This window comes from Canis lupus, unplaced genomic scaffold (assembly GCF_011100685.1).
Source record: "Canis lupus familiaris isolate Mischka breed German Shepherd unplaced genomic scaffold, alternate assembly UU_Cfam_GSD_1.0 chrUn_S1869H2066, whole genome shotgun sequence".
NCBI classification, from domain to species: Eukaryota; Metazoa; Chordata; class Mammalia; order Carnivora; family Canidae; genus Canis; species Canis lupus.
The window spans coordinates 1-65398 of NW_023330730.1; the positions used below are offsets into that span (position 1 = coordinate 1).

The following is a 65398-nucleotide window of genomic DNA, read 5'->3' on the forward strand; positions in this document are numbered from 1 at the left end:
GTCGCTGCAGAAAATAATCATTGCAAGATTTTCAAATGTATTACCACGGGCCCTGGGGCTCTCTTAGGAAAATCTTCCCTGTATCTGAGACGGCACCTCCTTTTATCACCCTAACCCTCCTTTTATCACCCTAATCACCATTTTAGGTGAAATGTTTGCTCATCAATTTTAAACATCCAATTATTAATTCTAAAATCCAATTCCTCAACCCAGTTCCTCTTTCAGTCTCTCACTCCATCGGAAAAAGAGCTCTTACAATGGCTGTGCCTCCATCCGACTGCTCTGGGAGCATGCATGTCAGTGCCTATGTTACTTGGGAAAAGAAATCTTCGTGATTCAATCATCTTTGTCAAAGACTATATGGTAGAGTCCGTTCTAAGTACAATTTTGGCCCATCTGTTCTAGTTTATTTTAACATCACCTCTTTTGCTATCCTGTATCGGTTTCTTTTCTAGACTTGACCCCTGCCCCCAAGAGGGGTTCTGCTCACCACGCGTCCCATCCCTCCTGTGGCAGAAGGCCTGGTGATGATGGCATGTGAGTAAGAACCAGCGGGTGGTGCTTCCGTGATGGTGGCTTCCCTCTGGGACAAGTGTCCAGCCACCACCACCTCCCCCTGAAAGCCAGGCAGCTCTGGAAATGTGCTCAGGACCCTGAAGCGCTTGTGACAAAACCCCAGGCTCGTACCTTGTAGTGTGCCAGCTGGAGAGCAAGCTGGACAAAGGCATCCGGGCTTGTCCGGCACTTCTTGATCAGCCCTTTGCCAAAGGTGTGGAAAGGGAAAGAATGGAAATCCACATCGTTCGCCAGCAGGGTTGCACTGCTCAGGGCAGTCTCTATCACCTCTTGACACTTGACAAAAAAGGAGAGAGAGGTTTTACTTATTGGTGGGGAGGGCAGGGTTCCTGACTTTAGTGCAGCTGACAGGGGCCGTTACTGGAAAATGCACACATCCCAGTTCCTTCCCATTTCTTTCAGGAAGTGTTCTCCACGGTCCCCTGCTCGCCGCAGAGTGCTGGGGTGACCCGAGCAGAAGGAATGCTGGGAGGAGCTGGGGGCTCCTCAGTCCAAGTGGGACCCCTCAGTGCATCTCACACAGTCGAGTTCAGTTTTTGAATCCACTGTGGTGACCATGAGGATCTATTCCATTTCCATTTCATTTCATTTCATTTCATATTTTATTTATTCATGAGAGACCCAGAGAGAGGGAGAGGGGGGGAGAGAGAGAGAGAGAGAGAGAGAGAGGGAGAGAGGGAGAGCAGGCTCCACGCAGGGAGCCCGATGTGGGACTCGATCCCGAGACTCCAGGATCACACCCTGGACCAAAGGCAGGCGCTAAAACACTGAGCCACCCAGGGATCCCCGAGGAACCCATTTTGAAAAACAAATGGATACACAAAAAAAGGATGGGACACCTGGGTGGCTCAGGGGTTGAGCGTCTGCCTTTGGCCCAGGGCGTGATCCTGGAGTCCCGGGATCGAGTCCCACGTCGGGCTCCCTGCATGGAGCCTGCTTCTCCCTCTGCCTATGTCTCTGCCTCTTTCTCTGTGTGTCTCATGAGTAAATAAATGAATGAATGAATGAATGAAATAAAGGAAGGAAGGGAGGGAGGGAGGGAGGGAAGGAAGGAAGGAAGGAAGGAAGGAAGGAAGGAAGGAAGGAAGGAAGGAAGGAAGGAAGGAAGGAAGGAAGGAAGGAAGGAAGGAAGGAAACGAACTATGGCATAAGCATGCAATGGACATGAGCCACCAAGCCATGAAAGAACGTGGAAGAATCCTAAATGCATGTGGCTGTGAAGGAAGCTGGTCTGAAAAGGCCACATTCGATAGGATTCCAAGAAGGGGACATTCTGGACGAGTCAGGTCTGTGGAGACTGTGATGAGACTGCTGGTCGCCAGGTGCTTGGGGGGCAGGAGGCACAGGCAGTGCCTGATCTCTGGGCTGCACTGGTGGACACAGGCCATCATACATCTGTCCAAATGCCAAGAATGCATGACCCTGAGTGTGCCCCACATCAACAACCAGCTCTGGGTGAGGACGACCTGTCCGTGAAGGCTCAGGGGTTGTGACAGACGCACCCTGGTGGGGACATGGGTGGTGGGGGAGGCTGCATGTGTATGCACTGGGAGGGGGCAGGCAGCTGTGAGGGAGCTCTCTGGACTTTCTGCTCCCATTGTGTGGCAAACTGAAACTATTGAGAAAGTTCAAATCTATAGAAAAACTGAAATAGGGATACCTGGTGGCTCAGTGGTTGAGCGTCCACCTTTGGCTCACTCAGGGCATGATCCTGGGGTCCTGGGATTGAGTTCTGCATCAGTTTCCCTGCAGGGAGCCTGCTTCTCCCTCTGCCCGTGTCTCTGCCCACTCGGTCTCTCATGAATAAATAAATAAAATCTTTACAAGAATTTAAAAAATAAAAGAAATAATTCTTTAAAAAAAATTGAAATAGTGAATGATTGGGTCAGGTCCAAGCATCCTAAACCTACCCTCTTTGGCAGAGGCTACACAGTCACCGAGGAGCCCACACTAGCCTCTGGAGATGCAGGACAAAAGGACCAGCTGAGGGTGTAGCACCACATGTGGCATATTCTACTTCAACAATAGTCTCTTGGGCTCCAGGAATGCCTGCTTGGATCTGATGAGCTGGACTGTGGTATTTCCAACCCTCACATTCCTTCCTCAAAATGCTTCCGTCTGAGTGGCCTGCGTATGAAAATCATTAAGCACAACAAAAATGATAAGTTGTGCTTTCAGAGTATTTCAACTCTGAAGGAAGTGACTTTGTTTTTTGCTCTTTCACTATGATTGATATCTAGCCAAGTCTGAGCTAGAAATCTCTGTTGGCAATCTTCACCAAAAACTGGAAGCAGAAGTATTATTTACTGGGGCTCCTGAGGCAGCAATAGTTGAAAACAGCTCCAGGGCCCCAGGAAGAACCCACACAGGGACAAAGTTCAGCCTCTGTGGCCTTCAGCTGAGCTGATGCATACTCAGGAAGCAGGCATGGACAAGCTGGCTGTGACCCTTTAAGCTTGTCTCCCACCCCAGGTAAGTTAACAGGTGTTTGAGAACCCAGACTCACTTCCTCTGGGATGTCCCACTGCAGCCGGGTGGGGTATGGAATGTTCGGGTTGGGGTCGCCCTTGCAGTGGCCGTCCTCTGCATAGCTCAGCTGAAAGCAGTCAGTGGCCAGGACGTACTGTCAAATGAAGAGATACACACGTCAAGTCAGAGAAGATTATCGTGGTCAACAGTGTTACATGAAACATCTTTGTAATGACCTCCAAAGTACACAGAACCTTATTTTCATCAAGATACCATGACGACTTAGCAGTAGCTACTGGAGGTATGTTGGGAGTATGCTTCTGTGCACCTGACATCCTCCATACAGCCCCCTACCACGAAAGGTTTTTTTTTTTTTTTTTAAGACTTTATTTATTTGTTCATGAGAGACACAGAAAGAGAGAAGCAGAGAGAGGCAAAGGGAGAAGCAGGCTCCCCTGCAGGGAGCCGGATGCGGGACTGGATCCTGAGACTCCAGGACCATGCCCTGGGCTAAAGGCAGAAGTTTAACCTCTGAACCACCTAGGGGTCCTGTACCGTGAAAGTTCTTATTTCCATTTCAGAGGAGAGAGCAACAGCCCTGGCTTGGGAGGCTCCCCAGCATATGGGCTAGTGAGAACAGCCAGGACTCCAGCACGTGTCATACATGACACCGCTCGAAGCCCTGCTTCCAGGTCCCAGCTGCGCTGGAGGTGCCCTCCGGGTGCCACCCCCACTGCCTTTACAGCTGGCCCAGAAGGCAGTCCCCAGTGTTCCCACTGTGTAAATGAGGAGACAGCCTCCCAAGGGGGAAGACGTGTGCCCCAGTTCATGCTCCCGGTGAGCCAGGACCCAGGTGCAGCTGTGATGTTCTCTTGCCGCTGGTGAGGAAACCCAAATCAACATCTTCAGCTGTATTTACTGAGCAGCTACTATGGCCACCAGCAGCCCTCTGAGCATCAGTGAGAGAACAGTGTACAAAACAGACCAGAATTTCTGCCTTTCCTCAAGAAGTTAGATAAATACAGACATTGACCTACCCATTCTGCTCCTGGGTACACACGCATAAGAGACGAAAATATACATTCACTACTACGCGAATGTTTTCATTGGAGCGGTATTTATAGTAGTCAGAATGTGGAAACCACCCACGAAAATGGCCAGAACAGGCAAAGGCACAGAAACAGAAAGTAGATTTGTGGTTGCCAGGGGTGGGGGCAGGCATGGGCAGGAGTTCCTTCTGGGGAGAATGAAAACATCCTAAAGTTAGATGCTGGTGATTGTAAATACACAAAACTCAGCAAACTGTACACTTTAAGACAGTAAATTTTATGGTATGTCAATTTTATCTTCATAATTATAAAAAAGAGTTTTTTTTAAAAAAAGGAATCCCTACACTCACACTCAGGGAGCTTATATCTTAGCGGGGAGGGCCCCCCCCGCCCAAAGAAGTCAAAAGACAAAACCACAACCAAAGTCCAGCTGGTGGCACTGCCCGGTGGTGAGGCGTCAGGGGCTCCAGCGTGAGGGCGCGGGGAGGTAGCCACATGCAGGTATGGCTGGCATCCACACAGATCTGAGCAGGCAAAGGAGCCAGGCCTATTTGTATCTGAGCCGCTCCTGCATCAAAGCCCCCAGAGAGCCCAACACAGTGAAGCTTCAGACAAACGGCAGCAAACAGGATCCAACCCTGGCCAGATTTGTTCTTAACTGGCTTGCCATGGTCAGATTGGCTCTTGTTCTAATTTGGCCTGGGCCTCTGACAAGAGGGCAGGTCAGTTCCCATCCCCAAGGGAAGCTTCTGGGGCTCCCGGCTCGTCCCTGGGACCACAGGCCATGCTGTCAGCTGATAGTAACAGTTAAACCCCAGCACTTCTAAGTGATGGTCCTGGGCTAACACACAATCCCTCTACCCTTATCTCCTCCGGAGAACTTAAAACCTAAGCATGGCCTTGTCAACATCCCGATTACTCCACCTGGTCAGTTACCCTGTGTCGTCCACACCACCTGTGGCTCAGGTTCTGTCTCATCCACAAACATGCACTTAGTACTCAGGACCTTAGCACAGGTGCCAGCAGACCTGGACTATTCTGCTGGGTGGACAGACCTCCAAGGACAAAGGAGGCTGGATCTTCACTGGGTTTTAAGCTGAAAGGACTGTTAAGGCCTTTGTTGGCATCAATAGACTGGCAGCGGTCAAGAGACTTGACTGCCTTTATTATACGTTCATGTCTTGGGACCAATAGTACTACTATCTTCGAGACTGTTTTGGAACACTTCATTTTCCCTTCATTTATGCTTTTTTCCCTACATAGAGAAATCTCACTTGGCTAAAGGAACAGCAGGTTAGGTTTTTGCTGAGACCCCAACCAGGGGTAAGATGGTCAAGAGAAGCCTCGGAAGGAGTATTAGGCTGTCCTAACCCAGGACTGGGAGGAGGCAGGAGAGGGGGAGGGGACTGCCTGGAAGGAGTGAAGCCTGGCAGGGCTGGTGGCCAGGGGAAGAGTGTTCTGGGCAAAGGAGGGGGCACATGCCAAGGCCATGCCAAGGCCCTGCCAAGAGACAGCAGGACACCCTCCAGGATTTGTATGACTCTAGGGAAAAAAATACATATGATACATTAAAAATAAACATTGAGGGGCGCCTAGGTGGTTCAGTTGGTTGAGCATCTGACTCTTGGTTTCGGCTCAGGTCATGATCTCAGGGTCCTGTGATCAAACCCTGTGTTAGGTTCTGTGCTCAACTGGGAGTCTAGTTGAGTCTCTCTCCCTCACCCCTCCCCACGCTCGTGCACACGTGCACACACACGCTCTCTCTTAAATAAACCAATATTTAAAAAATAAATATCGAGATTCAAAGCCTTCACAGAAGTTAAAAGAGAAAGAGGTCATGCATTAAGATGTCTTCACAAGTTCACTATGATTTCATCATCTCAGGTACATGACCGAGCTCCATGCCCTGTGAGGGCCAAGGAGGTCCTCACTCTGTGGTTGCAAAGGTGCAGCTCCCAGAGATAACAGCAACATTAGGGTCACATTATTCCACTCCACTCGCTAGAGCAGCAGGAAGACCACAAAGTACAGTCTGAGCGTTCAGTGTGAATTTCAAAGGGCCTTGTAGCTTTAACCAAGTTACCCTTGAGTTTCATCAAACCAAGATAATAGAGAATTTCTGGATCAGGTCCACTGTTGACAATCTCAGAGTTTGGAAGCTTCTTCAAACAAGAACCAGAGGAGTTAAGAAAGCAAAACCTTCCTTCGATTGTTCGTGCCAACATGAAGACTGTTACCACAGTTCAGGGGGAAATGAGTTTTTTAAAATTTAAAGAATTTTCAGGGCTGATCCAACGTTGCATTTTAACAAGCTGGGTAGAGGGATGGGATGACAGGGGTTTGGGTTTGGTGGTTTTTAAATTAAATTGGTAATTTTAAGAATTAAATGATGTGGTAAAAAGCACGTTGCATTTTTATCAACCAGGATTTTAATATGCTTGCTTCTAGCTGGCCTAACACTCAGCCCATGAGACAAATCTTGAAAACATAGCAAAGAAGGTTTTGCTGAATTCTTCCCTGAAATCCCTGCCTGAAAGCCGACTCTCATTTCATTATTTTTGGTTCCACCTGGAGATGGCATTAAATGTGTTTCTACTGAAAGAACTTAAGTTTCAGTAGATGAGGACACAGGTACCTAGGTTTTGTTCAGCCAATTAACATCACACGAAGCACCAACGTGTGTTAAGAAGTGTTCTAGATTCAGGGAGCAGGTATCACACAATGAAATGCAGTCTGGGGTTTGGATTTGCAACGGCAGGCCCCACATTCATGTCAAAGCTGCAAACACTCACCTCCCACAGGTGCCCGACAATGGGCGCATCAGCCCAGGAGTGCTCTGCGTTCATGCCCATCTTCCCATTTTTGAAGACAATGAACGTGAAAGACTTATCGAACCACCTGCATGGAACACAAATGTTCATGGGACTTAACCGTTTTTTAAAAAAAAAGCAAGTTGAACAAAAACTAGGCACTGATTTTATTCTGCATGGGTCATCTGCCCCCCACTTGCCACCCCCTACTGCCCCACCCCCGCCCCACCCCGAACAGCTGGCTGGCGGTCAAAAATCTCTGCAAAGTGATAACAAAAGCACACACAGAACTCTGGTCACTTCTCTGTCATCAGACACAAAGATAAGCAGTTATGCACCAGAGGCCAGCAGAACAGAACATGTTACTCTAACATGAAGGGAATCGATAAGGCATCTGCAGAGAGATGGGACAGCATGTGCTGTCCGGGAGCCACACACCCCATCCTGGGCCGACCTCACCCCTACGTGCGAGGCAGGCAGGACGGCCCTGCACAAACTAGGTAAAGGAGGCTCCAGGATAGTCACGAGCTCAGTGAGCAAGCCAGAGCCGACATCCAGGTCAGCCCTGTCTACCACCTTCTCCTGCCTGGTCAAGGCACCACAGCCACTCTTCTCACTAGCACCTCCCATCAGAGGTGGTCGTGCACGGAGGGGAAAATCTCAAGTCTGCTGCTTGAGCTGTGTGTGTGTGCACACGCGCACACGCACAGAAAAGAGAACCAAAGTGTTTTTATGCAAGCCTTATTCCTCCACCTGAGGCTGGTGTGAGCGATATTACCTGTCAAAACACCTGCCATGAAGGAGAGACTTGGCATAGCTATCCATCGATGCATCTGGGTCTTCCTTCCTATACCCTTGTTCTGTTTCGTCTAGTGTCACGAAAAATGCTGCTTTTTCCACAGCATCAAGGGACTGCTTGTTTTTCCCACGTCCAAAATAGGCTTGGCGACACTTGGCCCAGGGTACTCTGAAACAAGAGTTAAAGGGAGTTAAACCTGTAGCAACGTGGTGACTGACATCTACTTATATGTGATGTTCAAAATGACAGGGTGTTTCACTGTTTTGTAGAAATTTAAGGGAAACTACATATTTATGACTGTCTGCCGGATTTCCAGAGCAGAGCACAGGCATGGTGTGCACTTCTGTTTGCTAAACACTGATTGAGAAAAAACAAACAAACAAACAAAAAACACTGAGGGCGGCCAGGGTGGCTCAGCGGTTTAGCGCCGCCTTCCGCCCAGGGCATGATACAGGATCAAGTCCCACGTCGGGCTCCCTGCATGGAGCCTGCTTCTCCCTCTGCCTGTGTCTCTGCCTCTCACTCTCTCTCTGTGTGTCTCTCATGAATAAATAAATAAAATCTTTAAAAAAACAAAAAATAAATGCTGATTGAGCAACAAGAATGCACGCCGTGAGCTCAGCCACCTGGGGGCAGCAACCCCAAGAAGTTCTCCTTGGGCCCAAACCAGGGGCCATCCTGAAGAAGTTCTGGCAAGCTCATGTGAGCACTCAAGTCCTGCCTGGCTCTGCTCCAGCCCTTATCCATGTGCTAGCTCACTGATCAAAACTAGTTTCTATCGTTCAGAGGGGTAAACAGGCACGGAGATGCGGTCACAGCTAGTTGGTGGCAGAGAGAGCTTCAAACACAAGCTGCCCCAGTCCATGCTACTAATAACCACAGGACACCTTGGGACAAGGAGGCACCCCGGGAGTCCACCTAGAGTGACTCTTTCCATCCTCCCTCACGTGGGATCCAAGGAGCTGATGTGACACCCACTTCCTGAGAGTCACCCCAGCTGTGGCTGCTTTGACTGCTCCTGGGCCCCTCACCCAGGCCCTCCTGGGGTCCTTCACCCCACCCACCCTTCCAGATCAGAGTCATCTGGCCTGTCTCCCGCCCTCTTCTCTCCAAGGCAGCCTGTGATGCCAACACACCTGTGAATACAAGGATACACACACACACCTGGCCCAGACCACTCTACTCTGTCTGCCAGGGGCAACCATGACAACAGGATGGCTACTATGCACCTAGTGCTGTGTGAAGGGGCAGGAAGGTAACATGCCAGCATATACACTCGGCATCTATGTGAAGGGCTCCAGGGGGAGAGGGAGCAAGACACCTATGTATACACTCGGCATCTATGTGAAATGCTCCAGGGAGGTAACATGCCAACATATACACTCAGTGTCTATGTGAAGGACTCTGGGGGACAAGACACCCATGTATACACTTGGTGTCTATGTGAAGGGCTCGGGGAGAGGGCGGGCAGAGGATAGGCATGTACATACACTCAGCATCTATGTGAAGAGCTGGGGGGAGGGTAAGATACCCATGTATACACTCGGCCTCTATTAGAAGGACTGTAGACAGATTGGGGTGGGCCGGGTGCCCACGAGCCCCGCAGGTTGGGTGGTCACAGGCAAACCCACTCCTCGCAGCACGTTGTAACCAGTGGCCAGCGAGCCCACTGATGCCCATGAGCATGTGGGAAGGGAGCTCTGTCTCCAGGACACGCCGCCCTCTGCTCTTCCATCCAGCCTGCAGAGCCCCAGTTATGGCCTAATATCCCTCCTGGGCTTCTGGCACCGAGCCTCCCCTCCAGCTCACACGGCCTGTTCCAGCCCTCACTGCCTGGGGAGCCCCGGGACTGGGATCATTCCATACACCTGCTCGGGTCCCTGGGGTAGCCCCTTTGACAGCTGAATCCAGCCCAAGTGTAGTCAGACACATGAGGACCCTCTCTGCTCTGCGTTCTGGTGTCCTGACCCACTGTCGCTCCCAGCATGGGGCGTGCAGTCCGCTCCCCCAGACACCCGTCACTCCTGCTGGCCCGCTGCCACCCTCTGCGTGCAGGGGAAAACTCTTCTATGAGAAGGGCTCCTCATACTGCCCCAACAGCTGCCACATCGCCGTAACTCGGATGTTCAACTGCAGACAGTACCGCCCCCCAGGGACAGTGGGCAATGTCTGGACAGTTCTGTGACAACAGGGTGGCTGCTCCTGGCCGCCAGGGATGTGCTCAACATCCTACTGCGCACAGGACAAGGCCCCCACCCAAAGATTTACGCAACCCAGTGGGCACAGAGCCAAAGCTGGGAGGCCAGCCCCATCTTTACAAGCTAATTCCTCAGGTAAACAAAAGCCTCTGAATGATCTTCAGACATGGCAGAAAGTTGATTCCTGACTCAGAGGCCTTGGTTTAAACTTGTTTTTGGGGGGCATCTGGGTGGCTCCGTCAGTGAAGCATCTGTCTTCAGCTCAGGTCATGATCTCAGGGCCCTGGGATCGAGCCACATCAGTCTCCCTGCTCAGTGGAGAAGCCTGCTTCTCCCCTCTCCCTCTGCTCATTCTCTCTCAAATAAAATCTTAAATAAACACACTTGTTCTGTGTCCTGAATTAAATACGCCTGCAGCCCCGTGACAGAGCCTAACTCCCGCCCGCATGTGCCCTGGTCCCCGTGCAGACACAAGCCCACCTGCCACACACACACACACAGCCAGAGGGGACCCGCCGGCGGGGCCCCAGCCCTGCCCCACGGCCACGGTGAGTCACCGACACACGCCTGTCCCCCAGCCAAGCCCCTGGTGGGACTTATGTCCCAGAGCCACCGCGCACCTTTCTCCCGCAGTGAGGGCCGCCAGCTTGGCCTCCCCAGGCTGAGGCTCCGACGGGTCGTCCAGAATCCTCTGCATCTGCTGCTCAATTTCCCGGGGCTTCAAGAGCCGGCCGTCGTGGTAGAGCCAGACCTTGAAGTACCGCCCTTTGTGGAACACGACGATGTGCTTGCTATCTCTGATGTGCTGGATGGTGTCTGAGCAGGATGGGGGGTGAGACACAACATTCAGAGGCAGGATGTGAGGGAACGCTGAGAAAGACCCCTCGACTTCCCAGCGGCCCCACCCTGTCACCCCACGTCCCTCCACTCAGCTCATCCGTCCACGTCTCAAGAGCCTGCAGAAGGTTCAGTACAGAACCAGAGCAGAGAGCTCTGGAGTCAGGCTTGACCTCGTCTCAGCTCCACTCAGCCACTCACTGGATGTATTCAGCTGTGGCCAACAACTTAAGCCTGTTCAAGGGTTTCTCCCAGAAAACCAGGACAAACATGCACTTAAAGCCTTCACTTTAGAGTCAGAAATAAGGCGATGCACACTAGGGCCACTTCCGTTCAACACTACACCAGGGCCTGCCAGCAAAATAAACTAAGAAAAAAGAATCGAGATTCAAGGATGGGAACACTGGCCTCTCAGAGCCATGATTAACCACAGAAAATCCAACCAACCTCCCTCAAATAGCTGTTTAAATTACTGAGAACATAGCTGGGTAGAAGCTCAGTGTCTGAGATCATCTGTGCTCCTCTAACCTGAGTTCTGGGCTGAGCTGAGCCCCTCCCACTCACAGGCCGGAGGCAGACTCTCACAGGCTACTGCATTGGAGGTAGGGCCTTTAAAGAGGTAATTATGTCAAAACATGGTGATTAAGATGGATCTTAATCTCATATGACTAGAGTACTTAGAGGAAAAGATTAGGACACAGGGGTGCCAGGGTGGCTCAGTTGGTTAAGTGTCTCCCTTAGGCTCAGGTCACGATCCCGGGGTCCTGGGCTTGAGCACGTCAGGCTCCCTGCTCAGGGGGGAGTCTGTTCCTCCCTATCCCTTCCCCCTCCCCCTAGACTCTCTTTCTCTCTCTCTCAAATAAAATCTTAAAAAAAAAAAAAATTAGGACACAGACACATGGAGGGACAACCCCGTGAGGACTCAGGGAGAGCGTGGTCATCTACACACAAGCAGAGAGGCCTCAGGAGGACCTACCTGCCTGCACCTGGACCTCGGGCTTCCAGCCTCCAGGACAGGGGTGGACAGTGAATGTTTAAGCCACACAGTCTGTGCTTTTGTTACAATGGCCCTAAAAACTAATATATTCAGTAGCCTACAAATCAAAAATATACTGAAGACAACAAAAACAAAGAAGTTGGGAAGAACTCTGACCCTGGCAGAGAAAAGCAGAGCGGAAGCCCCCCCACCCCAATCTGAGGCGGATGTGTCCAAGACCCCCATGGTGCCTGAAGCCGTGGAATGTACCGAACCCCAAACACGCTATTGTTTTCTCTAATCAATATAACTTTAATCAAGTTTAATTTATAAACTAGGTATGTTTAAAAATCAACAAAAATAGGGGATCCCTGTGTGGGGGTTTAGCGCCTACCTTTGACCCAGGGCGTGATTCTGGAGTCCTGGGATCAAGTCCCACATCAGGCTCCCTGCATGGAGCCTGCTTCTCCCTCTGCCTGGGTCTCTGCCTCTCACTCTCTCTCTTGAATAAGTAATTAAAATTTCTTTTAAAAATTAACAAAAATAAAACAAAATAATGATGTGTGCTAACAAAGGTTATGTGGATCTGCTCTCTCTCAAAACACCTTGTCCTGTTCTGTCTTCTTGTGACGATGTTAGGAGTGATGTAGGTGTGACACGGGGTTAGGCTGCTATGGGGGATCATTAGCCTCCACACCACAGCTGGCCACGGGTAACTGAGACCACGGAATGCGAAATCATGGGTAAGAGGAAAAACTGTAGGACGTTTTATTAAAACCACTTTTAAAAGCGCTATGACTGGGGTGCCTGGGTGGCTCAGTTGGTTGAGCATCTCTCAGTTTTGGCTCCAGTTATGAGATCAAGCCCCACATGGGGGCTCTGTGCTCAGTGGGGAATCTCCCACTGATTCTTGCTTACCCCCTTTGCTCCTCCCCCCTACAATCTCTCTCTAAAATAAATACTTTTTTAATTATTAAAAAAAAAATTAAGAATGCAATTACTGTCCCCAACTGTCCCAAAAGTGCTTTTTGCCAATTCATCTGCTTTTCACAAAAATCTGGCCACCGATCACTGGACTCCAGAGTATGAGAGACATAATAAAGGCTGACTTCTTAGCCAGAAATACCCCCACTGTAAAAGCACTGAGTGCACTGCTAGAGTGAGTTTCCAGAAAGCCCCTGAGCCCTGGGTCTGAGGCAAGCTGAATCCACTTACAGAAGCCTACCCGGAGGCCAGCTTTTGTGTCTGAGGACCCACATGCCTACGTCCACGGGACAAGTTACTGCCTGGGGCTCACAGTCTGGAGGTACCCGGCTGTCACGACAGCCCCCAAAAGCTGGATGAGCTTGGGACTCTGTATACAGTTAGCTTCAAAGGCAGCGACGGGTCATCATAATGGCCCACCACGAGGTCTCAGACAGGACCCGGTTTGTTAGCTGAGAGTGGCCAGTATCTCCTACCTACACAGCCTGAGCCCTGGCTGGCCTGGGACAGTCCCAGATGGCACATCTCTCCCTCTCATTCTCCAGAGCATCGTGGCTTGTATAATTACGTGGCCGCCCGGCATTCTGCGAGGGTCGAGGGTGGGATCCGCTGTCCCAGGTCAGGCTGCCCCAAGTGAGCTGCTGGATTCCAAGTCCAGTCTCCCAAGCACAAGCCAACATGTGTGTGAGCCAGAGCACAACTCCTCCGAGGGAGCCAGATGAAGACAAGGAAGACTCCTAACCAGACGTGGGAAGAACACCCTAGAAGACAGCCTTCAACCAGAGGGAAATTGTGAAGTCTGAAGAAAAGCCGCATGCCCGGGCCTAATAAAGGCCAAGGAAATTCAACAGACCAGTGTTCCTGAGCCTAAAATAAAATCGCAGATGCTCAGAAGCGGTCAGCACAAATCTGTGCGCTGAGTTTTGCCACCTTCCATACACGGCGAGGAAGGAGCAAGAAAGTGCTTTGCGAAGGAGCCTCACTCACCCGTCTCCTCTCCTGGGATCCGCGAGGTATTAAACATTCGCTCCCACTGAGCAGAGCACAGAGGAACTGTGGATCCCAAAAGAAGAATCTGCAACAAAAATATGTTTCAAACAAACAAAAAATTCCTCAGGGGGTGGGGAAAGGGGGGAAGGAGCAGATTACACACTGGATTTGTTTTCCTTGCACATATCATTTGACTTCATCGCTTCCATGCTGGGAAGAGCAGCTCTTCCCCAGGATGCTGACCCTCATCACCAAGATCACTGGACCTGCCAGGGCTCAGTTTCCTGCACCCTTCCTTCCCAAGGGGCACGCTCTCATCAATCGTTTACAAACCGACACTTAAACCACAGATTATTTAGAAACTGACACTTAACCCGGGGATATTTAAGAAAGAAATGTCTGTTTCCCTGGAATAATTCACCAGCTAAATTGTTTTCCTCCAAAAGCAAACAAGAGCTTTTCTTCTGGGGCAGATCTCGGGGCTGCGGTACAACAGACGTATATCCATTCGGGGTACGCGAGGAGAGTTAAATCTTGGAATAATTACACAGAGTGAAAGAAACTAGACAGAGAGAGAGAGAAAGTACCTACTGCAAGATCTCATTTGCATCAAACTTTGGAAAGCTCAAGTGATCCGGAGTGACAGAAGGCAGAATGAGGCATAGCTGGCGGGCGATGGCAGGGTGCAGCAAGACCATGGGGCACAACGAACTTTTGGGGTGATGGATGTGCTCACTACACCTGGACTGTGGGGATGGTTTCAGAGCTACGTTATTTAAAGTGATGGGACTCATCCAGCTGTATGACAACAAAGTCACCAAAGCTGTTTAAAAAGAATGTTTTTTCTTTTTTAAGATTTATTTATGAGAGAGAGACACACAGAGAGAGAGAGAGAAAGGGGCAGAAACATAGGCAGAGGGAGAAGCAGGCTCTAAGCCCAATTTGGGACTCGATTCCAGCACCCTGGGATCATGACCTGAGCCGAAGGCAGACACTCAGCCACCTAGGCACCCTAAAAAGAAATGTTTTAGGAAGCAGTTTGTGGGCATACCGGCTTGATCTCTTCCCGGTCCAGCCTCCGTCTATAGAGCAGAATGGCATGGATGGCGTTGCCCGCTCTCGCTGCCTGAATCGAAGTGGGTAAGACGTACAGCAAGTCCTGAAAAGGTAAACATGTGTTAGCGGAGGGAACGTTCGCAGGCAAAGCTGAGCTAACATACACAGGAGAGCATTTCCACGCTGCTAAAGTATCTCCATAGGCGTTCAATCACACCTGCTCTGATAAAGAAGAAATTGAAAGTACATTTCCTATACTTTGCCAATTTTGAGTTCTACAAGAAAATAAATGGAAATGAAGAACAGAAAGAAAGAGACAAAGAATAATGAGATGGCCAGTTACTAAAGGTAGTAAACGCCAGTTACCAGAACCCAGACTGTGGGACTGCTAACAAAACAATGGGACGTGACCTCCTGGGCTATCACTGCCTTGGAGAAAAAGAAAAATCTGGCATCCCAGAGCAGAGAAGGAGGAAGCTACACCCTGGGCCGCCAGGTGTTGAGCTCTGGAGGTGGCGGGGACATAGGCCACACGCCGCTGTGACAACAGGGGAAGGCCCTGCTGTGAGGGGCAGCTGATGGGCTTGAAAGTATTCCTGCGGCTCTAATTTCTCCATGGTGGCTCAGGGCAAACACAGAAGAAAGTCCACACAGCTTTCGGGCCCAGCAAGCAGGTCCTGGGCCCTGGAAGGAAGTCCGGCCAGCGTAGGCAGGGGCAGGAGCTTCCTGGGTGGTCCCCAGGCCCATGGGGATGCCCGCCTTGCCCGCCTAGGGGACTCACCATGGCATAGTAGTTGCTGTTCACCATCAGTGGCCCTCGTCCCCGCAGGTAGATGTACTCTTCCCACCAGTCGCTCACCTGTGGGTGCAAATAGGACAGACCCCCAGCAAGCTTAGCAGGAGCCACACAGGCCGGCGGGGTGCCAGGAGTGCCATCACTGCTCGGCGGCACTCCCATCACAGTGCCTGGAGGAGCCTGAGTGCAAGTGTGAGTTCAACACACCCATGTAGCCGGGTCACCTGATTAAAACAGCGCACACCTGAGCAAGCTTGCCTGCCGTTCCCTGCCCCTACATTGCCCACCCAATGACTGCAGCCACTCCAGCCTCATCATCTGGTGTCATCTGATCACATTTAATACCTCCTCTTCCACATCCCACCTTGTTTCACTTGCCATGCACGGGGAAGCCCTGCTGGTTTGTGGCATGGACAAGTATTTGCACACGAAAATATCACCACCAAGAAATAAGGTGTATACACTTACATAGTTTGTGGCCCACCAGGACTTTAACTTCAGATACCACTGCAACTTGGGTCCGAGGCTGACAGCAAAATCTTGAGCAAGGACCGTCATCCGTTTAAAGTCTGATTCCTTCATCAGAGGCTTCACCGATTCCAGATACTACAGGGTTAATGAAAAGCACACATGCCGAGTTAAAACACACAGATCCCTTATCTGTGCCTTAGAAAACATATAAACCTGCTTAAGAATTTAAAAATCTTCCCCAGCTTGGGACGCCTGGGTGGCTCAGTGGTTGAGCGTCCACCTTTGGCTCCGGGCGTTGATCCCGGGGTCCTGGGATTAAGTCCCACATCGGGCTCCCTACGAGGAGCCTGCTTCTCCCTCTGCCTGTCTCCATTCGCTCTGTGTGTCTCTCATGAATAAGTAGATAAATTTTAAAAGATTTTATTTATTCATTTGAGACAGAGAAATAGAGTGAGAGCACAAGCAGGAAGAGCGGTAGGCAGAGGGAGAAGCAGACCCCCTGCTGAGCACGGAGCCCAACATGGGGCTCCATCCCAGGACCCTGAGATCATGACATGAGCCAAAGGCAGATACTTAATCATCTGAGCCACCCAGGTGCCCCGGAACGTACAACTCTTGATCTTGGGGTCGTGAGTTCAAGCCCCGTGTTGGGCAAGAAGATTACTTAAAAATAAAATCTTAAAAAACAAAACAAAAACCTCTCCCATGTGGTAGGTTTTGTGGGTCCTCACACGAGTTAGCCATGTGGCTTTATGTCAGCGACAATGACACAATCACACTTCTTCATCATTTACTGCCCTTTAAATTCTCCAGACCCGCATCGCCACAAGATCACTAGAGCAAATTCCAGAGTGACAAGATCACGGTTTGGCCGACAAGGACATCTCCATAGTTCCCATCATTCGGCCCTCAATCAAAACCCTGATTCCCACTGGATCATGGCTCAGGACAGTGCTAGGACAGTGCCAGGAAGTGAGCCCAAGACACCAGGGTGGGAAGGAGGAGCCAGCACAATGGATGGGATTGTGGAAGGCCAAGCATCAGGTCAAGGCCAGGCCTCCAGGACAGGGTTCTGGGGCCCCCGGGATGTTGACTGGCACCACTCTGAAGTGAGTGTGCTCACGTATCAGGTCAGACGTGCAGGGTTTGGAGACCGTCATCTAAAGTTGCTGCAATGCACACGAGCAAACTTATAGAAAGTAAGGCCCTCAGTGTATGGGGAAACGTGTCAATCCACCTAGTGGCAATGCCCACTGAGCCAGAGATGCCAGCAGCTTGCTCACTCTCCCACGGGACTGGGCTTCTGTCACCACGTCGCAGGTGAGGACACATGAGAGCAGAGAGGAGAAGAAACCTGAAAAGCCAACAGGCCTGGTTGCAAAAGCCAAAACATGTCCTGCTTAGTCTTTAAAATGGGGCCAAAAGCAGAAGCCAGCCCTGGTTGGCTGCAGTGGCAACCAGCCCGGCTGCTCCTCCAGGTGACACAGAGGTCCCGTCAGACCCCAAGGTCCCACTTCCAGGCCTCAACCCACCCCAGTGCCAGCAGGTCCTTGAACAAAACCGTTCACAACAGCTGCAGGCTGGAAACCAGGCAAACATCCACCAACAGATGAATGTAGGAACGCAGTGTGGTCCAATCGTCCAGTCGGATATGCTGAGAGATACTCCGGCATAGACAAATCCTCAAAACAGTCTAAGAGCCAGATGCAGAGGCACATACTGTAGGATTCCATTTATAGGAAACATCCAGGACAGGCAAACCCACAGAGACAGCGCAGGTTGGTGGGTGCCAGGGGTCAGGGAGCGGGGGAGACATGAAATGGGGTGTCAGGCTAATGCATGTGGGGTTTCAGTGATGGAAAGTTCTGGAACTAGCCCATGGTGGAGGCTGCACTATGAAAATGTACTCAATGCCACACAACTGCCTCCTTAAAGTGGCTAACATGGTCACTTTTATAGTACATACTACGTACCACAATTTAAAACAACTAGTTATGTAACATACCAAAGACGACTGAATTGGACACTTTGAGGGAACCACATGATATGTGAATTATATCACACAAAGCTGTTTATTCATTTTTAAAGATTTTATTTATTTATTCATGAGAGACAGAGAGAGAGAGAGAGAGAGGCAGAGACACAGGCAGAGGGAGAAGCAGGCTCCATGCAGGGAGCTTGACGTGGGACTCCATCATGGGTTTCCAGGATCAGACCCTGGGCTGAAGGCGGCGCTAAACCACTGAGTCAGGGCAGCTCCGGTGGTGATCCTGGAGTGGTCCTGGAGACCCTGGATAAGTCCCACGTCAGGCTCCCTGCATGGAGCCTGCTTCTCCCTCTGCCTGTGTCTCTGCCTCTCTCTCTCTCTCTCTCTGTGTCTCTATGAATAAATAAATAATCTTTTTTTTTTTTTTTAAAGATTTATTTTATTTATTCATGATAGACATAGAGAGAGAGAAAGAGGCAGAGACACAGGAGGAGGGAGAAGCAGGCTCCATGCACCGGGAGCCTGATGTGGGATTCGATCCCGGGTCTCCAGGATCGCGCCCTGGGCCAAAGGCAGGCGCCAAACCGCTGCGCCACCCAGGGATCCCCTAAATAAATAATCTTTTAAAAATAAAAAAAATAAACCACTGAATCACCCGGGCTGCCAACAAAGATGTTTAAAAAATTTTTTCCAAAGCTGTTTCTCTATCAAATGTGCTGCCTTTTAAAAAAAGGTACCTCATGGGGTGCCTCTGGCTCAGGGAGTGATCCTGGGGTCCTGGGATCGAGTCCTGCATCGGACTCCCTGCAGGGAGCCTGCTTTTCCCTCTCCCTAGGTCTCTGCCTCTCTCTGTGTCTCTTGTGAGTAAATAAATAAAATCTTAAAAAAACAAATTAAAATAAAAACATCAAAAAACAAAACACCTCCTATGTGCTGATATGTCAGAAAGGAAGATCTCCTCCAATAGCTAGACAAGTACGGCGCTGAGTATAGCCAGCCAACTGCTATGGGTCATAAATCTTAATCCCAGGAGGACTGACACATGGGGGAGTGGGAGTGTTCCAGTGAGCTCGAAGCTGTACCTACCCTGTTCACGGTGTCCTGAACGGCCGGGACTGGCAGGCGTGGCAGTGACGTCTGGAAGCTGTATAACATAGGTTTTCGGCCGGAAAAGATCTTGACCATACCCTTTAAAAATAAAAGGAATGTTTTAAAACATGAGACCACATTAAAGATGCAAGCCAGCCCTCAATTTGCTGACTACTGATTTTTTTGTGGTCTTCCACCCCGACACTCCCAGGCCTTAGCAAACAAACAGGGAACCCCAAACAGAAACCGGCCTGATGAAAGCCCAGGTCTGATGGATGCTTCGATATGCCCTGGCGAGGATGCGCACCCAGGTGTTGCCGGCTGACTGTATGTCTGCACGTGGCCCAAGATCCACCCAGCTACCTCCGCAAGGCCGCTCTTGGTCTGGGGACTGACTCAAAGTGCTGGCAAGGGTGAGCAGAGGCAAAGCTGAGAAGCTCAGACCTCGAGCCGATCCCAGTGGAGCAGCAAGGAGGCTGCCTCAAGCCCAGCAGACAACACACATTTGCCCACTCTCGGCCCTGGCTTTCCTCTGGAAGGATCTAACACCTGCTCATCTCACACTGGGATCTGAGATCTCAGACCTCGAAGGCATTTCTTGGGCTCACAGCGGGCAGCTGGGACTCCACCGGACACACGCCAGGAGGGCCACCCCGGGGATCGCCGTTTAGCTCACTCCGTCAAGGGTGGGCACCAGCTCTGACTCTGCCAATCAGTGAAACTACACCCAGGCCAGCGCAGGAAGTCGGTCAGGGGAGAGTGCACCCCAGGGGTGAGAGTGGGCCGGGCGTGGGGGTGCCTCTCCCAAGCAGCCCCGGGGAGGAAGGGAATCCGGGACAGGCATCCATGCGCACGGCAAACCAGGGCCGCTCGGGCTGCGGCCCAGGGGAGCCAGCAGGACACCCTGAAGCACGGGGTGGATCAGGGAGACCAGGTCGGACCGGTCGGCAGGGGAATCCACCTAACGTCTGCCTTCGACTTAGTCAGAAAAGCTACAAAGAAGTGGATGGGCGTCCCTTCTCTTTGATGGATAATCCGGATGGCAAGACGTTAACATACCACCTTCAGAAGTGACAAACATCATTAAAGAAAAATATACTCTTTGGCCCACACTTATGAGTCAAGATGAATCAACGGCTCTGGAGCAATGAGGTCAACTCCCAGGTCAACCAATTGTAGAAGGGGAAAGGTCCCATGAGGATCTCCCTTTCAAAGTAAAAGCCACCCGCCTGAGACACTGTGCTGAGTGAAGACTGAATACTATGGTGAAGGGGGGGTGGCGGGGGTGGCAGGTGCCTGCAGCACTGGGCCCCTGATCACGCTGCCCCTGTGCACCTACACCTTTGCTAAGAGGGCAGATTTTGCTTACATGCTCTTAACCGCAAAGGAAAAGCAGGGTGGGACATGAGGAAGCGTTGGGGGTAGGGGGAAGGCTAGGTTTGCGGCACTGATGGACCAGGTGCATACTTACCTCCAGACACAACGAGCCATGCACACTCCTAAACTGCTCTGAGGCCTTTTGTACAGCAAGCGTACCCCAAAAAAAGCAGTTCTAAAAAATGCACACAGCCCCAAGAGTGAAGGGAGGGTCATTTACCATCCAGATCTTGGTGGCGCGGCTCATCTTGCCATGCTGGGCGAACATCCAGCCGTGGTACGAGAGCAGCACTTTGAGGGAGTAGCGCATGGTGATGATGAGGGCCACCCACAGGCCCGTGCCGAAGAGGATGCCGCTGACCACGTTCTTTGTCTGGCTGGACATGTAGCCCCTAGGGACACGACATAAGCCCAGAACACATTAGGGTGGATGCCACACGCTGCCAGCCAGAGCGGCCTTCCTTCCTGAACACAAATGAGACCACATTCCAAGAACACCACGTTCGCTAAGTATCAGCCTAACTCTTGAAAGACTCAGACACCGCTCTCCTATCCTCAGGATAAACCAGGCCTCCTGTGTTCTCAGGGAAAGATGCACATCTTTCTCCAGGGTCTAGGGATGGTGACGGGTGACATGGGAGGTGGTGGCCTGCCCACGATGAAACCCATGCCCCAGGTCCACCTCCACCTGCTCAGCTGGGTGCTCACAGCAACTCTGGGCCATTCCCTTCCTGCCCCTCCTCCTCAAACCTACCTTTGGGTTTCACCATTAGTCATGGGACACTCAGATCATTTGGGGAAACCATTACAGCCATTTATATCAAAAAAGCTTCTTTTTGATCTAGGCAGGCATACTTATGTATAAATGAAGAAACTGATGGCATAAAATGATCTTTTTTTTAAAGATTTTATTTACTTATTTAGACAGAGAGTGCAAGTGAGCAGGGGGAGGGGCAGAAGGAGGGAGAGAGAGAATCTCAAGCAAACTCCTTGCTGAATGCTGAGCCCGAAGCAGGGCTTTATCTCCGGACCCTGAGATCACGATCTGAGCCAAAATCAAGAATCGGACACCCAACTGACTGAGCCACCAGGCGCCCCACAAAATGATCATTTAAATAATGAACTTAGGGGATGCCTGGGTGGCTCAGCGGTTGAGCGTCTGCCTTCGGCTAAGGGAGCGATCTTGGAGTCCTGGGATCGAGTCCCACATCGGGCTCCCAGCATGGAGCCTTCTTCTCCTCCCTCTGCCTGTGTCTCTGCCTCTCTCTTTCTGTGTCTCTCATGAATAAATAAATAAAATCTTTAAAAATAAATAAATAACTTAGGGGCACCTAGGTGGTTCAGTTGATTAAGCATCTGCCTTTGGCTCAGGTCATCATCCCGGGGTCCTGGGATCGAGTCCTTTATGGGGCTCCCTGCTCAGCGGGAAGCCTATTTCACCCTCTGCCTATGTCTCTGCCCCTCCCCCTGCTTGTGTATGTGCTCTTTCTCTCTCTGTCAAATAAATAAATTAAATATTTAAAAAATAATAGTAATAATAAACTTAAGAGAAAATGTTTTCATTGGCTAAGGAAGGGGATAGACTGTACGGTAAAGATGGGACTGTCAAAAATCTTTGTGGTTTTTAGTTTTAGTTGCTCTGGAAACCACAACCTAGTATAAAATAAAAAGGATTTAAATAACAAAATGTTGGTAAGGACCCAGAGAATAGGGAACCCTCAGCCACTGAGGGTGCAGCCACTGCGGAGAACCGTATGGAGCTTCCTCAAAAAAACTAAAAATAGAACTACCCTATGATCCAGCAATTCTACTTCTGAGTATTTATCGGAAGGACATGAAATCACCCTCTCGAAAACGTATCTGCACCCTCATGTCCAATTTAGCATCATCCAAAAGAGCCAAGACATGAAAACCACCCAAGTGTCCATTGATGGGAGAGTGGATGAAGGTGTGCTATATAAATATGATGGAATGTTATTCGACCATAAAAAAGAAGGAAATCCTGCTGTTTGTGACAACCATGGAGCTTGAGGGCTTTATGCCAAGCGAAATAAGTCAGAGAAAAACAAACACTGCAGGATCTCACTTATACGTGGAATCTAAAACAAAATTCTAAATTCACAGACACAGAGAATGGGCTGGTGGCTGCCTGAGGCAGGGGACAGGCAAAGTGGGGGGGGGGGGGGGGACCATGGTCAAAAGGTACATATTACCAGGAGCGCCTGGCTGGCTCCATTGGTAGGGTGTGTGACTCCTTGATCCCAGGGTTGTGAGTTCGAGCCCCACATGGGTGTGGAGATTCTTAAAAATAAAATCTTAATAAAGAGGGTATAAACTTCCAGCATTAAGACAAAAAAGTCTTAGGGATCATAGGTAACAGTGCCATATTGTATATTTAAAAATCGCTAGGAAGGTAGATCTTAAAAGGTCTCATCACAAGAAAAAAAATCTGTACTCGTGTGGAGAGGAGTGTTACTTAACTAGATGTGTGGTTATCAGTTTAAGCTATATACGTCTACCAAATCGTAATGTTACACACGTAAAACTAACATAACATTATATATCAATCATATCTCATTTTTTAAAATTATTTCAGGGGCACCTGAGTGGCTCAATGGTTGAGTGTCTGCCTTTGGCTCAGGTCATGATCCTGGGGTCATGCAATCGAGTTCTGCATCAGGCTCCATACGTAAGCCTGCTTGTCCCTCTATGTCTCCACCTCTCTGTCTCATGAATAAATAAAATTTTATTTTATTTTATTTTTTTAAAATAAAATTAAAAAAAAATATTTCAGTGTGCTTCAAATCATTAAAACCAGTATACATAACCTACAGGTATCTCCAATATTTAAAAACCATCAAGTTAACATCTTATGATACGTAAGTATTGAAACAAATTGTCTTCAAGGTAAAATAGTTTTGCTTCAAAACTCATGTTTTCCTTATAATCTGTCAAATCTTGTGTTCAGACTCAGCTGTGGCTTCTACTTTCCACCTACACATTCTTTGCTGACAATATAATCTACAAGCAAGCTTGGAGCTAGGAGTTAAGAACCTATCTTTCAGATAATCTACATTTTAGATTCCAAAGGACTATGTCACTAAAGGAAAAGACACACATACCTATTGACCAACAAAAACCGAACAGTATTTTAACATTAGCAAATAAATACACGTTCACAATTTTTATATGATATACACACACAGGCGCTTCAATGACAAGCATTCACAAAAAAAGTTTTCTTTTAAAGAACAGGTTCTTTCTGAGATTGCAGGAGTCAGACAAAAGCAGAGCACACCCTGCTGGGCCAGGTACATCTGCGCTTGTGAAAGCAGCCACCTGGGGTGCCAGGGTGGCTCAGTCGGTGAAGCATCTGAATTCGACTTGGGTCATGATCCTGGATCGAGCCCTGCATCATTGGGCTCCCTGCTCTGCGGGGATCCTGCTTCTCTCTACCACTTGTGTGCTGTCTCACTTTCTCAGTTGCCATCTCTCAAAGAAAGCAAACAAGCAGCCACCTAGGTTCCAGAATGACCCATGCCTGGAAAACACTGACCCTTAACCCGGTCCTTCTAAATTTGGGCCAGGGATGGCCCAGTTCACTGCAATCGGTTTACAGACACAAAGAGACAAATCGTATAAGGATCCAGATTATTATAGGGCTTTAAATAGCCAACACTTTTAAATATAATCCAGTGTTAAGAGCCCACAGTGGGGATCCCTGGGTGGCGCAGCGGTTTGGCGCCTGCCTTTGGCCCAGGGCGCGATCCTGGAGACCCAGGATCGAATCCCACATCGGGCTCCCGGTGCATGGAGCCTGCTTCTGTCTCTGCCTCTCTCTCTCTCTCTCTCTCTGTGACTATCATAAATAAATAAAAATTAAAAAAAAAAAAAAAAAAGAGCCCACAGTGGAGGGAACCCTGGGTGGCGCAGTGGTTTAGCGCCTGCCTTTGGCCCAGGGCGCGATTCTGGAGACCCGGGATCGAATCCCACGTCAGGCTCCCGGTGCATGGAGCCTGCTTCTGTCTCTGCCTCTCTCTCTCTCTCTCTCTCTCTCTCTCTGTGTGTGACTATCATAAAAAAAAATTTAAAAAAGCCTTCCTTAAAAAAAAAAAAAAAAAAAAAAAAAGAGCCCACAGTGGAGAGTAAATTAAAAATCTGTGTTAAGGGACACCTGGGTGGCTCAGCGGTTGAGCATCTGCATTCGGCTCTGGACATGGTCTCGGAGTTCCAGGATCGAGTCCTGCATCAGGCTTCTTGCATAGAGCCTGCTTCTCCTCCCTCTGCTCCCTCTGCCTGTGTCTCTTTCTCTTATGAATAAATAAATAAAATCTTAAAAAAAAAAATCTGTATTAAGCCCACAACAGTGTAAAGAGGATGCAAAAAAAGCACGACCTAGCATGCAGAGGCCAGCTGTCTACAAGGGTCTTGACAGCAGGAACACGGTTTGGCCAGAGCATGGGGAGTGTCAGGGTCGCTGTCTCAGCCTCCCCAGCCCCCAGGCAGAGCAAGGAATCAGCAGGCGTCCAGCCCAGGCACACTTCCCCTGAAATGATGGAATTTTTATTCTAGGCCTTGCAGATGCTTATAGAGGCAGGAGCCAGCGTTCTTGAGGCAGCTCGGAGGCCATGAGCAACTCGGCTGGACTCTGGGCTTTAAACAAGAAGCAGGGGAAGGGGAAGGGGCACCCACTCAAGGCAGAAGTTCACACCTTTACATAAAACCACTGAATTCCAGGACGCCTGGGTGGCTCAGTGGTTGAACGTCTGCCTTCGGCTCAGGGCATGATCCCAGGACCTGGGATGGAGTCCAGCATCTGGCTCCCCATGGGGAGCTCGCTTCTCCCTCTGCCTGTGTGTCTGCCTCTCTTGTGTGTCTCTCATGAATGAATAAATAAATCTTAAAACACACACACACACACACACACACACACACTGAATTCCTTCTTCAAAGTCATCGGAGTCTGACTCAGTCATGAGCTGAGAGTTTTCATCTAAAGTCCTACCCTGCCAATTTATTCCTTTCTGCAGGAACGACATTAAATCCAAACAACCAGCAAAGTGCTGGTTTATCAAAAGGCCTGGAGTCTGTTTTGCTCAGGCCAGCACCTGACACCCCAGGTACACCCCAGGAAACGTGAGGACACCCCTGGGCTACCATCTGGTCCATCAGGGGACCCTACCCTCCACACGCAACCACTGCCCCAAACAAAGCCTGGCTATGTGACAAGGACTTGGGAGACCATCATTTTTCTAGGAAGAGACCTAGAAGGTTTGTCAGTGCAAACGAGAAACAGAGACACAGAATGGAAGGTCTGGCACAGAACAGCTACGGCGACATAGAGGTACTGGGATACTTTCTAGCCAGAAAATAAAAATAAATATTCTAGACAAAGGGCCAGATGCAAACAGGGTGACAGAGATGCCTGTGTTCTATCATCTGGTCACTCAAATGCCAACCAGGGAGTGGTGCCCGTTGTATGTGTGGCAGGAAGGTTCTCTGAATGGAGGCTCAGGGCATGTTGCAGGAAGCTTAGATTTTGGAGATGTGCCAAGCTGGGTCTGAATTCCAGTCCCTTGCTTCCTCTCTGAGACTTCGTACCTGTGTACCTTTCTTCACTTTACCCCAGTGAGAGGTCACCACAGCGTAGAGTCTGAACCTTAGGGGGTCCTACACGCATGTCAGGGCCCATCCCTGGGACTGCAGCAGAGGAAGGACGCCGGGAGGGTTCCATAAGTGCTCTCGCACTACATACACCTTCCCAGAAACATAATAACCCAGAGGCTCCTCTAGGCCAAACATCATGGTGAAAAGAGAGCCTATTTTCAAGCTCCTAGAAAAACCTGAAACTCTCAGGAGTGCTAGGGTTCCCTCTGGGGTTTGATGCCACTCTGACAGAGAGCTAAGGGGCTGAGGTCTCCCCAGAGCAGCTACTTGTTAGGATCATGGACTCCAGTGCAAAGAACTGACCGTATCCAGAACCAGTTCCTGAAGCAGAGATTTCTTTTAAGGATACTGCAGCCTCAGCCCGGGTGGCTCAGAGGTTTAGCGCTGCCTTCAGCCCACGACCTGATCCTGGAGACCCGGGATCGAGTCCCACATCGGGCTCCCCGCATGGAGCCTGCTTCTCCCTCTGCCTGTGTCTCTGTCTCTCTCTCTCTCCCTCTGTGTGTGTCTCTCATGAATAAATATATAAAATCTTAAAAAAAAAAAAAAAAAAAGCGGTACTGCAGCCAGGCTATGTGCACTGACCACACTACCTCAGGCCCTGACACGATGTCCCAGCACAACCCAGGCCCAAGGCTGTCTCCAGAAAAAGAGCTGCAAGAGACCATAAACTCCCTGTGGACCTTAACACAGAAGAAAGCCTACGGAGAAGAGCAAAGCTTCAAATGATTCAATCAGAACAGGAATGGTCATTATATTTGAAGAGACATAAAATTATTAGCAACAGAAATCGCTAGCTTCCTAGACAATCTAAGATATGAAAAGAGTACTCACGTAGTGTCAAGGGTCCGATTGATTTTTGCAATTATTCCCAGCGAGGGGTCGATCTTGGCATACATGGTTGACATCACACCCACCACCACGATGAGCCAACTGGAGGGGCTCGCCGGGTACACGCCAGTGATGATGCCATTCTAGAAACAGAACATGTATCGTTGAGTCCTGGGCAGAGTGGTAAGGAGGCATTCGTAGCACATGGTGGCTAAGTGACCACGTTGTCCCTGGAGGAAATCTTCCCCAGAGCCTCCAGCTCCTTCTCTTCTTCTACATCTGAGCCAAATCTCTCCCTGAAGCAGATTCCTCTGAGAGTGACCCCAAGACATCAGAATCACCCAAGGCACTAGTTTATTAACACTGATTCCCGAGCTCTACCTAGACTGACTCATAACTGAACCAACCATGAAGTCCTCTCTCCCAACCTGCTACACCTTGGGGATGCCCCAAGACCAGCTCCAAAACCACCCCTCCTGTTGCTCTTGAATCATGAGGCTGTATTGTTGACCCCCAAATATTTTCAGGAGACCTCATTCCAGGCTGAGAATTTGCTATGATATGATCCTTCAGCCAAACCTTCCTACTTCCCCACCCTAAAAACCACAAAAAAAGTAGAAATGAGAAAGCACATTATGAAATAAAATTCTGGAACCCAGGTAAGCAGTGTGCCTCCTTATTCTCTCTTTTTTTTTTTTAAAGATTTATTTATTTATTTATTCAGAGAGAGCGAAGAGAGAGGCAGACACACAGGCAGAGGGAGAAGCAGGCTCCATGCAGGAAGCCCGATGTGGGACTGGATCACACCCCGGGCTGCAGGCGGCGCTAAACCGCTGCGCCACCGGGGCTGCCCTCCTTATTCTCTTTATTTTGGTGTTTGTTTCGAAACTACTAAATTAAATTAAAAAAAAAAAAATTCTTGCTAAAGCCTTCTTAATAAGAGATTGATTTGACCAAGACAATGGATTTAAAAACTCTCAAAGCTCTTCTGAATTATTTTAGAAGCTACTTGCATCCTTCCATGTTATTCCCATAGATTTCCTATTGTCTAGAGGTCTAAGAGAAAGATTTTTTTTTTTAAGGTTTTATATATTTATTCAGGAGAGATACAGAAGGAGAGGCAGGGAGACATAGGCAGAGAGAGAGAAGCAGACTCCCTGAGAGGGAACCCGATGTGGGACTCAACCCGGGATCACAACCTGGGCCGAAGGCAGACATTCAACCACTGAGCCACCCAGGTGCCCCGAGAAAGAGATTTTAAACAAAGTGGGGGTTTCTCCTGGTGTTCTCTGAAGTAAACGTTCTTTTAAGGTGAAGACACATACATGTATTACGTTACATTAAAACCAAAGCAAGAAGGGTCCAGATAAGAGGTCTCCCACTCACCCCAGCCTCCCCCGGCGGCCCCTCCAGCTCCGAGCCACATGGTCCTCTGTAACCATGCAGTCAGGTGCAGCCATGCACTATTGATCCTCTCTCTTCCTATCCACTGGTCTTGCCAGCAGTACTACAAGGTCTTTGAAACCAAAGAACACTTCCACTGGGGTGCAAGGACACATGGCCACAGCTCTGCACCCAAGTCTCTCTTTCCCTGGATTTGGCGGTAAAAGGTGTTGCTCTCAGGAAGGTCAGGTGGCAGAGCGCGCTTCCCCCTGTAGGTGGCGCCTGCTCGACCGCGGGAGCTGCCAGGGCCGTGTGCGGGGACCCCCACCCCCACCCGGGGCAGCACCTGCCCAGCCAGGCCGGTTCCCAGGGGGCCTGTCGCCCTTCTGAGTCACTGCTCTCACCTACTCTGGCTCCTTGGCCTTCTCATCAGCGCTAGTCTGAGCTACACCCTCTGAAAAGGAAACTGGAAAATAAATAAACGGTTATGAGTTTTCCTCATTCCCTGCGGCAGGTAACTTGATGAACTGTCATCTCATTTGAATTCTTTCCAAACATGCATCTTATTCCTCCTATGATTTTCAAAATAAATTATGATTAAGTGAAAAAAAAATTATGATTATGGAAAACGAGACTTGTGCTTGAATAAAAAAAAAAAAGCTTGGGTGGCTCGGTTGGGCGTCGCCTTTGGCTTGGGTCACGGTCCTGGGGTCCTGGGATGGAACCCTGTAGTCAGGCCCCCTGCTCAGCAGGCAGTCTGCTTCTCCCTCTGCCCCTCCCCCTGCTCATGTGCGTGCTCTCTCTCATAAATAAAATATCTTTATAAAAAGTGAATAAATTCCCAGTCTTTCAGGTAAACAGAATTGAGAACATGTGAAGTTAACTCTATTTGAATTTACATGCATATATTTCAACATCTGACTGTCTTATCAGCGAGGCATCTGTTAGATAAACTCACTGCGATTCGTACAGCTGGAAATGATCCTCCTTCTCCAAGGTGTAAAGAGTTCTGAACTCAGAGACGTGGATTTTAGTCTTTGCTTCCCTGAACAACCGCCTTACCTGCCTACAGGGTGCCAAACCAGCCTGCCTGCCTTACAGAATTTCTTCAAGAATTCAGTGAGCCTGGGACACCTGGGTGACTCAGTGGTTGAACGTCTGTCTTCGGCTCAGATTGTGATTCCAGGGTCCTGGGATCAAGTCCCGCACTGGACTCCCCACATGGAACCTGCTTCTCCGTATGCCTATGTCTCTGGCTCTCTGTGTGTCTCTCATGAGTAAATAAATACAATCTTTAAAATAAATACATAAATAAAAGTAAAAGAACTCAGTGAGCCAGTACATGTGGAAGTGTTTCATAAGTCCCGATGAAGTACCAACCCCGTGCCCGTCAGCACTGACACACCCATCCTGCACCAGCACCCAGACGCATTCTCAGGTGCTAGCGTGAGCACCACATAGATTTAAACAAGGATCCACAAACCTTGAATCTGATGAACTTCTTCTTCCAGGAATGTAGTCCAGACAGATAGATTTGCTTAAGAGCTTCATGGCTCAGCCGCAGGTCGATACCGTCTGGGGTGACAGTGAACTGGAAGGCCACGGCTTGGTGAGCTTCCGCCATCTTCGGCAATCTCCTAGGAGAAGGGGACAGTGTGACACAACCAGCATTTTACCAGGTATTAGCCCCTTACCTGGACCTGGGATGTGTTCTGAATTTAGTCTTTCCCAGCCATCTAACAAACTTCATATTCCATTAATAGACCCAATTCCAGGGGCCACTGGCCCCTCCCCGGCCTGTCCAGCACTACCCAGCCCACTGTCCCCTCTGCTCAGAGGCCCGGGGTGGCCGGTGGAGTCCAGGAGTGGAACCTCACCCCCACCCCTACCATCAGGCCTCCAGGCCACACCCAGCTGACCCAGGAAGTTGGCAGCCGTTTAGCCACCTGCCAATCTCACTGCCACCCACCAACCTCCTGGAGTCTGGCACAGAAGAAACCCAGAGAGTCCACAGATGAGTCCCTGATGGCCCTGAACCCCTTGTGTCCAGGCAGGAGCACTGGACTCTGGGGGATGCATGTGGCTGCTGTCTTGAGAGACCGGCTCAGGCGCCACTGAAGACTCCATGAAAAGGAGACACAGAGAATCCTCCGGAGTGGGTGTCTATGGGTGTCTCTGCTCAGGCTAGCTGCCCTGCCTCAACCAATAAAAGTGTGTTTCCTTTCAACGGCTTCAGAGCCAGGTCTATTCCGGCTCCCTTCCTCATGGTTCCTGTCTTCTTCCTTGGGGACTCAGGATGCACCTCACGGCTCCCTCCGGCACAGCCAGCCCCTCTGCTACCTCCTGGAGCCCCGGGACCATGCTCCTTCTTCCTAAGCTCTATACCGGATGCCCCACAATAAAAAGGAAGCTAACAGAAGGGGGAAAAGCTACCAAGAACTATAATGAAAACCCAAAATTGTATGTTTTCTTATCACAATTTCTCCTGTTTTTACCTTCTGAAGCCTACTGAGTGGGAGGAGGACCTACCAATATAAACAGGTGTCATGCTTTCAAAGATGCCCAGTTACAAAAGCCAAACTAGCTTATTAGTCTTCGGCTAATTGGAACAAATGGTTCCATTACAGGCCCAGAGAGGCATGCGGCCTGCATTTATTTGCTCCTTCGGCAAGCGTTTGTTGACTGCCTCCCACATGCCAGCCACGGGGAGGATGCAGACATTGGCAGTAAAGTCCTCCTCCTGCCCCTCTAGAGCTCACATAGGGAGGCCAAAAAGTAGAGAGGGTCCAAGAGGGGACCTCCTAGATGACATGGAAGCCCAGAAGGATCAGCTGGAGGGCAAGCCTTTCAGGCCCAAAGGTAAAACAGGACTCTGGGCAGAGGTCAAGGGCAGGTCAAGGACAGGGTGGCTGGTGTCAAGAGCAGGCAGCTATGGTCAGAGAGGATGACCCACAGGCAGCCAGGGGAGGCAGCTGGGTTTTATGCTAAGGGTGAAGGAAGAGCATCCAGGGGCTTTAAGTTACTGTTTCTGTCTCAAGAAGACCCCTCTGGGGGCGCCTGGGTGGCTCAGTTGAGGAAGCATCCAACTCTTGGTTTTGGCTCAGGTTATGGTATCAGGGTGGCAAGATGAGGCTCTATGTATGGCTCTGCACTCAGTGGGGAGTGTGCTTGAGATTCTCTCTCTCCCTCTCCCTCTCCCTCTCCCTCTGCATCTCCCGTTCATGCTCTCTCACATGCTCTCTCAAATGAGTAAGTCTTTAACAGACAGAAGACCACTCTGGCTGCAGTATGGATGGTGGGCAGGGCAGGGCGTGAGACCAGTAAGAAGTAAGGGCAGTCAGTCTTCCAGGAGACAGTGGCCCAAAGTGGCATGAGTGGGGGTGAGGAGGACAACCCGCTCCAGCCAGACAGGCTTCAGAGGCACCCTGGGGCTTCAGGCTTGATCACTGGCTCAGAAGAGCCACTGCCTGACACAGGAGAGTCTCTGCCTGGGGACGACAAGTCGGGGGTGGGAGCAGAGGAGTGGTGTGTGGACTTAACCACATGTGACGTGGCTAGGGGCAAAGGGAGAGGCTGGGACAGGCACACCTGGGCACACCTGGGAAGAGTCAGCACACAACCTGCTTTCATGATCATGGAGGCAAAGAGCAAGTCGGCAAAACTCAATCCACTGGGAATCACCTTAGCTTAACGCAACCTGCAAAGTGTTCATGGTTATCTACGTGTTATTCAGCAGGCATGGAGCCAAGCTCCCTAGCCTGGCCGATTCTGAAGAAACAGATCCCATGTCTGAAAGCAGCAAGATCTCCAAGCAAAGGGCTCCTGCAGATAATGCAGGATGTTGAAGAGGGCACCTCAACAGCTCTGAATCCTGTTCTCAAAAAGCTATCCAGGTGGCTCAAGGATTCTGCTAGCGCCTCAAGGCCACCTCTTAACCCCTCCCCACAAAGACTGCAGGCTACACATGTGGCAGGAGGCAGGTGTCACAGAGATCACTCTGCAGAGAGTGAAGCATGCCAAACAAACTTACGGACTGGCCACCCTCGGGATGATTTATAAGCTCTTTCCAGGGCTTTATACAGATGTGAGGGATTATTAATGGCAGGAGATGGAACCTAAACATAGCGTCTGCAGTCAATTCTATCTGAAGGTGTGGGTCCAGTGTTTGCTCAGGGGTCTGACCTCTGTCAGGGAGGCAGGCGAGACAGTATCTGCAGAACCAGGTTTGCAGTATCTGCAGACAAAGGTTTGAAGAACTGCCTGTGCAAATCTAGTAAGTGAAAATCCCACCCTCTGTCCTGGCATCCACAGACTCGTGTTTAAAAACATTTACAATCACAGGGGCGCCTGGGTGGCTCCGTCAACGGTTAGGCGTCCGCCTCGCTCTCAGCTCAGGTCTTGATCTCAGGGTCCTGAGTGCAAGCTCCATGCTGGGCACGGAGCCTGCGTTTAAAAAAAAGAAGAAGAAGAAGAAAGAAGGAAGAAGAAAAGGAAGAAGGAAGAAGGAAGAAGGAAGAAGGAAGAAGGAAGAAGGAAGAAGAAGAAGAAGAAGAAGAAGAAGAAGAAGAAGAAGAAGAAGAAGAAGAAGGGGCAGCCCAGGTGGCTCAGTGGTTTAGCGCCATCTTCAGCCCAGGGCATGATCCTGGAGACCCGGGATCAAGTCCCACGTTGGGCTCTCTGCATGGAGCCTGCTTCTGCCTCTGCCTGTGTCTCTGTGTCTCTCATAAATAAATAAATAAAATATTTAAAAAAAAAGAAAAAGAAAAACAATATATGCTTTCAATGCTACCTCCTATCACTGTCGGGGAAATGCCAATCAACACTGAGGCCAAATGCCACTGTACACCCACCAGGATGGCTAGAATCCAAAGGATGGAGGGTAACAAGTGCTGGCAAGGCGGTGGAGAATCCAGAACCCCCATGTGCTGCCGCTGGGGATGCACAACAGTGCAGCTGCTATGGACACCAGTCTGGTGGTTTCTCAAAACATGGTGTTAGTACACAGCCCCGCACTTCCACACCCCGGTGTCCATGCTAGAGAACCAAACACGTGTCCACCCAACATCCTGTACACAGAGGTTCATAACACCATTACTCAAATAACAAAAAAAAAAACAAAAACAAAACAGAAACAGCCCAAATGTCCTTCCACTGATGAATGGGTAGAGAAAATGTGGCCTATTCATCCAATAGAATGTTCTTTACTATTAAAAAGGAGTGAAGCACCTGACACACGCTACCACACTCATGAACCTTGAGGATATCCTACTATAGGAAGGAAGCAGCCAGACTCAAAAAGCCACATACTGTACACCTCCATTTATGTCAAGTGTCCAGAACAGGCAAATCTACAGAGCCAGAAGGAAGAAGTGTTTGCTGGGGGTTGGGGTACACATGACCACTGAGTGGGGTGGATGGCCGAGGGGAGGGATGGTGCTGGGTGCCCCTGTGTGTGAATGGATTCAACCCACTGAAGTGCATGCTCTGGGTGGGCATAGGGACAGTGGGTGAAGTCATACCGCCATAAAGCGGTTGTTTATTTTATTTTATTATTTTAATTTATTTTAATTTATTTTAGACTTTATTTATTCATGAGACACACAGAGAGAGGCAGAGACACAGGCAGAGGGAGAAGCAGACTTCTCAAGGGGAGCCTGATGCAGGACTCGATCCCAGGACCCCAGGATCATGCCCTGAGCCAAAGGCAGACACTCAACCACTGAGCTACCCAGGTGCCCCTAAAGCTGCTATTTTTAAAATGCAGCCTCTCGAGCCTCCTGAAACTCAAGTGTCATCTATTCAACCTTCATGTGCCTAAACCTTCTCTCCCAAACAGGTAAGGCAGGTGGGCAGGGCCATCAGTGTCCCACTCAATGAGGACTCCTCCTCCAAACAACTGTCAGCTCATAGCATCGAGGAATTACTGTTAAATATTTTTAGGTGGCATAGGATAGTGTGGTTATGTTTTAAACGAGCTACTATCTTTTACCGACACGTGCTGAAGTATTTATCAATGCAATTTCATCTTTCGTCAAGTCTAGGGTCAGCTTCAAGATCCCTGGGGGTGGAGCGCACAGAGGAGCAGAGGTAGAAGCTGGCCACCGGTGGGAACTGGTGAAGTCGGGCAGCGGCCGTTATCGGGGTCTGCTATGCTGGGCTCTTTTCTCCTGTACGTTTGTGATTCTCTCTTAATAATTTCTTAAAATAGGGCGCCGGGGTGGCTCAGTCCGTGAAGCACCTGCCTTTGGCTCTGGTCGTGATCTCAGGGTCCTGGGATCGAGCCCCACATTGGGCTCCCTGCTCAGCAGAGTCTGCTTCTCCCTTTCCCTCTGCTTGCAGCTCCCCTACTCGTGCGCGCGCTCTCTCAAATAAAAAAAATCATGATTTCTTAAAACGTATCTAACAAAATAAAATACCTGTCCACTGTAGCTCAGCGCTACATCTGACCCTCAGGAATGAACTTTCAAAGCTCCCAGGCCCTTTGTGAGCTCATCAGTGTGTCTGCCTTCTGGGGACACCTCACCCCTGAGCCCCACGAGCCACGAGCCAGCCTCAACAGAGCCATGGCTGGGCCCCTTAACCAGGCATGGAGACAAGTCAAATAAGGAGGGGTCTGTTTCCAGGGCTGCTGTCTGCCCACAAGCCTGCCCTTGCATTCCACTGTGTCCACAACATAAGAATATCTACCGACCCACCCAACTACACCTAGAACAACAACAACAAAGACTGTCTGTGGGATCCCAGCACCCCTGACCTACTGCACCCTGGCAGGAACTGCTCGCTCTGCACCGGAAGCGGGGCACACCCTCACCTTTCACCCAGGTGGGTGTGGGTGAAGCCTGCCCGCCTGCCCTGCCTCCCCGTCTCCCCAGAAGGACAGCCGGAGTAACTGATATAGGCACAGCTACCGTCACTTCCCAAAGGCTGGAGGGGAGGCCAACCACGCCGGAGGCTGGAAAGAGGCAACCTGCCCAGGGGAAGGAGACAAGCCATCAATTAATTCATGGACAATTATGAATCAGGGGACCTCAAAAGAGCCCCAGTGAACGTCACTGTACTACACGGCAAGGCTGTCTTCTGTTCTAAAAGTTTTCAATCATACATGCTGCACACACAGTCTGGAATAGTACCGATGAACCTGCTGTGTCCATGTGACACTGCCCAGTCTCTGAACTCTCCGTTCCCGGGTTGGCCTCCCGGGAGACCCTGGCCAGGCAAGGCTGTCCTGTCATTCTGTCAGCACAGCTGGAAACCCCAACACCCTGGAAGAGGAAGGGCCCTGGGCCAGTTGGCAGGCCAGGCCTGCGTGTGGATGCAGGCCACTTACGATCGACAGCCTCTTCACTATCCCTCCAACCAACCTTCCAGCACAACAGTGAAGGCCACAGCACAGTGGCCCTGGAGAGGGCAGGCCATACCTCCCTCCCTGCCCCTTGGGGCTGTCACTGGGCTCTGCAGTGTCCAATCTATGACATACAACTAAACTGTTAGTGTCCATGGGCTGGCCTCACTCACTCCTGGACAAGGTGACCGGGCACAGACACCTTCCCACAATCTCTCTGCTCCTGCCACTCGCCCCTCTTAGGGATTCTCAGGATTCTGAGCTGGGGGCCACTGGTTCCTCTTCCAGCCCCTCTGCACCCCAGGACTCAGCCCCCCGCAGGACCCTGCCTGGGGCTCTAACCTCTCCCTGCACACACAACTCACCATTTCATGCACACCTCCACTGACACCAAAGCTAGTCAACCGCAAATTCATCCCGTCACCTTCCACACACCCTCCCCGTTTCTCCCTCCCTAACACCGCCACTGCCTGCTAGGCCCAGGCATGCACACAGGCTGGAGTGTCCTCATGCTGCACCTCACCCCTGTGCTGGGTGCAAGCACCAGAACCTGATAGTCTGGAAAGGTATGCTGCCCCTCACCCCCACTGCCACCATACCATCCTCACCTGAGCACCTATCTACCTGGGTGGAAAGAGGTGGCTTCTCTGGGAACAAAGTTTACAGGGCATGACTGCTGGGATCCACCTCCTGCTCAGCAGGATGCGCACCTGCACTCCGAGTTCTCACATGGCTAGAGAAAACACCTGTACCGGCGAGAAAAGCAGAAAAGACGAGGGAGAGGGAGAGGCTGCAAAGAAACCACAAAAGCATAAAAGAGAGCTTTACTCCCCTTTGGGTCACTCATTATTTCCCTCGAATCATCTCCACCGGAAGCCCTGACAAGAAATCTGAGCAGGAGGGAAGAGAGTGACAGCAGACGCACCCTCTGGGAACACAGGCTGGCTCCTCCTCCCCCAGAAGCCCTGGTTGTGCTAGGGGGAAGGCCCCTTGGGGACTATTCTTGATGTCAGGCCACCTCTTGCTGTGCACCTGCCAGACCAGTTTAGGGGTAAACCAGGAAGTGGCCACTTGAGGCACTTGAGACGTGAAGAAATTTACCCAAAGTGCTGAAGATAGAAAGAAAGCCCCCTGGGTCTATGTGGCTTGGCATGCTGTGGGGCTGTGGACCTGCTTATTTTTCCTGGCACGGCAGAAACCACCTCTGGCCGCCTCTGGTGGAGAGTGCCCACCTGGGAGCCCCAGCTGACGTGAGCTTGCATGAACCTCCCGGCCTGGAACACACCTGGGCGCTGCACCCCCAGGCTGAGCATGGGAACCATGTGACGTGCTACTTTAAAAATCATGAAGCCCACTACTGGAGAGAGAGTCTACAAGGTCTGCACCAGAGAACTTAAGCATCTTATGTTAATCTGCTCTCGGAAAGACACCAAGATCCGAGTTGAGAGGCAACGACCTATTTATGGCAATTTTTATAAATTCACATCACTGGTCTATTATGCGGCTGTTCCTACAGCTTCCCAAGCCAGACCCCCACTTGGGCCTTGGCCGGGAGAGCCTGCTAACTCCAACTCACAGCTGGGATGCCTTTGCTCTCTCTCCATTCCCATCTTCTGGGTTCACACTTAGCTTCAAACTCCCCTTCTGCAGGCTGCCTTTGACCCCACATTCCCAGAGAACCGAGTTCCACCAGGTTTCAGCTGGTGATTCTCCCCACACAGGCTGGAAGGTGACTTTCATTTGTAAATCTTTCATTTAGGTGGCGTCTGGGTGACTCAGTTGGTTAAGCATCTGCCTTCCGCTCAGGTCACGATATCAGGGTCCTGGGATCGAATCCCTGAGTCAGGCTATGCTCGGCGGGGAGTCAGCCTCTCCATCTCACATGTGCATGCTCCCTCCCTCTCTCTCTGATAAATAAAAACCTTTTTAAAAACTTTAAAAAAAATCTTTCATTTAATCTCCCAACGGAAGTGAGGAGTGTCTCCAGGACACAAATCCTTGTTCTACTCTGAATCCATTGAGGACCACAGACAGACAGCTCTCTAACACTTAATGCCAAGTGAATGCTGGGGGCGGGGGGTGGGGGCTGACGTAACACATACTTTAGTTTCAGTAAGACTACTTTAATTTTGATAACTGCCCAATGCCACTCACCCCATCTTTGGACAAAAAAATTGTTCTGTAGTTCATTTTTCATATGTGCCTGCTTTGTCCTCCTCCTCCATCAACTCTTCCTCACCATAATTTGTTCACACAAGGTCAGCGGCCAGCAATCATAACATCAGCCATCCCTAAGCTAGTCCCTTTACCCTTCAGGAGGAGCTGGCCCAGTGCCACCCCCATCCGCCAGGATTCTGGGGCAGGCAGCTGGCTAAGGAAAGGAGGTAAAAGGTCAGCACAATGCAAAGTGCTTAGCCGGCTTCCAAAACAGCCCGGGGGGTAAATTCAGATATGGAAATCACCTCCGTAATAAACAAACAGTAAAACCTGCCCTGTGATATCCAAAATATGTAATTAGTTGCTGTCAGAGGTCTTTCAACCTAACCTTAAAAACAACAGATAAGGAGAGAGAAAGGTAGGTAGGCAGACAGACAAATGCAGCAGATTCTTTCCTGTGCTTTTAACAATGAAAACACAAAAATATTCCTTCTACCAAACTGTGGCTACTGGACAACATGACCCGCGTCTCACCCGCGTTACCCATCTGATTCCCAGGAGAACCCAGGGAAGGGGCACAGAATTTACCAAGGGGCAGATCAACGTGCAGGTGCCAAGACACCTGCCCAAGGTCACAGCCAGCAGACCCACGTCCAACTCCAAACACCACGTGCCTACCTCCCAAGTTAAGTGGTAGGTACTCCATTAAAAGTTCCACGTAAGATTCCTAAAGCTACACAAATATAAAATTAGGTCATCCTGTTGTAACCGAAACGATGTGATTGCAGTCAGCAATAAAACTACAGTAACTACAAACACGATTGGTGCCAACGCTAAAATTATTCACAGGCACCAGCCTCTCCACTGAATTGCACAATTCACGCGCGCACAGGAGTGGGCTCAGCCTGCTATTAAAATCCGGCAAAGGGCGGCCCATCTCATCTAGCGGGTCAACAGCTGTGGTGGGAATCCTTTGAGGAAAGGTTACCCACAGGAAGCAACGGCTTAGCAGCCACGTGGAACACCAGGCAGGGTCTCCAACAGCACAGGCCGTACTCCTCACCAGGGAGGATGCTCGGGCCTCCAACCCTGGAAAAACTCTCCAGAGGAGACACTGTGGGCAGAGCCTGCAGCACGGTCTTTCACGGGGCACCATTCACGTTTATGGGGTAAGGATGCTGAGTCAAGGCAGATTATAGAGGGAATTCTCAATCATCATAGTTTGTTTTATGGCTCCGGAAAAACCCAACTTCTGCCCACAGAGCTAGCATAAAAATAAAGCAAATTCAAATGTACACCTGATATCGTGCCCACTCTAGTAAATAATGGCCAATCAGAAAAATACAAAGAAATATGATCCACGCAAGAGAAAAGAATTCGGGAAAGGTCACCGAGAGTCATGTTTTTATGAAGAAAATACAAAATGCCTCACCAGGCCCCAATCATCTGTGCTCCGCTCAAGTATTTTTCTCCAGATGCAGATCCATAAGCACCTGTGTCACCAGCCATGCCGATGGCGGCCCCTCTGCTGGAAGAAGCATGCCTCCACCCAAAAGAGATCCCTGAACCTCTGCTGCTCAGAGCAAGATATCGTTCCCACAAATGTTCCTGACACCAAGGGCAAGGTGGCTTTCCCTCGCACGCTCCTCACTCTTGCACCCAGAGATGCCGCTGACCTTGCCAAGCCCCAGTTCCAGCTCAGGGCCTGGAGAGGATGGTCCTATCCATAAAACATGCCTGAGGCTATGGTATTATTTGCTAAAACTCATGCCTACTTCATACCCTTGAAACTATTTCACATCTGGCCTCTTACTGGATCCTCCCCACTCATGAGACAAATCAACAGGTGTCAGAGGCACCATTTTACAGATGAGGAACTGGAAATCCAGAAACACATATAAGGCTGATTCAGTGTCATATCCAGGGGGGTGGGGTGGGGGGCAATGCTAACACCCAACACTGCCTGCACAGGGGTCTGGGAAGCAGCCTGGGACAGGGAGACAGACGGGGCACAAGGTTTGGAGAACACAGATCTGGATTCGAACTCCAGCTCTGCCACTTAGCCGTGTGTGTGTGTGTGTGTGTGTGTGTGCGCAGCGCGCGCGCGTGCGTGTAGGAGACAGGGAGACAAGGAGACAGAGAGGGAGGCCTTGAACAAATGTCACTGCCTTATCCTAACATCGTTTCCTGGCACATCAAGTATGCAGAATATGCCCCCCTCACATCAAGTAATAGGCCTGACACCACAGTATGTAGGAACACACTGTACCTTCCGAACTATGGTCCCATGCTCCAGGAACGTGGGTTTCCACGTGTATCTGCCCTCTACTTCTTTCCTAGACCCCTCTCCCCCTCTCCCCTCCCCTCCCCGTTCCCTGCACGCCCTGCCAGCATCAGATACCCTCCCAGACCGACCTCCTCACTCTGGTATTCAGCTTGCAGGAGCGCTGCTGATCCATTTCTAGTACACCTTATCGTACCCTAAACCTTAACCCCCATTGTACAACAGAGTGTTTTTTGAAAAAATAGAAAGAAACCAAAACTCTTCACGTTAAATCTTTTTAAGGGCAGTAGAGGAGTTGACATTTAGGAAAATTAGTGACAGATGCGTTATCTCATAAATGAGGAAGACTTTCATAAAATGTAAAGTCAGAGTTACAGCCTAAGAAAACTTCTTAAAGGCAAGGTTATTTTGTGTTTGCTTTTAACCTAAACACGTATTACCTTTTACTGGGGCAGTGGGAGGAGGTGCCAGGGCTTCTAAAGAGAAGGAATTAACCCTCAGAACTTGACTCCTCAGAAACTGGACGAGTCCCATCTGCATGGAGCCGTATTTCTCACCAGGGCACGGAAACAAAGAGGTGACCAGACAGGGGTGCGCTGGGGATCAACAGCCTCCTCGGGACTCAGGAGGAAGCCAGTAGACTGGTAGGAAGAGGAGGTCACTGGTCCCTCCCTTGATGTGGGAAGTATGGAGCTTGCAGGTCTCCCATCCAGACATCCCTGAGCACAGTCACAAGGCAAACAAGGGCACCGGGCAGGTGGAAGAACGTAACAGCTTCCTCTGTCTGCTGCTTGCTTCCCTGGCACAGACTTTCACAGCCCCTAAGGACCCCACCGCATCAGAAAAGTGCAGCAATCTAGGGGAGAACGGATCCCAAATGTTCTTCACTGGATTAATATCTGAAAGGCCACTTTGGCTCACAGGAATCAGCAGGAAGGCAAGTTAAGAGTCCCGTGGGAAGCAAAGGTAGCAGGTGGCACTCAGGGACGGTCAGAAAGAATCTAGAACACTCAGGTTCCGCGGGGACAGGTGGGTGGTGAACCCACAGCATTGGTGGTATGGAGTCCTTTCTTTTTTTTACCTGAGTTACCTGGTGTCCAACAACTAGTTGATAATCTTGTGCAATCTCGCAGCCTTCCCGGTGGCAAATATACTGTACACTGAGAGAGGCAAGCCTAAGCAGCAGCAAAATTTCAATTGTTGACTTCCAAAACAGGCAGAAAAACAACCCACATTACAGGAAAGTAAAGGTGGACATTCCAGAGAACTGAGGCTCAGGAATCACCTTACCCCCAAAAAGGTCAGTTGGCTTCCACCCAGGGCCTGCTGGGAACCCAAGGTCCACCCATATTTGCGCTGGGTAAAAGGTGAAGTTCACAAAAAGCGGCAATAAACGTCAGAAATCAACAAAAAGAACATATTCTTTACTTGTGTTAATTACCAGATCTTTTTTCCTTCCTTTCTTTCTTTTTTTTTTAAGCACGCCCTGTGCAGCCTAGACTCTTTCTACAGGCACCCAAGGCACTGTGAGAGGGTGGTCCCCGGAGCGGGGACCTGGGCGCGGAGGCCAACTCTGCGCATCCTTGGGTCCCCTAAGCACCGCCTTCATGTTGGACCCTGTGCTTGTCCTTACTTATCTGTCAAACAGAACAGTGCTGGCAAGAGCTGCTCAGGAGTGGCTCAAGCATCTGGGGAGAAAGAGAAGAGGCCCCATCAAAGCCAGCAGAGAATCTGTGACACGCACTCTGAACATGCCAATTTTATTTTAGCCTTAACAGCACCAATTCTTCCGGAAGCGAAGTTGAGGCTTCCAGGAGCACCAGCAGCAGCAGCAGCGGCGGCAGCGGCAGCAGCACTCTGGCCTGCCGGTAAGAACCACGCAGAATGACTAAACCTTTTCTCCAACAAAGGAAAAACTGCACCGGATCAAAGTGCAGCAGCAGCCCCGGGCCGCAGCGGGCGCGCTTTCCGCCTCCCACCTCCCCACCCGCCCTCCGAGCTCCGCCTGCGTCTTTAATTGCTTCGCCTGGAACGCGTCCTCGAGGGCGCCGCGGGCAGCTGCGGCCGCCGCGCCCCGCCCCGCCCCCCCGCCCCCCCCGCGGGCGTCACGTGACGGCTGCGAAAAAGTAGGGGAAAGGTTAACCCGAGCCCCGCCCCCGGCCCGGCGCGTCCCCGGCGCTCAGATCCTGTTCCACCCCACCCGCCCGGCTCCGAGAGAACCTTCCGGAGCGAGCTGGCGCGCATCGCCGGCGCAGCCCGTCCTCCTCCCCCCGGCGACACGCAGCGCCTGTCCGTGGGAAGGCCCGGCCCCGCGTGGCCAACCCCGAGGGCACCGAAGGGCTGCGGGCGCCGGCTGCCGCCCCACGGCCGGCCCGCAGCCCCCGCGCCCCAGGCGCCCAAAGCGCGCCCTGAAGGTACTCCCGCCCCAGGAAAAATGAAAGTGTTTCTATGAATGGGCGCGAAGGGCCGGGTTGCATCAGCGCGGGCCCTGGGCCCCAGGACTCCCCGGAGGCCCAGGCTTGACCGCTTGGGTTACCGCGCGTCCAGGGGTCGGGTCCAAGGGCGGCAGCAGCGGGGACGCCAGGTTTACTCCCTGGGCCTCCGGGTTAGGCCACTTGTTTTCGGGACCAACTCGAAAGCTTATTTTGGCCTGCGCAGGAAGCCAGTTTCTGCCACCCTGACACAAAGTATGTGCGCCCCCAAAGGTGGCCCTTTTCTGTTGGACTCCAACAGATGGGATTTCAGGGTGCGAGGCCGGGTCTAGCAATGCTTCACAGGAAGGAAACGGGTCGTTTCGAGGCGAAGAGGAGCCCCCAGGCTCACAGAGGCTCAACCACCAGACCCCTCGGGTCTGAGGCTGCATTCAGTTCCGAGGGACGCGATGGCCCCATAGGCCTTCCCACCAGACCCTGCTTCCCCTCAAAGACCAGCTCATCTATCTGCATTAAGGTCGTCCTCCGTGCACACTCACCGCGAGTCACCTTAAATACTTCGGAGAAAGGGGGCTGGGAGGGGTGCTGTTCGCTGGCACAAAATAAAAAAAAAAAAAAAAACCAGGGAGTCCAGCACGTTCTAATCCCTTAGTTTGAGGTTCGGGAGGAAATCAACACGCCTGAATATCTGGAATGGCCCAGAAACCCGACGCCGGTGCAAGAGGATGGTGTAACAAAATACACGTTTCAAAAAGGTTAAACGGATTTCTATTTTATTCGGCAACTTACAAAGTTACCAGTTCCCCCACAACAATCTCCCTTTAAATAATTCAACCCAGGGAGCACCGAGGAACCGAAAGCCTTGTCCTGAGCGGGGACTGCTTAAGCGTGTTCTGCACCGAACCTGGTTAATTATACGGGATGGTTAACTCTCGGTGTTCAAGTCGGCCCTCACCTTGGTTCCCTCCAGCTTTCACGAAAGCCAACAAACACGCTGACCCACGGCCTTTCCGAGCAAAACGAAAGGAAAGGAAATGGTCGTGGCCTCGTTGAGGGAGCGGAGGTCAGGGCTGCACCCGTCGGGGCTCCGGGACGGCGCCTGCCGGGGCTTGCGGGCCCAGGGAGCCCGGACCCTGTCACGTTGACTCCCCCTCCCCCACCCCCCCGCTCGCTGGCGTGGGGCGCGACCTTGGGCGGACGCTCGGCTCCCACCTTCCCCGCACCCCGGCCTCACCGGGGGTTTTTTGGCGTCCGCCATCGGATACCCCTTCCTTGCTCCCTTTTTCCCCTGCTACCTCTCGTTTCCTCTCCTTTCTCCCCTCGTCACATTTCTTTTCCCTCCTTCTTCAATTCGTTTTTCCTCCTTTTATTTTCTTCTTCTCTCGCTTTTATTCCACTCCCCATCTTCCCTCTATCTCCCTCCTTTACCCCCCTTCCTTTCCCCCCCAGACCCAGTCTACCCCGATGGGGGGAGGGATGCGGCGGGATCGAGAGCGGGGTGGACGGCGCCCAGCCAAGTCCAGAAGGCCGAGCATCCGTCCTGGGCAGCCTCGCCGCCCCTCGGACGGACCCCCACGCCCAACTATTCCTAAGAGAAGGGTGGGATGAGCGGATTGTGGGAGCCGGCGCCCCTCGTGGCCCTCGGGCCGGGGGCATCCAGCCAAATCCGGAGACCCGCGCATCCCTCCAGCTCCGGCACCGCACCCCGCCGGCGGGCCGACCCTCGGGCGTACCCTCACAGCCCATCCACTCCCGGGAGAGGAGGGGGAGAGGAGCGAGCAAAGAAGCCAGTGGCCCGGCTAGTCCCGGGCTTGGCGCAGCCTGCCAAGTCCGGGGGCCGAGCATCCCTCTCGCGGCCGCACCGGACCCGCACCGGGGACTCGCGCTGCACACCGGCCCCCGGCGGACGCTCCCCCGCCCCCCGCGATCCGATCCGGGGCGGGAGGTGAGGAGTCCCTGCCGCGCTTCGCGTTTCGGGCTCCGGGCGAACCCGACCGTCCGGGGTGGAGGGATGCTGGGGGTTCCCCCCCCGCCCCCCGCCTGGGGTCGGGACCCGGGCAGTTCCCGCGCGCGCCCCCCCCGAGCCCTCCGCAGCCCGCAGGCCCTCTCGCCGTCCGCGGGCGCAGCCTCGGCCCAGCCTTACCGAGTCAGCGAACGGAGGCGCGGCGGGCGGCGGCGGAGGCGGAGGCGGCGGAGGCGGGCGGCCGCACTGCGCGCTCCGCGAGCGAGAGCCGGGGGGCTGGAGGGCCGCGGGCGAGGCCGAGTGCACCCGACGCCGCCGCCGCCGATTGGCTGGAGCTGTGCGGGGCTGCGGTGCGGGCGGGGGCTGAGAACTCCCCGCGCGGGGCGGGCGGAGGGGGGGGCCGCGGGGGGGCGGGACCGGGGACGGGGCGGGGCCTCCGCGGCTCCCCGGGGAGCGTGTCGGGTGAGGAAACTGAGGCTGCTGGGGGCAAGCGGCCAACGCCTCTGCCAGCCTGGGGCCCGGGGCGAGATTCCTCAGCCCGGAGACTCGGTTTTTCTCATCTGAAAAATGGGCCAACTCCTGTGGGGCCAAGCCCGTAAAAGTGCTTAGCAGGGTGCGGGGTTCACGCGAGCCCTCCACAGCCATTGCCGCCTTCTAATCCGCAAAGCGCCCCCATAAATAGCCGATCCCGGCCGGGGCTGCAGAAAGGATCACTAACTCGCGCATGACCATATGGCTGAGAAAATGGACCCGACGCTGGAGCCAAGTCTAACTCCAGAGCCGTCGCCCCAAATCCCCAAATCGGACATTGTCCCCGGAGTGACAGCTCAGGCGAGCCGGAGGCCGCGTGGCTCGCGGAGCCAACCCGCTGCTGCGAGTTCCCGCGACCCTTCTGAGCCTCTTCCTCCTCATCTAACCGGGAGAAAAACACCTCCCTCGGGGGCTTTGGTAAGATTTGGCAAATTAATCATTCAGGCGCCTAAAGCAGTGTAGGTGCCAGGAAAGACCTGGCTGGTAGTGGGGGACAGAGTGACCCAGAGACCCTTGCGTGGGCGGACCCCCGGGGCCTGGGCCGGCAGCTGCCGCAGGGCGCTCAGGTCAGGGGCGCAGCGGTTCCCCCCACCCCGCCCCGCCCCCCGCCCCGCGCCTTCCCTTCCCTCTAGCTGGTGGCCCTGCAGGTAACAGGTGCTCCGTAAAGGCCCCAGGTTTATGAACAGAGACCCGGCTCTCCTAGAGCTCAGTGACTTCTTTGGGCAATGAAAGGCCATGCTTGCCTCCATCTTTCTGCCTGTAATCCTTTGGTGGTTACCACTGGAAGGTTTAGAAGAGAAAATGAAAGTTCTCTCTTGTTCCCGCCCCGTCACTGCTGCTACTACAGTTAACTGTTGGTGTGCGCTCTCCAGGCTGTTTGAAGTGAAGTCACAGGATCTGTGCTGTTTGTGACACTCTTGTTTTCACTTGGCTCCCCCCTTGGACGACGGTTCCCTGTGGAGATACAGAGATGACCTCCTCTGTCTCGGTGATGAACGCGCCCCACGGCCCTTAGAGCCCCTTTTCACCATTGCGGGTATAAATAAAGCTGCACTGGCTGTGAGTGGGCCTCTCTGAGCTCTGATTTCTCTCTGTAGATCCCTAGTAGTGAAGCAACTGAGTCAAAGGGCAGGCACCTGTGACATTTTGGTGACATTGGTGTCACTTGCAGAGCCGCCCCAAAAAAGCTTACTGGCATCTATCTATTCCTACCCAGGCATGGGAGTGGAGTCCTGTCTCTAGGGACCATCAGTGCTGTCTGTCTCTATCCGCTCTCTTCATGTTTCTCAGTCCTAAAGGAGAGCGTGTAGATAATGCTATTTATTTTAATTTGCATTTCTCTGAAGTTAGAAGTTAGAGATTTCCCGCCACTGCCGGCTCCCATCTTGCCCACCAGGGATCCCAGGCTGCGACACCCCCCACCCCTCCCCTCCAGATTTCGCAGCCTGGCAAAGCAGGTGTGGCTGGGCCAGGGCACACCTGCAGAGACCTGCATCCTCTACTCCACAATCATGGCAAGTAGGCTTTCCAGGCTTGTCTCAAATGCTCTTCCCTCTCCTTTCCCTGGAACACAACAGCTGGCGGTCTGCAGGTCCCAGCCCAAGGTCACTTTCTTCCTCACTTAAGTCCCATGGTGCTCCCCTCTGGGATCAGCCCTGCGCTGTGTATGTTCCCAGGGCTCTGTGGCCTTGACCTTACACACCTCCCTGCGCACGTCCCCGTGTCACCTTGCAGGCCGGGTGAGGCAGGGGCAAAGGCAGGACTGCTGTCCATGGGGCCACCAGGTCGCTACAAGTCACCTGTGCCCCAGTGACTGGGCTCTTGGGCCACGGTAAGGAAGCCCACGCCCGCCAGCAGTTTCCAGCCAGAGCGTAGAGGCCTCATTCTCCTCCTGTGCTCTGCTCCCCGAGACTGCAGCTCCCCAGGGCCGCTTAGCAGCCACTATTAATAAAAAAGCCCAGGAACTAGGCCTCTGGGGAGCTCCGGGCCTGTCGAATCCTGTGTTCTCTTTGGGCCAAAAATATCCCAGAGTCGGCCTCAGAAACTAGAGTAATCTTTCTCAAGGTCCGTTTCTGTTTTTGTTCTTTTTTCAATTCTTCCCCAGTTTGAAAGGAACATACTATCGCAGCTGCCTATTGTGGCTATACAGAAACCTCTTTTTAAAAAAAAATGCATGTACTGTCTTTATTATCACTAAGAAACCCCCCCTTTTTTTTACTCTGAAAATATCTTTTTTTTTTTTTTTCAGATTTTCTTTATTTATTCATTAGAGACACAGAGAGAGATAGAGAGACAGAAACACAGGCAGAGGGAGAAGCAGGCTCCATGCAGGGAGCCCGACGTGGGACTCGATCCCCGGGTCTCAGGATCACACCCTGGGCTGCAGGCGGCACTAAACGGCTGAGCCACCCGGGCTGCCTGAAAATATCTTTTTATGAAAAAATTCAAGCATATAAAAGTTAATGAAATCAATAAAGTCCTGGATACCAAGCAAAACAGTTTCAACAATTATCAAGTGAGGGCCAAGCTTGTTTTTGTCTACCCCTGCCACTGCCTCTGGATTTCTTTAAAGCAAATCCAGAAATCCTACTGTTCTGTCTACCTGTTCTTGAGTACAGATTTCTGAAAGACAAAAGTTTTTTGTAAAAACATATTCCCCTGTGGGACACCTGGATGGCTCAGTGGTTGGGCGCCACCCTTCGGTTCAGGTCGTGATCCCATGATCCAGGATCCAGTCCCACATCGGGCTCCCTGCAGGGAGCCTGCTTCTCCCTCTGCCTGTGTCTCTGCCTCTATGTCTCTCATGAATAAATAAATAAATTTAAAAAAAATAATAATAATAAATAAAAACACATCCCCCTAACACACACACACACACACACACACACACAAAACATACCAAGAATACCATTGGCCAACCTAAAATAGCACAACAATTGTAATACAAAACTTGTAAGGCCTGGAGCAGCCTGGGTGGCTCAGTGGTTTAGCGCTGCCTTCAGCCCAGGGCCTGATCCTGGAGACCTGGGATCAAGTCCCATGTCAGCTCCCTGCATGGAGCCTGCTTCTCTCTCTGCCTCTCTCTGTGTGTCTCTCATGAATAAATAAATAAAATCTTTAAAAAAAAAAAAGCTTGTAGGCCCTCTTGGGCTGCCAAGAGCACGGCTGAGTCCCACTCTCCTGCCAGCCATATTCATTGCTGGCAGCTCCCAGCCGGTTCTGATCCCAAAACATGTGGGATTTTCTAGAATTTAGCTCTCACTTCCCATAGGAAACAATTTTGTAATCCCGGAGTTCTGTGCTTCTCTCTCCTCTCCAGTGCTTTGAAACCCTCTGAACTTGAACCTTGAGCTGCTGTCAGTAGTGGGCAAATAACAGCAGTCCCACGTCAGGTGGCAATAATATTTGCTCAGCCAGCATCGCTGGAGTTTGGTAAGGACAAAATGAGGTAAAGCATGCAGGTGCAAGCAAACTGGTTCAGACACAGCTCGACCATGTGCTAGTGACAGGAACTCCTAGTAACAACCAAAGGGTATTCTTATTTGAATAGGCTTGCCCTATGACCCAGTCAGTAATCCTGCTCCTGAGTATCACTGAAGAGAAATAAGAGCACATGTCTGCGCAAAGACGTCTGGTACAAGAATGTTTGCAGAAGTTTCACTCAAGGGGTGCCTGGATGGCTTAAGCGGTTGGGCATCTGTCTTCAGCTCAGGTCATGATCTCGGGGCTCTGGGACTTGGGTGACTCTCTGCTCGGTGGGGCGTCTGCTTCTCCCTCTCCCTCTGTGCTCGTTCTCTCTCTCTCTCTCTCTCTCTCTCTCAAGTAAATAAATAAAATCTTAAAAAAAAAAAAAGAAGCTTCACTCAAATGGACAAAAATCCAGAAACAACCCATGGGGCCATCGACATAGAATGGATAATATATTGTGATTTCTCCATATAGTAGAGCAATAAGGACAACAAAAAAAGAATAAAGGACAACCTGAATGGTTCAGTGGCTGGCATCTGCCTTCAGCTCAGGGCATCTGGGATCCGGGATCAAATCCCACATCGGGCTCCCTACAGGGAACCTGCTTCTCCCTCTGCCTGTGTCTCTGCCTCTCTCTGTGTCTCTCATAAATAAATAAAATCTTAAAAAAAAAAAAAAAAAAGAATAGAGTGCTAACACACAAGTGGATGGATCCTACAGATCTTATATCATATAAAAGAAACCAAACAAACACACAAAATATTTATATGTTATATGATTTATTTGTTGTTTATTTATTTGGTAGAAAGAGAGAGCACAAGTATGGGGACGGTGGAGGGAGAAGCAGGCTCCACTAAGCAGGGAGTCCGGCATGGGACTCAATCCCAGGACCCTGAGATCATTACCTGAGCTGAAGGCAGACACCCAACTGACTGAGCCACCCAGCTGCCCTTGCTGTATGATTTCTATAACAAATGTGCATAATAATTGCAGTGATGGGTGACTGAGAAACAGAGTAAGGAGGCCACAGGCGGGCTCAGTGGAGTAATATGAAAATGCAGGGCTCTATATCCCTCAGATTATGCACTTACTGTTCTTGCTACCTGCATGGTAGGCCTCAATTTCAAAAATTAAAAATTAAGGGGCACCAGGGTGGCTCTGTCAGTGAAGCGTCTGCCTTGGGCTCAGGTCATGATCTCCGGGGTCCTGGGATCAAGCCCCTCATCAGCCTCCCTCCTCCTACTAGGAGCCTGCTTCTACCTCTCCATCTGCCTGCTGCTCCCCCTGCTTGTGCTCTCTCTCTGTGTCAAATAAATAAATAAAATCTTTAAAAAAAAATAATAAAAGCTTTTGTTTATAAACAATAAAATGTAGTCAATGAATAACTTATTTCCTGGTTTAGTCATCAGAAATGCAGATATGATTGTCAGCCAGAGCTTGCGATCAGCATGAGGCACATCCACTCTTTCAACAGATGTTTATTCCAAAGTCCAGACTGCCAAGACCCGATGCATTACTTGCCAGCCATGGATAAAAAAGTTGGGCTTCTTGAACTGTAGAGTTTTATTTTAAATAAATCTGGGAACTCTTTATGGAAAATGTCAGAAGAGTTCAAGGGCCACCATTCGGACTTCAGATCCCGGTCATCTCCGAGGTCTGCGCAAACTAGCCCAGCCTGCCTGGAGAGTGTGCACTGGGGCCTGGACCTGAGCTTGTAGTGGGACCAGAGCAGCGTGCTGGTCACAAAGCTGGTGACAGCTCAGTGGGTACTCCTGGAAGTTGACAGCTTGACTGTCCCTAGCTGGAACCTCGCACCAGCCTGGACACTGGGACCTTAAATATAGGGAAGAGGTGACTGACCCCCCTGCCCCACAGCGCCTGCAAGTAGGTGCCTAGAAATCCAAGTGAGAGCATTAGCAGAAGACTTCTGTGTCAGAAGAAATTCCCCCGCTTTGGAGGGAGAAGAAGATGGGCAGCTAGCGCCTTGGGTCAGTGGCTTTTATGCTGGGAGGGTCACTAGTGGAATCTACTGCAGCTACAACCTTTTCCCCAGAAAAAATGCACGCATGTAAACCATGGTAAATAATTTAATTCTTGAACCTCCCAAAGCCATTTACAAACTCCTGACTCACACAAGTTAAGAAAAATAATCTGAAATGTGGCAACAAGGCAAAAGGGTATTTGAATATTATTTCATGGGCTTGTTGTCTAACTGGCCCATCCAAGGATTTGCTTCTTCTCTGGGAAACGTATCTCGACCAGAGCCCCAGACTCTATGAAGATTCTATGTGTTAACCAGTAGATTTTTGTCCAACAGAAATCCTTTGCATTAGATGCAAGGAAAAAAAAAGTAGGAAAAAAGAAAAGTATTCCAGGGCACCTGGGTGCTCAGTCGGTGAAGTGTCTGCCTTCGGCTCAGGTCATGATCTTGGGGTCCTGGGATAGAGCTCCGTGTCGGGCTCCCTGCTCCCTGGGAAGCCTGCTCTTCCCTCTCCCTCCTGCTGCTACCCCTGCTTGTGCCTGCCCTGTCAGGTAAAACAAAAATTTTAGAAAAAGGAAGAAAGGAAGAGAGTGAGGGAGGGAGGGAGGGAGGGAGGGAGGGAGGTAGGGTAGGAAAGGGAAGGGACGGGAAGGGAAAGGTGAAGGGAAGGGAAGGGAAGGGAAGGGAAGGAAAAGAAAAAAGAAAGAAAGAACAGAAACGAAAAGAAAAGAACACGAAAAGAAAGAAAAGAAAAGAAAGAAAAGAAAAGAAAAAAAAGAAAAGAAAAGAAAAAGAGACTCAAAGGTATGATTTCATTGCCCTGTAGGATGTTAAGGAGTTTTGTACCTACTTAGGATAAACTTCAGATTTTTTTCCACCTTCCTGTGTAGGGAAAACGCAGCTCTTCCTGCCCTGTGTCTGTTTGCTCTGTGACTCATCTACTCACCATCATAGCACTTCACTTCTGATACTTCTAGTCACCAAACACGGGGAGGTTTTTTCCCACAGCAATAGGCTATTCTCAGACACCTGCAGGGTGTCTAGGAATTCAACTCCATTCTGACATGGTCTACCCAGATAGCGTCAGATCCCACAGGCTAAGGGCTTGATCCTCACCAAAGGCTCCCCTGTGCCCACCACTTCAGATAGCAGGTTGTTATGTGTGCTCTGGCCAACCCTCTACAGGGGTTCCAAAGACCCCTCCTGGAGTCCAAGGAATTTGCTGGAGTGGCTCACAGAACTCAGGGACACACTTACTTAGACTTGCTGGTTTATTAGAGGATATGACAAAGATGCTGATGAACAGCCCAGTGGAGGCACATAGGGCAAGTCTGGAGCTTCTGTCTCCATGGCTTTGGCATGCATCACTCTCCAAGCGTGGGTACATTCACCAGCCTGTGCTATTGGGGTGTCTTGGAGGCTCCCTCATGTAGGCATGAGGGATTGCTAACTCCATTTCCAGCCCCTCTCTGTTTTCTGAAGAATGGGGCTAGGGGGCAGCCAAGAATTTCAAGCTTCTCATACTGACTGGTCTTTTTGCTGACCAGCCCCCAGCCCGGGGTCCCCCCAGAGTCGCCTGGACAGATGGTGCCAGCGCTCTTATTGCTTAGGAGTTTGCAAGGATTTCAGGAGCTCTGCGGGGCAGGGGCTGGAGTGGTGGGGGGGGTGGGCAGAGCCCCTATGCATACTTTCTGTTAACTCACAGAGTCGAAATAGTTCCCTAGCCATCATGGTCCAGCGTTCCTCTGTCAGAACTTCTGGACTCAGCCTCTAGAATCCTCCTCCTCCCACCATCCTGTTGGGTCCTTCACTGATAAATTTATTTATTTATTTTTTCTTTCCTTCACGATAAATTTAAATCTTTGACATTTGCTCACTTTGTATTTGAGAGTCCTGTTTTTGACTTACTGAAAATCCTATCCGACACACATTACTGTGCATGAGAGCCGGATGCCTTTCCGAGAGCTGACACTTGGTACAAAGCGTCTCAGAGAATGAAGGATGAGAGAGGAGGGCCTTCAAACATTCCTAGGACTCTGGGGTCTCTTGTTATAAATGGGCTCACTTCTCAGGCCACCCAGGGTCAAACTTCTTAGAGGCAGAGACATTGAGATAGCAGCTTGGACCTCTTTTTTGCCCATAGCATCCTCCTGCGTTTCTGCAGCAATGCAACACTAGGGGAGACCTTGCTGGGAAAGAGTTGGGGGCACCCACACCCACGAGCCCCCTGGAGCAGCACAGGGCAGCTGGTGAACCGCGGGACCATTTGTACAAGACCTCCAGCTTGTACTGCACCTTCCTACTCATACATGGTGTTATCCTCACATTTCCAATGTATTCCATATTTTCTTTTCCTTTAAAAAAGACCTAGGATGACATGCAAATATCAAGGCCTGAGAAAAGCACTGGCTCTGCCGAGTCCAATGACACGTTCCTTTGGTCCTTATCCCAAGCAGGAAACACTTGAAGATTCTAGGTTTAAGCCAGAGCAAGCATATCTGCTTTCCATGCTCCACAAACCGTCTGGGCCTCAGGTCACTGCCCTGCCCCAATTTCTGCCCCAGGCCTGTCCCCTCCTGTCCCTAGCAGCCCTCTTCATTTATAAAAGGAGGGTCGGGCAGCCTGGGTGGCTCAGTGGTTTAGCGCAGCCTTCGGCCCAGGGCCTGATCCTGGAATCTCGGGATCAAGTCCCACATCGGGCTCCCTGCATGGAGCCTGCTTCTCCCTCTGCCTGTGTCTCTGCCTCTCTCTCTCTCTCTTTGTGTGTGTGTGTCTCCTGAATAAATAAATAAAATCTTTAAAAATAAAAAAAATAAAAGGAGGGTCAAATACACCAACTCATCTCGGAGGGGTGGGAGAACTTTTAAGAATCTATTGAGCACCTGCTGTATGCCAGGCAACAAGCTAACCGGGGAGTGACTGCAGAATGTGAGATCCTCAGAGGCCCCTTCATTCCTGCATCTTGTCCTTCACCTCCAGCACGAGTCCTCCCGAAGCCTCATTAGTGACTGTGGTGACCCACAAGCTCCCTGGACCACAGCAGAGGCCACTTGGCAAACCACAGTTGCCTCCTTCTCTAGATCCCATCCTGTTGGAAGCCTGTGCTACATTTCACTATTGCCTCATCTTCCTCTCCACGGGAGCCTTCTCCTCCTGAACCTGTGAGTCACTCTGTCCCAGGTTTTCCTCCTCCGCTGGGACCTGTTCTCAGATGCCTTCTCTGGCTCACCTCCATCTGCCTTTCAACCTAGATATGGCTCCAAGCCTCTTGCTTGGCCCTGCCTCCGTCACCAGCTTTGCTCCCCTGTGAGCCCCCACCCGGCCACACTACACCCCATTCTGATCCTCCCAAATCCTCACCAGAGGGGCCCTCCCCAGGTGAAATGACAGGGCTGAGCTACCCACCAGGAAGAGAAGGCAAGTTTTTCAGGGGCCAGTGGAGCAGGGACACAGAGAAAATAGGTGTGTGTGTGTGTGTGTGTGTGTGTGTGTGTGTGTGTTATATTTCTTATGTCCAAGAAAGCAGCAAATAACCACCAAGGGGAAAATTAAAACTCTGAAGGATTTTCTTATACTCATTTTAGTATGTATCTTTTAAATTACATATGAGGAAGTCACCCTAATCCTTTTAGCAAGGAGGGCTTTCAAAAGATCTGAATCTAGGGGCTCCTGGGTAGCTCAATTGGTTAAGTGGGCAACTCTTGTTTTAGCCCAGGTAATGATCTCAGGGTCCTGGGATCAGGTTCCACATCAGGCTCTGTGCTGGGGGTGGAGTCTGCTTAAGATTTTCTCTCTCCTCTCTCCCTCTGGCTCTCACTCCTCTTCTGCTTGTGCATGTGGTCTCTCTCTCTCTCTCACTCTCTCTCTCTCTCTCAAAAAAAAAATCTGAATCCAGCCCTGATCTGAACCATATTCATTCATTTCTTCATTCATTCATTCATTCATTCATTCATTCATTCATCAGACAAATATGTACTGAGCACCTCCAATGTGCCAGGATTGTTCTAGATACTGGAACTCTGCAGTAATAGAGCCTTTAAACCAAGCCCTGTCCTCAGGAGCCCTCATTCTGGTGGGAGAAGCAGACAAGCAGCAAATTCACTCTTTTGTGTGAAAAGAAAGGGCAAAGGAGAAAAAACAAGGAGGGGGACCCAGGGTGCATGACCTAGCATGGGGTAGGTAAGGCTAGCTTATATTTTCAATGGAGCATAAGTTCCTAAAGGTAGAAACCTTTGTAACCCCACCTAACTCATCTTGGGTCTCAGAAATGTTAGCTGAATGATTGATAGGTGAGTAGATGGGTGGATGGATGGGTAAATGGGTGGATAGATGGGTGGGTAGATGGGTATGAGCTCCCGCATTGCCCTTCCCAGTGGGCCCTTCTTTTCCATGTCCTCAACCCATCACAAATTCTTCCTCAAGAATCTTTAAACTTCATTCCTGTCTGTCCTTCTTCGTGGTGTGCCTAAGGTCACCTTCTGAGTCACACAACAACTTTGATGCACCCTGTGGCCTCAGGCAGACCTAGATGCATAATTTGTCAGGTCCAAGGCAAAATGAACATGCAGAGACTCTTGTTTGAAAATGATTAAGCATTTGAGGACAGTGACAGCTGAGCATTAAACCAACCACAGGGCCACTCTGATTGCTGGCTCTTGTAACAGCATGGGTGGCACACCCATGAAACTGGGCCTGCTTTGAAGGCCTTCCTAAATCTGTACTTAAGGAGCCACCCAGGCTGTGCTTACAAGCCTCAATGAAGGGGCGCCTGGGAGGCTCAGGCAGCTGTCTGCCTTCAGCTCACATCATGATCCCGGGGTCCTGGGCTGGTCCTGCAATCAAGCCCTGCACCAGGCTCCTTGCTCAGTGGTGAACCTGTGTCTCCCTCTCTGTCTGCCTGTCGCCCCCGCTGCTGGTGCTCTCTCTTGGGCTCTAAATAAATAAATAAATAAAATATTTATTATTTTTTAAAAAGATTTTATTTATTTATTCATGAGAGACGGGGGGCGGGGTGCAGAAATACAGGCAGAGGGAGAAGCAGGCTCCATGCAGGGAGCCTGATGTGGGACCCGATCCCGAGACTCCAGCCAGGATCATGCCCTGGGCCAAAGGCAGGCACTAAACTGCTGAGCCACCCAGGGATCCCTAAATAAAATATTAAAAAACAAAAAAAACAGGGGGATCCTGCGGTGGCTCAGTGGTTTGGCGCCTGCCTTCGACCCAGGGCGTGATCCTGGAGTCGTGGGATCGAGTCCCACGTTGGGCTCCTTGCATGGAGCCTGCTTCTCCCTCTGCCTGTGTCTCCGCCTCTCTCTCTATGTGTCTATCATGAATAAATAAATAAATCTTTAAAAAAAGCAAAAACAAAAAAAACAAGCCTCGATGAATTCTGTGCTCCTTCCCTCAAGACTTCACTCCACTTCCAGCCTCTGGGCATCTGTTCCTACTGTTTCCCTGCTCAGGGTGCCTTCCCCACTCACCGCTTGTCTTTGTGCACAGCCATGAGCTAGACGTTAGGAAGGGAGATGCGGTAAATCAAACCTAGTCCTGACTCCAGAGAAAATGCTCACAGGGCACCTGAGTTCTGGCTTAGCTGCAGCCCTGCCCACTGCGTGGCCCAGAGCTGGTACACTTTCCTCTGTTGCAAACGGGCAGCAGCCAGGCCAATGCTGCATCCACCTGGGGTTCTGCTCATAACCCTCCCCCATTTAAAAAAAATCTACGCTATAAGGCCACCTGGGTGGCTCAGATGGTTAAGCATCCGACTCTTGATTTTGGCTCAGGGTGTGATCTCAGGGTGCTGAGATCGAGCCCCACATCAGGCTCCATGTAGAGTGCGTAGGAGACTGCTTAGGACTCTCTCTCTCTTTCCCTCTGCCCCGTCCCTGCCCCCTGCGAGTGCTCCCCCCCAAAAGAAACCTAAGATATGACTCACGTGCTATAAAAATTCATCCTTTTAAAGTATACAATTCAGTGGTTTTTAATATATACAAGAGGTTGCGCAACCACCACCATGAGGCAATTCCAGAACATTTCCCACAAATCCCCTCCTAAAAGAAACCCCATTCCCAGTAGCAGTGCTCCTCTCATACCTGCTGCCTCCCTGGCAAGCACTACTTTACTTTCTACCTCTACAGCTTTGCCTACTCTGGATGTTTCATATGAATGAATCCAGGCACTATGTGATCTTGGTGTCAGGCTCCTTTCGTGTTTTCATGGTTCATCTTTGTCTTTGCAGGTATCAGGACTTCTCTTCCCTTTTGTGGCTGGATATTCCATTGTGTGTCAAAGGGACATTTTGGCGGATTGCCTAGAGCACCCACACATCAGCTTCCAATGCCTGGAGGTTGCAGGAGCCCCAGCTCCCACTCTGAACTTGACCCTGAAATACAGCCCGGTCTCTTTTCCTTTATGGAAAAATTTCACTTCTCCTTCAAAGTCAGATACCACCTGCTCCAAGATTTCCCTCCCCAGATTTCTCCCAGAGACCTGATGAATCCCTTCTTCCGGGTCTTCCAATAGGTCTGGGATGCAGGAACTCCACCTTCCCTAAGTCCGCGACCCTGATCCGGAACAGCCCCCGGGTCCCCTGCCGGGCGGGCCAACCCGCCAAGACTGGTGTGGAATGGGAAAGAGGGAAATTGCCTGGACGCTCATTGGCTGCCAGACGAGCGATTTCCTTGCGATCACTCGCTTTGGACGGCAGGGGAGGGGGAAGTTCGGCGGGGGGCGGGGACGCGGAAACGACGGCGCGGAGGGGGACCCACCGACGCAGCAGCCCGCCTGGGTGCCGGGGGTCCTGGGGGCAGGGGAGGGCGCCCACGCCCCCACCACCCATCCCCCGGGGCCCACCCACAGCTCCATTTGCGTCCCAGGGTCGCGCTGGGCAGCTGGTTAGCGCTTCGAGTGTGGGTGGGGGGAGGGGGGGGGGGGGGGGGGGGGGGGGGGGCGGCGGCGCGGCCCGGGGGGCGGGGGCCGAGCTCGGGGTCCCCGCCCGGGGGCGGCGCGGCTGGCGGCGCAGGGTCGGGGTGGGCGCCGCGCATCGCTGCTCTGGTCCGTCCTCATCACGTTTTCGAATCACACAGTAAAGTGCGTTCGTCGTGGAAGCGCAGGAAACACTGAACCGTCAAATGAAAATAAAAAGCTTTACAAGGTTGCCTGGAATCTCAGGGCCTAACGCTGGGGGGTATTTCCTTTCTGGTGGGTCTTTTCTTCCCCTCTCTTCCTTCCTTCCTCCTTCCTTCGTTTCTCTCTTTCTTTCTTTTTAAAGAACTTATTAGTTATTTTAGCGAGAGGGAGTATGGGTGGGGGGAGTGCAGAGAGGGCACCTCCCGGCGGCTCACAGGGAGCCCCGAGGGGAAGCAGGGCTCCTCCCAGGACAGCGATGAACTGAGGGGAAGCCTAGAGTCTGATGCTTAACCTGCTTAAGGGGATGAGCCACCCAGGCGCCCCTCCTTTCTGTCCTTTGTGCTGCTTTCTATAGATCTTAAGACCCTCCTTTCCTGCTTTTCACAAAATGAAAGTCGTAGAGTAGGGCCTATGAAGTGCTCATCTTCTCTCTTTTTTTTTTTTTTCTTTATTTTTTCTTTATTATTTATGATAGTCACAGAGAGAGAGAGAGGCAGAGACATAGGCAGAGCAAGAAGCAGGCTCCATGCACCGGGAGCGCAACGTGGGATTCGATCCCGGGTCTCCAGGATCGCGCCCTGGGCCAAAGGCAGGCGCTAAACCCGCTGCGCCACCCAGGGTTCCCTCATCTTCTCTTTTTAATTTAACATTATTCATTTTCCCCAACGGATGGATTCTCTTGGGGATAAATGGAAGCTGCCTGGAAGCCCCTTCGTCCCCTCCCTTCCCACCTCCATCCAACTCCCCTCTCTAGAAGTAACCAACATCCTTAGTGTTGGAAGATCTTCTTCCAGACTTTTTGCACTTCTTACATCACACCTTATGTATATCTAGAAATACACAGTTTTATTTTAGAGCTCTCTTTTAGTGACACCAAACTAAGTTGTGTATACGGTTCTGGAACTTGCTTCCTACCCTCCCCCTTCACAGTACATTTTGGAAATCAGTTGGTCTGGACCTACGTCCTTCACTGCTTTATGATATTATACAATTTGAATGCACCTTTATCTATTTCAAGCATTCTCTGTTGTTTCTTGTGTATTTTTTTTTAAGATTTTATTTATTTATTCATGAGAGACACAGAGAGAGAGAGAGGGAAGAGACATAAGCAGAGGGAGAAGCAGGCTCCTTGTGGGAACTCCGATGCAGGACTCGGTCCCAGAACCCCAGGATCACCCGCTGAGTCAAAAACAGACAATCAACTGCTGAGCCACGCAGGCGTCCCTGTTGTTTCTCGCTTTTAGTTGGTTTCCAATCTCACTCTCTTCAACCATTCATCCCAAATGCGTTTCTTAAGCACCTGCTGTGTGCCTCACCTTTCTCAGGCTGGGGACATACAACAGATGAACAAAATAGAACAAAATAATGCCACCCTCTTGGGGCTCACTGTCTAGAAGCACTGCATGTGGGTGAGGAGGGGATTTTATTTTATTTTATTTTATTTTATTTTATTTTTTAAAATTTTTTTTAATTTATTTATTTACGATAGTCACACTCAGAGAGAGAGAGAGAGGCAAAGACACAGGCAGAGAGAGAAGCAGGCTCCATGCACCTGGAGCCTGACGTGGGATTCGATCCCGGGTCTCCAGGATCGCGGCCTGAGCCAAAGGCAGGCGCCAAACCGCTCCGCCACCCAGGGATCCCGATATTTTATTTTTTGAGTGGGAAATATGCTCTGATCACTAATGTGGTTTGAATATCAAATCAATATTTTTAAAAAGATCTAGGGAAAGTGGTATCTGCCCCATCTGACACACAGGTAATCAGTCTTAGGTTTCTTGTATTATCCTTCCAATATTTCCTTATAAAAATACAAGGGGGAAAAAACAAGCAAAATGAGTCATGTATGCTACTTATCATCAGGGAAATGCGAATCAAAACTACAATGAGATATTGCCTCACACCTGTCAGAATGGCTAAAATCAACAACACAAGAAACAACAGGTGTTGGCAAGGATACAGATACAAGGATACAGTGTTGTACACTGTTGGTGGGAGTGCAAACTGGTACAGCCACTCTGGAAAACAGAATGGAGTTTCCTCAAAAAGTTAAAAATAAAACTATAATTTAGCAATGGCAGTACTGGGTATTTACCCAAAGGGTACAAAAATACAGAATTCAAAGGGGTACATGCACCCCAGTATTTATAACAGCATTGTCTATAATAGCCAAATTATGGCAACAGCCCAAGTGCCCCTTGACTGATGAATGGATAAAGAAGATATGGTGAATATAGACAATGAAGTATTATCAGCCATCAAAAAAGAATGAGATCTTGCCATTTGCAATGATGTGGCTAGAACTAGAGGATGTTATGCTAAGCAAAATCAGTCAGAGGGTGACAAATACTATATGATTTCATTCCTATGTGGAATTTGAGAAACAAAACAAATGAGCAAAGGGGAAAAGAGAGACAGAGAGGCAAACCAAGAAACAGACTCTGAACTGTAGAGAACACACTGATTACACTGGTTACAGAGGGGAGGTAGGTGGGGGGGGGGGGGGGGGGAAATAGGTGATGGGGATGAAGGAGGGTACTTCTGATGAGCACCAGGTGATGTATGGATGTGGTGAATCACTATACTGTATACATGAAATTAATATTACAATGTATGTTTACTCCCTAGAGTTTAAATTAAAACTTTAAAAAATCATGAACAGCAACCAAAAAATGAGAGTGTATATATAATATTTCCCTTCTTTCTCGTGTAAAAGGAAACTTGCTATGGTTTACTATAGCCCTCTCCTTTTAAAAGATGTGTTGGGGGCAGCCCCGGGTGGCTCAGTGGTTTAGTGCTGCCTTCAGCCCAGGGTGTGATCCTGGAGACCAGGGATCCAGTCCCGCATTGGGCTCCCTGCATGGAGACTGCTTCTCCCTCTGTCTGTGTCTCTGCCTCTGTGTGTGGTGTGTGTGTGTCTCATGAATAAATAAATAAAATCTTAAAAAAAATCTTTTAAAAAGATTTTTAAAAAAAGATGTCTTGGTGTTATTTTCCTGTAATTGCATAGAGAGGGAGTATGGTGGGGGGGTCATTTAACATATATTGTTTGAAGGTACGCAGTGTTCCATCGTATAGTTTATTTTACCATGATTTATTTGTGTCCTGTGACATTTTGCATTTCCTGTCTTTTGCTTTATAAACTGCAATGAAGTTGCTGCAATGGTTAACTGCACAAAAGTCAGTTCTTCCACCGGCAAGTTTTACTGTAGGTTAATTTACTTAATCCACTGAATCAAATGTTAATCTCCTCTAGAAGCAGACTCATATGCACACCCAGAATCATGTGGGACCAGATATCGGCTCCCCCCCGACCTTGGCCTAGTCAGGTTGACAAATAAAATTAATCCTTACACCCTCCTTGGAGTTGTCTTGGTTTGCCCTCCCCCCTGCTTGGGATGAGTTCTCCAGTCCCAGAAGTGAAAAATACTGTCTTAGTGCATTTAAATTTGTATTTTTTTTTTTCATTATGAGTAAGGCTGAGAATCTTTTTGCAAACTTGGGGAATATTTGTATTTCTTCTCAGTGTACTGCTCATACATTTTGCCTATTTTTCTACTAGGTTGTTGGCCTTTTCATAGATTGTGCTGAAAAAATAACTTTTTAACCGGTATGTCTTTTTATAATGAGCATTATCAAAATAAAGTTCTATATGATACAACTCGTTCATTTAAAGTATATATTTCAAGGGGTGCCTGGATTGTTCTGTTGGTTAAGCATCTGACTCTTGGTTTTGGCTCTGGTCATGATCTCAGGGTCATTAGATTGAACCCTACATCGGGCTCTGCACAGGGTGTGAAGCCTGCTTAAGTTCTCTCTCTCGGATCCCTGGGTGGCGCAGCGGTTTAGCACCTGCCTTTGGCCCAGGGCACGATCCTGGAGGCCGGGGATCGAATCCCACGTCGGGCTCCCTGCGTGGAGCCTGCTTCTCCCTCTGCCTATGTCTCTGCCTCTCTCTCTCTCTCTCTCTGTGACTATCATGAATAAATAAATAAAATCTTTAAAAAAAAAAAAGAAAAGATTCTCTCTCCCTCCCTCCTCCCCAAAACAAAAAGTTCAACCATGTTGTAATATGTCAGTTCTAATTTCCTTTTTCATGACTGAATAATGTCCCATTGTATGGATAGATCATGTTTTGTTTATCCACTCATCTATGAGAAACATTTGGCTTCGTTCCTCTTTTTGGCTAAGCATCATTTTACATTCCCAACAGTGGTGTGCGAGGGTTCCCCTTTCTCCACATCCTCACAAACACTTGTTATTACCGATAGCTTTGATTATAGCCATTGTTAAAAAAAAAACACAACAGGCCCCATGGTACCCCCAGATGGCAGTCAGTTGAGTGTCTAACTCTTGGTTTTAGCTCAGATCATGTTCTGAGGGTCATGAGATTGAGCCCTGCTTTGGGCTCCAAGCTCAGTGAGGAGTCTGCTAAAGTTTCTCTCTCCCCTGCCCTCCTCTCTCTCTCTCTCTCTCTCTCTCAAATGAATAAATACATTTAAAAAAAAACAAAAAAAAACCAAAGCTGTGACAGGCCCCCAAATGGAGTCATCTGTGCTGAACCCCACATCAGTAAACAAAGACTTAACTCCTAACTGCAGTTTCAGCCTCTCCCAGAAATGGAAATTTTTTTTTTTTTTAAAGACTGTATTTATTTATTTACAAGAGACACACACAGAGAGAGGCAGAGACATAGGCAGAGGTCTCCCTGCATATGCAGCAGGCTCCATGCAGGGAGCCCAATGTGGGACTTGAACCTGGAAATCCAGGATCATACCCTGAGCCAAAGGCAGGCGGTGAATCGCTGAGCCACACAGGCATCCCTAAAAATGGAATTTTAAACAGTCTAGAATTTCCTAATCAATACTAGGGAGGTCGTCTGCTTGATAGGCCCCTGCCTTCCACCAAGGGAAGGTAACCTTGCCTGAAGAATCCACTCTTTGCTAGAAACTTTTTTCTGCCCCTTTCTGGCCGTAAAAGCCTTCGATTTTGTACAACTTCTTGGAGCTCCTTTCTATTTACTAGGTGGGATGCTGCCCAATTCATGAATCATTAAAACCAATTAGATCTTCAAATTTACTCAGTTGAATTTTGCTTTTTAACACCTTATTAGTGGGGATGAAGGAGTATCTCACTATGGCTTTGATTTGCATATCTCTGATGGCTAATCAGTTTATCTTTCAACTCTGATTTTTTTAATGAAGATTTGTTTTCTATAGTTAAATCAATTTCCATTGATTTCTGACTATTGACTCATGGAGAAATTTATCCCCACTCTAGGATTTCTTAAAAAACATTTTACTTGTTTATTCATGAGACACACACAGAGAGAGGAAGAGACGTAGGCAGGGGGAGAAGCAGGCTCCTCGCAGGGAGCTACCCATGCGTCCTCCCACTCTAGGATTATTCGAAGAAATTTTCCTATATTCTCTTCCAGCACTTGTATGCTTTCAGATTTTACATTTAAAACTTGGATCCAGGGGATCCCTGAATGGCTCAGTGGTTTAGTGCCTGCCTTTGGCCCACGGTGTGATCCTGGAGTCCTGGAATCGAGTCCCACATTGGGCTCCTGGCATGGAGCCTGCTTCTCCCTCTGCTTGTGTCTCTGCCTCTCTCTCTCTCTCTCTGTGTGTGTGTGTGTGTGTCTATCATGAAAAAAATAAAATCTTTAAAAAAAATTAAAAAGGGCAGCCCGGGTGGCTCAGTGGTTTAGTGCCACCTTCAGCCCAGGGCATGATCCTGGACACCCAGGATCGAGTCCCACGTCTGGTGCTCCCTGCATGGAGCCTGCTTCTCCCTCTGCCTGTGTCTCTCCTCTCTCTCTCTCTCTCTCCCTCTGTGTTCTCATGAATAAATAAATAAAATCTTTTAAAAAATTATTAAAAAAAAACAAACTTGGATCCATTTGGACCTTATTCTGGTAAATGATGTGAAATACACATCAGCTTCTTTCCTTTTCCAGAAGCATGCTGTGTCCCAGCACTGCTGTGGGGAGGGACTTGCAGCAGCAAGCCCAGTGTGAGGAGAGGACATTTGCACAGGAACCTGAACATATGGAGAAAGGACCCACACTCCAGCCTCGCAGGTGAAGAGCAGCAGACAGAGCGCTCTGAAGCGTGGCAGGCTCTAAGAAGAACAGCAAGACCAGAGTGGCTGCAGGTGGTAGGCTGCCAGGTCACAGAGGGCCTTGCAAGCAACTGTGAAGTGGGTTTTTTCTTTTGGGTATAATGGCACTGGACTGCTGTGTGTAAGATCATTCCAGCTGTGTCCTTGGTAAGATAACACCAAGAAGGGAAATTTTCTAGGTTAAGACACTTTCACATTTTTCAGCAAACCACCAAATTGTTCTCCCAAAAGTCTGAGCTAAATTATTCCCCTCCACCTTCATTTTATTTTGATAACATGTGCCATTTAATTGAATATTTTTGAAACTTGTTTGGTTGAATGCTCGGTTCTTTTTTATGGTTCTTTTATTTTTTAATTTTTATGTTTTTAAAAAAGATTTTATTTTATTTATTTATTTGACACAGAGAGGAGAGAGAACAACCAGGGGGAGCGGCAGGCAGAGGAGAAGTAGGCTCTCTGTGAAATAGGGAGCCTGACGAGGGGTTTGATTCCAGGACCCAGGATTGTGACCTGAGCTGAAGGCAGATGCTTCACCGACTGAGCCACCCAGGTGCCCCTTTCAGGGTTCTTTTAAAAAACATCTTATAAATAAATAAAGAAATAAAGAAATAAAAAATAAACAAACATCTTTGTTGGGGCATAACTGATGTACAATAAGCCACACAACTTAGAGTGTACAATTCAGTAAGTCTTGACATACATGTACCCCTGGGAAACTGTGACCACAATCGACAGTGAACATATCCATCACCTCCAAAAGTACCTCTTATTCTTGGTGGTCCCCACCCCAGAGACAGAGCAGGAGCTGGACATGGGTCCCCTTACCTGACCGCAAAATCTTCGGCTGCCTCCGTAAGGAGAAGAAAAAGCTAAGGCTCTATGCTTCTTGTATAGCTTATCTTGCAGGAATTCAGAGGGAAGGAGGATGCAAGCTGAGAGGGAGATGCTCACAACAAAGACTGGCAAAGAGTGGACCAAACTAGTCTGCACCAAGATGGACCCCAGTGGTGACCCTTCCCCAACTTTTCCTGTCATAATACTAAAAATCAGGGATCCCTGGGTGGCGCAGCGGTTTGGCGCCTGCCTTTGGCCCAGGGCGCGATCCTGGAGACCCGGGATCGAATCCCACGTCGGGCTCCCGATGCATGGAGCCTGCTTCTCCCTCTGCCTGTGTCTCTGCCTGTGTCTCTGCCTCTCTCTCTCTCTCTGCTATCATGATATATAAATAAAAAAATAAAATAAAATAAAAATCACATGCTGGGGGTAGAGATTGAACATGCTAGTTAGACATGCCACATGAGAGAAGCATCATCTTTGAGTGCACAGGTGCTGATAAGTCCACAGCCCTGCATCCTTCGGTAGGACCCTTTCCTCTCCTGGGTTTCTTTAAAACACCCTCCGTGGGGAGTCAGCCTGAGGATTCTTTCCTTTGTGAGCCTCCCCTGTGCTGGAGCTTAAACCCCAATAAAGCCTTGCCTGAAACCTGTTTAGCCTCTTGTCAGTTTCTATTTCTAGGAGATCCCAAGAGCCAGGTTGGATAGCATCTCGCCCATCCCAGGAAAAGATCGATCTGGTCTTTGATAACTGCACAGTGCCCACCAACATGGCTGTAATTATTTTGAGCATCCCTGTATTGTTGGG

General features: G+C 50.2%; 1 protein-coding gene and 1 long non-coding RNA gene across 3 annotated transcripts; one reads left to right on the forward strand and one right to left on the reverse strand.

The window, feature by feature from the left end:
• Window positions 1–633: 633 nt before the first annotated feature.
• LOC119878730 (carnitine O-palmitoyltransferase 1, liver isoform-like) lies at window positions 634–44727 on the reverse strand. 2 transcript variants are annotated; one of them, XM_038589302.1, is made up of 14 exons: window positions 44704–44727; window positions 29829–29982; window positions 26966–27105; window positions 20685–20856; window positions 19085–19186; window positions 16009–16146; window positions 15526–15603; window positions 14740–14847; window positions 13686–13773; window positions 10522–10717; window positions 7683–7871; window positions 6887–6992; window positions 3083–3199; window positions 634–852 (listed from the first exon to the last, which is right to left on the reverse strand). In XM_038589302.1, exons 2-14 carry the CDS (start codon window positions 29967–29969, stop codon window positions 646–648), a joined length of 1782 nt encoding a protein of 593 aa, XP_038445230.1. In that variant the 5' UTR covers window positions 29970–29982; window positions 44704–44727; the 3' UTR covers window positions 634–645. The 2 variants fall into 2 exon arrangements, with proteins under 2 accessions (XP_038445230.1, XP_038445229.1); XM_038589301.1 differs by lacking the exon at window positions 44704–44727 and adding an exon at window positions 39277–39368.
• Window positions 44728–45183: 456 nt separating this feature from the next.
• On the forward strand, window positions 45184–46117 carry LOC119878731. Its single transcript, XR_005387100.1, has 2 exons — window positions 45184–45471; window positions 45927–46117. It is a non-coding gene; the product is annotated as an uncharacterized LOC119878731 (long non-coding RNA).
• Window positions 46118–65398: the final 19281 nt, after the last annotated feature.

Coding starts and splice junctions, on each gene's coding strand:
- LOC119878730 (XM_038589301.1), bottom strand. CDS start 39,353: ATGGCTGGTGACACAGGTGCTTATGGATCTGCATCTGGAGAAAAATAC. Junction 10,718..13,685: donor GATCCCAGGAGAGGAGACGG/GTGAGTGAGGCT, acceptor CATCCTGCTCAG/ACACCATCCAGCACATCAGA. Junction 7,872..10,521: donor GCCCTCACTGCGGGAGAAAG/GTGCGCGGTGGC, acceptor CTCTTGTTTCAG/AGTACCCTGGGCCAAGTGTC.